Source organism: Pezoporus wallicus, unplaced genomic scaffold (genome assembly GCF_028554395.1).
Source record: "Pezoporus wallicus isolate ANWC-B61680 ecotype Strahan unplaced genomic scaffold, APGP_CSIRO_Pwel_v1 contig_4788, whole genome shotgun sequence".
Taxonomy (NCBI): domain Eukaryota; kingdom Metazoa; phylum Chordata; class Aves; order Psittaciformes; family Psittacidae; genus Pezoporus; species Pezoporus wallicus.
The window spans coordinates 1-71,065 of NW_026638769.1; the positions used below are offsets into that span (position 1 = coordinate 1).

General features: G+C 41.2%; 3 protein-coding genes across 11 annotated transcripts in view; 1 reads left to right on the plus strand and 2 right to left on the minus strand.

The window, feature by feature from the left end:
* The first annotated feature begins 1,209 nt into the window (after positions 1-1,209).
* Positions 1,210-33,180, plus strand: RARS2 (arginyl-tRNA synthetase 2, mitochondrial). Of its 6 annotated transcripts, XM_057412452.1 has the most exons (20): positions 1,210-1,292; positions 1,974-2,047; positions 2,582-2,687; positions 3,639-3,722; positions 4,654-4,751; positions 5,831-5,886; positions 7,443-7,526; positions 11,196-11,272; positions 13,839-13,994; positions 15,917-16,023; positions 16,631-16,726; positions 21,308-21,368; positions 23,802-23,878; positions 25,115-25,239; positions 27,348-27,415; positions 27,515-27,624; positions 28,647-28,742; positions 30,654-30,728; positions 31,653-31,716; positions 33,045-33,180. In XM_057412452.1, the coding sequence occupies exons 1-20, from the start codon at positions 1,254-1,256 to the stop codon at positions 33,129-33,131; spliced, it is 1,740 nt and encodes a 579-aa protein (XP_057268435.1). In that variant the 5' UTR covers positions 1,210-1,253; the 3' UTR covers positions 33,132-33,180. The 6 variants fall into 6 exon arrangements, 4 of the variants coding, with proteins under 4 accessions (XP_057268435.1, XP_057268438.1, XP_057268436.1 ...); XM_057412455.1 differs by lacking the exon at positions 28,647-28,742 and having other exon boundaries at positions 27,492-27,624; XM_057412453.1 differs by lacking the exon at positions 28,647-28,742.
* Positions 33,181-34,645: 1,465 nt separating this feature from the next.
* On the minus strand, positions 34,646-51,492 carry SLC35A1 (solute carrier family 35 member A1). The gene is made up of 8 exons (XM_057412457.1): positions 51,354-51,492; positions 47,666-47,843; positions 42,180-42,339; positions 41,655-41,807; positions 40,777-40,843; positions 37,554-37,730; positions 37,014-37,148; positions 34,646-35,182 (listed from the first exon to the last, which is right to left on the minus strand). Exons 1-8 carry the CDS (start codon positions 51,367-51,369, stop codon positions 35,052-35,054), a joined length of 1,017 nt encoding a protein of 338 aa, XP_057268440.1. The 5' UTR covers positions 51,370-51,492; the 3' UTR covers positions 34,646-35,051.
* A 3,792-nt stretch (positions 51,493-55,284) lies between these two features.
* CFAP206 (cilia and flagella associated protein 206) overlaps positions 55,285-71,065 on the minus strand; it is a 22,291-nt gene continuing 6,510 nt past the window's right edge. For 3 of the 4 annotated variants that reach the window (XM_057412451.1, XM_057412448.1, XM_057412447.1), the window contains 11 exons: positions 69,897-69,980; positions 69,500-69,590; positions 68,218-68,406; positions 67,819-67,977; positions 65,875-66,083; positions 64,465-64,584; positions 62,711-62,909; positions 61,864-62,001; positions 59,672-59,865; positions 58,494-58,637; positions 55,285-55,590 (listed from right to left, as the gene is read on the minus strand). In XM_057412451.1, coding sequence (XP_057268434.1) covers positions 55,360-55,590; positions 58,494-58,637; positions 59,672-59,865; positions 61,864-62,001; positions 62,711-62,909; positions 64,465-64,584; positions 65,875-66,083; positions 67,819-67,977; positions 68,218-68,406; positions 69,500-69,536 — 1,620 coding nt within the window. In that variant the 5' untranslated portion in view covers positions 69,537-69,590; positions 69,897-69,980 and the 3' untranslated portion in view covers positions 55,285-55,359. The remainder of the gene's footprint in view (positions 55,591-58,493; positions 58,638-59,671; positions 59,866-61,863; positions 62,002-62,710; positions 62,910-64,464; positions 64,585-65,874; positions 66,084-67,818; positions 67,978-68,217; positions 68,407-69,499; positions 69,591-69,896; positions 69,981-71,065) is intronic. The other variant, XM_057412450.1, reaches the window with a different exon arrangement.

The window sequence follows — 71,065 nt, forward strand, 5'->3', positions numbered from 1 at the left end:
TACCTAAAGGCAACAGCCATTTTTTTTTAAGGGAAATCCACCTGTTTTGAACTTTCACTTTGGAAGTACTTCCCTTTACTCCTGAAAGTAATAACTAGCAACTTCCATACCAAAGGATAGAGCTGCACACCGCGATTCAGTGCAAAGCAATAAGGGACAGGAGTATTCCAATTATAAAATGCATCCTTCTGCTGCAAGCCACTGCTATTGCTCATTATAGCATCAAGTGAGACAGAACATAAATTAAACACTCCAATACAACATTTTCAGTCTCACTACATATTTACACCCTGATGAATGCCCTGTGTCTACTACCAACCCAACTACAGGCCAGATAAAAGCCTTCAGCTCATAAATATCATGGCAACAATAGATATTTAACATTACTTGTGAGTAACAGCATTTCTGCTTTTATTTCTCCATAGTACTGAGGAGAGATGCGTGTTTCAAAGTGGCAGCAAGCAATGCCAACAGACTCGAGCCAGAAGTGACAATACCTACAGCCACAGCACTGCTGTGAGGTTTACTTCGAGTACGAGCGTTTTTAGTGTGCTAACAGGACAGACGAGCAGGGCAGGACGGTTGACTGCCTGCTGTGAGGAGAAAAAAAGGTAAAACGGGACCGAGCGGGCACCAGGGCACGGATGAAGAGCCGCCAAGACCTGACACAGCCGGGAATGGGGCAGACGAGAGCCTGGGCACAGGGAATGAAAGCAGTGGATGAGGACAGAAGAGAGAACAACCGCAGATCGCGACAAAGGGACAGGGTAGCTCCCTCAGTACCCGCACAGCCGCGCTCTTCCTCACGGTGCTCGGCCCGGCGCGGCCCGGTGCAGTGCCAGGGCAGGAGCGAACCCGGAGACCGCCCCGCGCACCCGGAGCCACGACAGTGGGTGCCCCATGCTTCCCTTTTCCCCTTTCCTTTCCGCCTTCCCCTCACCTTGGAGACGGAACACGTGCTCATGTCGCTCCTCTCGCGCCACAAACACCCACGGTACCGGACGCACTGCTCCGCCGCCCACGGTACAGGCCGCGCACGCGCACCACGGGAACGCCCCCCTGCTTCCCAGTGGAACACTCCCCCGGCACAGTGAAGCAACCCCCCCTGCCTCCGCGCTCCTCCTCCGAGAGAAAGGGGACCAATGCACTCTCCCACCCCTGTCCTGAGAATGGTACGACCCAGCCCGCCCCTAGGGGCGGGCTGAAACAGGCGGGGAAGGGGTAGTTGTGACCTTCCGCCTGGAGGTACAGCTATGGCGGCGTGTACCTTTCGGAGGAGCATCGCTTCCCAGGTACGCGGCTCCCTCCCTCCCTCCCTCGGCTTGCGTGGAGGCAGGGGTGCGCCGTAACCGAGACGTCCCCTTCACGCCCTTAACCAGACCCCACACACATACTTCCTCCAGGGTCCGGCCCGCTGCCACAGGGGCTCGGTGTGGGCTTCCTATCGCTGCTGCGCTCCGCCCCTGGGCGGCCGCTGTCTCCTGGCGGCCTTACACTCCACCAGGCCCGCACCGGGCTGCAGGTTCCACTGCCCATAGGGTTTAAACCCGTGAGTTCCGGGGACTCGTTCCCTTGGCAAGAAACCAGCCTTTAGTAGCTTAATTAGTGAGGCCCTCGCATGGTCTGGGCCTTCTTGTCCCCCGTTTACTGGGCGCCGGATAAGCCAAGGAGTAGAGACGAGATAAGTTAGTAAAGGCAAGCGGGGGTTTGCTGGGATCCTTGATGGGGGAAAGTAAGCAAACAAGCAAAAAGCCATATGTGGTGTTTTGTTTTACTTCTCTAAGGTTCTTTTAACTTTTATTTGGTCTGTATTGCATATTGTTTATAATAGCTAATAAGTGTTTGCCTTTTTATTGGGGTTGAAACTTGCTTTCAAACATAAAGGATGCATCCCCCATGAGCATTTAAACAGGGAGCAGTGTTCTTGGATCTTGTTTTTGCTTAAGCCACTTTGTTCTTTCTTTCAAATTTAGCTTTCAAAGGTTTTGGATCTGCCACCAGAAAATTTAATAAAGTCCATATCTGCAGTTCCTGTATCCAAAAAACGGTAGCGTTTACATTTTATCTTACAACGTCATATTTTATTGTTGTGTTTGTTATCGCAAGAGCTTAACAAGACATAGGGGAAAGAAATTCAGGAAAAACCCAAACCTAATCTAATATGCCAATCCAAATAGAAGATAAATGAAATCTAATAAAATAGCTGTATTTTTTCAAGCAAGCAAGATTGAAATTAATACAATTGCTGAAATACAGTCAGTGCTTGAATGGCAAATGTTTCAGCATTAACGATCTGAATGTGAAATTGCTTAGAACCAATGTAAAGTTATAAGACTTTTTTTTCAGTGTCCTGCTTGAGGGTTTTAATGATGTTCGGAAATAAACTGCATTTATGAACGAGCATAACTGTTGTTTATTCTGAGATGGTGTTCTCATCATATTTACTTTCTGTTTGTATTGGAGCAGAGGTAATATTTGGCCTTCAGTCTCAGCTTTGTAAACATAGTGAACTTTCAGGTATCTCTGTCTGACAAGTAGGCTCGATTCAACAGGGATTTTGGTATGTTCCTTTGTTTTTCAGGCATGTTGCTGATTTCCAGCTTTCCGTTGCTTCTGTAGCAGAAGACAGCTCTAGTGAGAGCTTAGCACAAGACCTTCATCTTCAAGCTCAGAAGCTAGCTGAAAGGGTATGCTTGTGCATTTGAATCATATATTTATGCAATAATGAACTTACAGGTGTTAACAAGCACTATATGGTAAATAGTCTTCTTTCTCCAAAGCATCTCTGTGGGTCAGAGTAGTTGAATGATTGCATCTGTTGTAACTGTACACAGAATCTTCAGAAGGATTTTGAAAAGTGGTTTTAGTTAAACTTCTTGTGAAATTATTGTTTTCAAACAGTTTGAGAGTAAATAATACTGTTGAAGTCAGGAAGATATCTAAAGGGTATGCTGTGGTCTGTAATGTTGCCCAACACTTGAGAAAGAAATAGAATATGCAGTGGCTTAGAAAACCAAAGACTGCAAAATCCAGCACTAGAATGGCAGCAGATAAATATAGCCCCTGTTTGTGGGACAGACAGGCCAGACTTTGAAATCCCAGAGGTACAGCCAAAAGTTATAAAACAACTTAGAGATGATCTAGAGCCATAAAATAATTCAGTTTGGAAGGGACCTCAAGAAGTTATCTGTTCCCGTCTCCTCCTTAGTGCAGGTTGTTGAGTATTTTCAGATGAGGTTGCTGAGGGGCTTTTGAAATCCTATCAGGTGCTGAAAGCTTCCAAGGATTTGACATCTTCCCTAGGCAATCTGTTCCAATGACCGTTAGGATACAGTAACATTGTTTTTCCATGTGTCTAGTCTGTCACTTTAAAACTGGCTGCTGTTCCCACTGTTGAGAAAGCTGCAAGTTGTCTCTCCTTTATTGTTTGTGGCTCATTAAATAGATCTGGGACATTTAGACCTACACCTTTACGTGGAAGAACAATTGTAACAGTAAAGAAGAACATCAGCATACGCCTATTGGTTTGAACCAATCACAAATAAATAACATTTAATGTATTGATTTTTATAGTGGATTGAATTACAGTTTTCCAGTTTACCAGTTTTCATCCAATTTGTTTTGCTTTGTTCCTTTAGCTAAAATGTGATGCTGTAGTGAGTGAAATCAGTACTGGTCCAGGAACAGTGAACTTCACGATAAACAGGGAATTATTAGCACAGGTGAGTACTGTATTTCAGGTGCATTAAAGTAAAAATATATCCCTCAGTATAAAACTATAGATGTTTACTGTTGTTTTAGAAAGGTATTTTCTATATAAGACTGTCTTTTGTAAGTTCACAAGGATCCCTTAGATATCTTGTTATATAGGTCTAAACTTACAAAAGTTTATCCTTGTGACAAAACAATGTCTACCATTCACTGATAATCATTTAATGATAATCCATGTAAGTTTTTCATTAGCTATTTATAGTCAGTCTATTTTGATAAGAACATAACAGCTGCCTATTCTACTGCAAGAGTAGTTTCAGTAGTAAAATTTATTCATGGATTTTGCAAGTTGCTTTATCTTGTAGGAATTCTAGACAGTTTATTGATTCAAGCAAAACGGTGTGTTTGGCCCAGTGGAGTTTTGCTGGAAAAAGTATGGAATTAGGACACATAATTTTGCATTATCTCACTGAGGAGAGAGTAGGATATAAGACCTAGCTATAACTTTCACTGATAAGAATAGGTCCATGGGTAGATATGATGATTTATGTATATGTCTAACTTACCTTCTTTGGTACTGTAATAAGAACAGAGTTAAAGTTTTTTCTACATGTGCTGTTCCTATTCCTTTTTTTTTTCTTTAATGTTCAGTATCTGTAAGTAGAAGAATTTTAAAGCTTGGATTTTTGCCAAAAACTCTGCCTATAACTTCTCCAACTTTTTTAACTGATCAGATACAGCTTTCAAAAGATAGGGACGTTTTCATCTGCACAGGTGATGTTGCTTGCTTGGCAGATCAGCTATCTAATTGCTATTGTGAATAAAAGCTCTGGGATCAGTCTCTTGCATGTTTGGGAAACAGTTTTCCTGATAAAGCTTTCTGTTTTTGAAAAATAATTCCTAGTTTTAAATGATAATTTTTCAATCTTCCTTGTGGTTTAGACTGTGTTACAGCAGGTGTTGAAAGATGGCTCAGAGTATGGAGTAAAAAGTGAACTTTTCTCTACAGTGCCTAGACAAAAAGCAGTAATTGAGTTCAGGTAAGGACATGTGATGAGTCCTTTGAGGAAACTGCCTTGTCTGCTGATTGATATTTATTGCTGTAATGTATGATGCCTGTGAAATGAAACCGTATTTACAGTGTTATATTCACCTGTATTTGATACAAGTAGAATATAAGTTATATTTAGGAAATTGAGTTCTTTTTCCCAGAATACTTTTTTGTCTTTACCGAGTTCATGTGTAAGTGTCCTGCACTAGGAATATTCTCATTAAGTGCATAATAGCAGTCAGTTTTTCAGTAGGTTCCCTTTATTTTGTTATCAAGAAACATGACCTGAATTTTCAGCCACTAACCCATTTCTTTTTTCCCCTTAATACATTCCTCCGTGGCTGGGGAAAGCACATGGACAAATGCCTGGCTATCTTGCTAAATCTTCTCAGTTGCTAGCCCCTAAAGTGCTATCCAGTGCAGTTTTGCTTACAGTCACCTGCACATGAAACGAAAAGTGGCCGACCTCTTTATGTAAAAATATTTTTGTTCACTTATACTCCCTTTGCAGACTTTGGTAGTCACAGAAAGTGAGCACTTTGTTTCCATTTGGAGGGTGTATTTCCATAGCAGAACTTCCATTTTATTATCCAGGGCAAACAATTGTGGGTACAGTTGTGGGGTGTTTTTTCTTTGGGGTGGGGTATTGTTGGTAGAAGATCATGTGATTTTTAGTTACTGGTTCTTGTACATGATATAATACACAGTACCTGTCCTGGTGTTAGATATATCTCTAATAAAGGTGTGGGGAGAAAGACCCGTATGTCCAAAACATGTAAAAAGTGAGAAGGTAGTGCAAGTTCAAGTATAGTTGGGGTTTGGGGGTTCTTTTATTGTGGGGTTGTTTGCATTTTTTTTTCCCCTACAACACTGATTCTTAACTGATACTGGAGGAAAAGCTGGTGGGATAGGAAAATTTGCTGTGTAGAGCAGAAGTTAAATCAGAGAATTTTAAGGGAAAATTGAAAATGGTGGTTTTGTTTCAGTTCTCCTATATGCAGGAGTTGAACTTGGCTATCTGGCAGTCTTGTACATTGAACTAACATTATTTATGAAAATCTATTACAGCTCCCCTAATATTGCCAAAAAGTTTCACATAGGACATTTGCGATCCACAATAATAGGTAAGGATGCATCTAACTGCCTCCTGAAGAGGCTTCTTTGTTTTCCTGTTCCACTTGATGGGGAACACTTCTAACCTTTCACTCTTCTAGTGGAGTGGCTATGTCAGGCTCAAGTTGCTAATTAAAAACCTTTTGCTCATTATGCAGTGAATAAAAGAGCATAGTGTGGTGCTGGCAGATTTATTAAGTCACAGGTAATATAGTTTTATGACTGTGAACATTAAACAAAGTAGTTTAAAATTATTCTACAAAATTGCCTGGGGCAGTTTTCATTGAGGTGTTATGAGAGTCCTTTGAATTTTGAATTTCCAATTTGCACTGGACTACAGAGCAGTCAGATGGTTATGTCTTGGTAGGTGCCTTGCAAAAAGCTTGCTTTTATATGTTAATTACTTTATGCCAGTGTTACTAATACAGTTGCTGTAATTTGTAATGGAATAATTAATAAATTTATGGTGCGCTACTCTAATGGCATATGGAAAACATTATTTCTCCTTTCCCTCTCTCACAATAAAAACTAGTAGGTTGGGTTATTAGCAGAAGATCCTACAGCAGCTAATAATGTGTTCGGTTTTAATTATATTGAATGTATAATTAATTACATAAAGTTAATAATTCAGCCTCTTCATGGACTGATAGGTGAGTGAAATTACATATTTTGGCCTTTTTATATTCCATTCTGGACCCTTTGCTATAGAAAAAAAATGTCTGCTTTCAAAAATAGTTCTGTAGATCAATGCTATTGTTCTGTAGATCAATGCTATTGTTCAGTCCAATAGTAAGAGGGGGAATTGGCTATAGAGAATGGAATTGAAAGTAATTTCAAGCTACACTATGATGTTATAATAGCAACAGTAGCAGAGAAACCTTACTGCATTCTTTTACATCAGTATTGTAATTAAAGGTATCCTTGAAGAATAGGAAAATAGAGAAAGGGATATAGGTATTTCTTCTTTGTAGTTCTATGGTTGTAGCTAATCTTGGGAGAAAGATGAAGGTTGTTTTTTTTTGTAGTAACAGAATCAAGATTACATGCTTATGTGATATGGTAAGTTTGGAGCATACCAGACGCCCATTGTGTTAAGTGCAGAGCTCAATACTGTCCAGCAGTATTTAGAGATTCAGGACTTGATGTTCTCTACTGTCACGGTTAACAGCAGTTGTTGAATTTTGAATACTTGCTTAACTTCCTGGTATGAGGTTACCTGACTGTGATGGGAGTTATGTATACTCACCAATTATATACTTCTGAGAGTACAAGACGACTTTAAAAAGTGTGGGTTTTTTTGTATTCATATACTTTTCAGTATGTACATGCACATACATGTCTATGTTTTTATCACTGTTGCATGAGACGCTTTATGGTATCTTTCAAATGCACTGCCTTTCTTTTCCTGCTCACAATACTACTGCTTTTAGTTGCGAGTAGTTCATCCAATTGCTTTTCCTCTTGCTTTTGAATATAGATCATACAAAACCAGAAATCTGTTTTGTTGGAATGAGAGACTACCTGCAACTGAATAATAATAATACCACCAATTTTGTCTCCTTACTAGGGAATTTTATAGCAAATCTCAAAGTTGCACTGGGACATGAAGTAATCAGAATGAATTACCTTGGTGACTGGGGCATGCAATTCGGTATGTTTTAATACCTGTTTTCCTGTTCTCTTTTCTACTGTATATTAGGGTCTAGATTTCCAGCCTTGGGTTTTGCAGGTCAAATTGAATTCACTCTGGGCCTATAAAGAGTAATATTGTGTTTCCTTGCATGTACTGTAGAGTTAATCTCCTTAAAGTAGAAACGAAACAATCCAGTCTGATTCATCAGCAGTATGACCTATACTGCTGTACAAGAAATAACAGAAGGAAATTTGTCCTCTGTCCCTCAGTAGCTCCTCTCTCAGATTACATATATGTAATTTGGGGTTTATTTTTAAAGGGCAGTATAAATATTTTCTGAGCATGCTGGTTAGACATTTGGAGCTCTCACAGCTCAGCAGACTTTTGTTGCTGCCTCCAGACAAAACGTGTGCGTATTACCATAGCTGTTGCCTGTCTGCTGTGATACTGTCTTACTCAGATTTTGCATGTGGAAGAGCTGTAGAAAAGTAAGCTTGCTAACTTACTTATGCCACACCTCTACACAACAATAGAATAATTGGAACAAAATGTATGGTTTATATTAGGTTGTCTTTGTGTTTGTATGTTTTCGTTATCTGTTTTTTTTTTTTTGTTGTTCCCTCTAGAAACTACTTCATTATTCATAGAGCATAATTACCTCCCACAGCAACTGTATTTTGGCAGGTTGAGACTTGGGGAGTTTGTATCTTTAAAGATACACCAACACTTCCCCCAGGATATTCAGTTTCCTTTAAAATGTAGCAATAGAGGGGTGGGTAGGTGGAGAATATGCAAGTGAATAGGCCCTAGAAGACTACTGATCTTGCATGCATATGCATTTGCATGCACATGCATTTGCATGCACACACATACACACTCCCACCTCATCTGAAATGTCCATCAAAAAAGTGAGGACTGAAAAATCCTCTCGTGTGCAGCCTAGCATAGCTTGATATTTATTGCCTGGCCAGAGATCATTTGTGTCTGACTGCTAGATCTCTAAATACTCCTCTTATGTGACAGTTGATTAATCCCTAGAATTCACAACTTTATTGATTTCTGTTGTTAATATTGCAATTTGAACTGATCCACAATCTCTCCTTTTCCAGTTTGTCCCCAAAAGCTGTTTTTGACATATCTGCAGGCATTAAAAAAAGGCTGTTGTGCCCACTTCTTCATTTTTGAAAGCTGGGACACCTGTGAACACTATAAAACTCCTGCACATCTTTTGCAGTAGGTTCTGAAAACGGTGTCTGCATGTTTATTTTTAAATAGCAAACACAAAGTGCAGTATGTACTAAGTCGCCACTTTAGCTCATTCCAGCCCAGTTTCACTGGTACTGCTGTGCATGGGGACATTAATGAATCCATTTTATGAACAGAGCTGGGTTAAAAATTTAGCATAAATACCCCACATCTACCCTATTTGTGTATTCAGGTTCGTCAGCATAGATAACTTAACTGAAATATATTCAATTCCACCTATTCTCCTTCAAGAGTAAATTCATTGGGTTTAGACAATAGAGAATAACATTCTTATGACTGTGAGAGCAGCAACAGAGTATTTTTTCCCTTGTTAATTTATTTCCTCCACAACTCATCCTTTCCGATTCTGTTTCTGATCAAGCAGTAGTTTTTAGCAGAGCTTTGCTTCACTTAGGATTTATTTCATAGGAATTGAATGCAGAATGACTTTTTCTAAAATTCAGTAAATTTCTTCATTGAGTATTTCATTCATTTTTGCCCTTTAGACATGATTTTATGGCTATGCTGTTGTATAACGAATGTGGCAATGACAATTAAGCAGTGAAATGCAATATGGTTAAAGGGCTTTTCAGCTGACCTCATTTATTCTGTCTTTGAAAAATTATACTCCTAAAATCTGAATATCAGGAATTTCATGTGTTTTCATACAAAGTTTCCTGAAGGTATAAAGATCACAATGCCTGCTGTTTACATGTGTACCTGTTGTGCAGCACGCAACTGTTAGAATAATGCTTTTGACCTAGTAGTTCCAAGTGTTTCTTTCACAACGGGTGCTCTTTATTTGGGCTGGCTCAGCTCACATATATGACAGGTTTTATAACGAGTAATATAGCCATGCTTCACAAAATTGTAGCATAGCATTTTATTATAATGGTCCTTTCCCAGAAGCAGTGCTATAATTAATGATCTGTAAAAATTTCTGTTACAACTCCTATTGTCAAATATTTTAAAATAATAATAATTGAAAACATATTTTGCTGAAACATGGCAGAGAAGTCCTCAACCTTTAGGAAGTTTTAGGGCAGGTTTCTTAAGGTAACGAATCTTATGCAATCGTACTATCTGTCCATCTGTCTTCCCGTCACTCTCTCCTAATAAATGTTGAACCCATTGGCCAACTTCAGCCAGATCTGACAAAGAAAAATGTCTCAGAGAACAAATTTCTTCTGGTATTGTGACAGTTGGCAGCTGAGTAAGGGTAGAAATACAATGTAATGCCTTCTGGGAGAGAAAGTTAACTTCTGTGTTTAGCCTACCGGCTAATCAGTCAGCACATCTAAGTTGGAATCAGTCCCAACACATGCTGCATCTTGCTGATAATTGGAAAGTATAACGAGAGCTGGGGATAGTTTGGGGAAGACAGGAATGTGTGGAAGGATGTGTTTGGGTAGAATAAAAACTGTCAGGCTTGCTAGGTGCTGGAGTGTGAAGCCAGCACTTCAAAGTGGAATGTGTAGGTATGCTAATATCCAAGAGAGATCATTAGGAAATCAAGCTCTCATTGCTCATAGAACAAGCTGTCCTTAAAGAAACTCCATTTAGATAGGATTAGACTAATCTTATTTGCTAAATCCTAACATGTTTTTCTTACCTAAGTCTGGCACGGCTCCTATTGCACTCAGTGTTTCCAAGAGGGGAAGTTCTTGAGACAGTGCTGCTTGTTTAGTTGCAGAGTGGTTTTCAAAGCATACCTATTCTTCAGATGCTGTTTTCACATCAGTCCTGGTCCTTGTCAGCTCAAAGGAATGAGCTGCTTAAAAGCAGCCTCAGATAATCTTAGGAGGCAGCAGGGTTAATATTGCTAGATTATTGAAGGAGTTAATGAGCTCTTTTGATTTAGATTGTGGTTTGGGTTTGTTGCCCTTTCAGATAGCTTTCAAAAAGTGCTGAAACCAAATTGGATATGTGGAAAGAGCTGCATATTCTCAGCGTTCAGCAAAAAGTTCCCTTGAAAATACTGTATGTGTGGTGTGTGGAATACCATATTGTGTCCCAGTATTGTCCTTGAAATGAGAATACTATTAAGGGAGGAAGCAAAACAAGGAGTTTTGAGCATGTTCTGTTACTGGACAGTTGCCACTGTATTGCTTCTCACTTATTTAATGTGTAAAACATTGTTGTCTCTGCAAGTCCAGAAACATAAATTCCATTTATGAGGAATTGAAAAATCAACGTAGTATTTCTTACTAGTTTCTAGCTATTATAGTTTCAGGGGTTTATCGTGCAGTGGAAAAAAGGTTATGCTTTTGATTTGTTGTGGGTTTTGTTGTTGTTGGTTTTGGTTTGTTTTTTTTTTTCTAGCATACACCATTATATTGTTCAAAAAAGGCATTTGTTTTATTATGTACAGTGTTAAGACTAGACTTCAACAAAACAATACTCTGGGCTGTTGTCTAACTCTGTATTTAATTGTAATTCAAGGCTTACTGGGTGTTGGTTTCCAGTGCTTTGGCAACAAAGAAAAGCTAAAATCCAGTCCTTTGCAACATCTTTTTGAGGTAAGTTCAACTAGGCATTTCAGAGGATGGTCCGTTTAACTTGGTTGTCAGTTTTGTATAGAATGCTGTGCAGGGTCGTGATGAGACTCATGTTGGATTTAAACAACCGTATTTGAAGGAGCAGTGCTAGCCTGAGCCATGGCAGGAGAGAGTTTTCACTTGCCTATGGCAGCAGAGATAGGGTTCATTAGGCTGAAAAATACCTCCCATAAAGGAGGTAATCGTATGGGTACTTAGGTTGCATTGATTGCTGCTACTACCAGCTGGCTTGACTGCTATCAGCCATCTTAACTGGCCTAGGGGACCACTGAGTTCACTGAGGTGACTGCAGTGGAAATGGAGTCTCGCATCAGATGCTATAGTATGTGGTTACCAAAGTTGCATGTATGGTGTAAAAATCTTCTTCTTGTTAGTGTTTTTAGAATACATAATACTTAATTTCCGTTGCTCAGTACACAATTAATTGGGCAAAAGGATCTTTAAAGCATTTTGTATCTAATATGGAGACTTATTTGGAGAAGAGATTGTCATTCCGGAATAATGTGCTGGCTCTGCAGAATGCTCTTCTTTCTTCCATCAGTGTGAAAGAGCCAGAAGGATTAGGAGGTGCAGTTTCTGCTGACAGGCATTCAGGGAATGCCTTCCAGCTGTAGGGCGGACTGTTTCATTTCAGGAGGTTGCTCTTTTGGTTGCCCACCATGCCCACCAGCATATATTTCTCAAATATTCCTAATTTCTAACTGTTCAGCTGCATCCCTATTTTGTATAAAATACCAAGATGTTTCAAAGTGCTGGATTTTTTTCTGCTTTTGTGTGAAATTAATATTTCCTGTAGTTCATTTGAAAAAGAAAATTTCCACACTTTTCATATAAATGAATGTATAGGCAAATGCACCTTTTCAAACAGCTTTGCTCCTTTTATTTTGGTCGAGCCAGATGCAAACATGCCTTTTGCGTTATTTTTGCTTTATAACAGCAAAGATTTGAGGCAGGGGGGTGTTAGAATGTACAAAGCTACTGAGCAAGGGTTAAATTTCCTGTTTAAATTTCTTTCTTGTGGCAGAACTAAGCAAACGTTAATCTTTGAGGCTTGTCAGCAGAACTGCCTCTAAATCTCTAGAAGTCTTGGGGCATAAAAGGAAGGGGAAAAGTTCAAGAGTTTTGCTGTGGAAGCTTTTCCTTTTCTTTCTTTTTTTCCTTTAATAGGCAGAACCCACTTGAGCAAGGTATTGTTGGCAAACTCCCTGTCTGAACATTGCAGGAGTGAAGTTTTTAGGATTATTTAGTTTTTATCAAGATTGTAAGGATTTGGGGATCCAAACTTTTACAAAGACTTAAGAGTTAAACAGCAGTGAACTATTTGGGTCAAAATACATGGTGTAACCACTAGTTATTTAATTGCTTTTACACAGTACTTTTAAAACCACTTCCGTGGGCATTCAAGATGCTACATATGGAAAGCAAGGAATTGTTGTCTGGGTAAATATTTGGCCTTTAGATATAAAGGACTGTGTTAATGAACAGCACAGCCCAATTTGCTGTACAGAGGCAAAGTTAGCTAGTACAAGAGTTTGTAATGCTTTTAGCAAACTGACAGTGCCTACATGTGCATCTGGCCAAATGTTGACATTCATATGCTTGATTTGAGCCACTGAATGGCTGTATTTTATATCAATATACACCCTACATTCATGAGGTAATAGACAATTTTTAAAGCTGCTGGAAATAATTGTTGCTCATTGATAGAAGTGATTTTACTTTTGGCTGGTGTTGTATTTTTACCTGTTTTTAAAAAGTATTTTAATTAGTAAATAATTTTCTTGGGTTTTAAGTAGGGCTTAAAGTCTTGTCTCACATGGTATTATTGCACGTTGTTGAATTGTGTTGGTATGGAAATCATAATGTGGGCCTGCTTTGATAACATTCTTGCCTATCGAACATTAGGATGTGTACAATGCTTCACCTTGAAGGATGAAACTTGCTTACTTTCACGATGTCTAATACATTACTGTTATTATATCTGAAGTAGAGAAATTATACTAGCAGGGTATATGTTTATTTATGAGCATGTGTTAGTATGGGTATAGAGCACCATAAGTAAGTGGCTTTTGGATCAGAACTGGGTTTCTAGCTAGGACTTTGCTGCTTCAGCTGCCATGTCACTTTTAGGTAGTGCAGTTGTTACAAATATGAACTTTGTGGTCCTCTGAGGAAAAGTCTCTAATTTAAAAATCTGTGATGGTTTCCCTTTCATGCATAAATTAGTTCTTCCGTGTTCTGCTGCTGCAGTTGCTTCAAGGTTATGAAGAGGACAATAACAATAGCAATAAGGAATTTTTATGACATTATTCTTGTTTCAGGATAAGCTGCACATCTTCCTATTGGAGTTTGGACTACTCATTTGTCCTTTAAATGGGAAATGTATTGCTTTAAGATGTCTTTTAAAATTTTGAAATTACAAATGTCATCTTTAAATGAATTTGTATTGTTCTTGTAGAACTCTGAATATATTTACTGGAGGAGAGGATTATACTTCCTCAACATTTTCAGTGCCCTTATATTTTAGGTGTATGTGCAGATTAACAAAGAAGCAGATGATGAAAACGTGAAAAAGCTGGCTAAGGATTTCTTTAGAAAACTGGAAGAACATGATGAGCAGACCTTGTCACTTTGGAAACAATTTAGAGACTTCAGTATTGAGGAATACATCCGAATTTATAAGGTACAAATCATCCACCACTTTTTCTATGTTGTTGGTAAAATGGCCTTTTGTTATCTATTGTTCCATCAATCTACTTGACAGTGCACAGCACCTTTTCATCCAAGAGGCTGACAAGCAGTGAACTGACTTAGGAACAGAGGTTGCTGTAATGTTGTCAATTCATTGCTTTTCCAGTAAGCTTTACAATGTTGTGGGAAAGATGTTTCCCAGTATTCCAGGTTATGCCTCATTCTATTTGGAAAAAGCACAGTAGTTGATTTAACATCCAAACAGCCCATCACTTTAGTTGTTGACACCCTGGATACATTTTATTGAATGGAGTCTGTGTAATTGGCCCTTAGACTAATTCTCCCTTCTTAGAAGCCATGAAGCCGGGAGTATGGTGCTGAGCAACGAAGTAAATCAGTATTAGATAAATGTTGTTCAGTTTTGCCTTATCTTTGAAGTTAGCAGCAACCCACTAACCCTAACTGTTCCCATGCAATAAATTTTATTAGGAGATAACTATTTTCACATTTCTGATCTCGTGTTATAATGCAGAGCTGTGTATGTTGCGTATTAAATCAAGCGTAAGAAATTATGGCAGCAGGAGTTTACAGTAGTAATCAGTGCATAAATTACCTGCAGGTTGAGTTGAGCTAATATACAGCCATCTGTTGCATACTGTAATCTCAAGAATCAAGCCAGCGTCCACTGTTTTGTGGTAGATATTTGTGCCACTGCCCACAGAATCTTATGAGAATTTGGGAAACAGGAGTGAGAACACCTTCTGTCACTGAGTCCAGTTTCTTAGTATTAATACTCTATAGTCTGACTCAAGAACCAACTGAATCTGTCTGAAAACAAGCGCATGTTTTTCTTTCCCACATTCTTGCTATGAGATTCTGGAATGAGTGCCCAGTTTTAATGGGCTTAGACACTTTTCCTAACTTGCAGCTCCAAAGAACTTGTGACTTGTTTTATACCACTTCTTTATTTTAGTATTATTCTTTACTTAAAACTGCACTTTTCCATTTCCTTCCTCTTGATATATTTGTGGAAATTGGTCATGTCTTCTTTCATCCTTGATTGTAAAGTTAAGAGAGAAGTGGCCAGCCCCTTCCTCAGTAATCCAGATTGCTTGGCTGTGCTTTAATTTCTTCCCTGAAGCATATCACTGGGTTCGTGCCAAGTACTGTAAATTAAGATCTCCTAGGTGAGAGCTCCTCTGTAATCCTAGTGGAAATCTGACCTGACAGGTTAATGGGGTACTGGGCTGTGCATGCAGCTGCATCATGATGGTCACTCCTCATTGATCACATAATGGCTGGCACAGCTGGATCTTTCCCAGCTCTGTTCAAACTAGTAAGTATCAAGCTATTGGACTGACAGTTTTGTTGCCCTCAGTTAAGCAACTTGTCTTTTGTACTACTATATTTCAGACAGTTTTGACAGTTAAGGTCATCCTATCTCTCCTAGGTGTACCCTCAGCCTTCCTAATAATGGTGATGTCTGTATGCTCAGCAATGCTCGTGAGCAACTCCTGCTTTGTAAAATGTCTGTTAGTATCCTTTTAAAATAAGACTGGTTTCATGTCTAAGCAGCAACTCTGCAGTCCAGTGGTTTGCCTCCAGCACAGCAAGTTAGAGACCTACCTTGGAATTTTTGCACTAATTGCTGTATCCAGTTTATGCCTAATTTCTCATGAACATTATATCCCACACCGTTTATTCAACTGAGGGAGATTAATTCTAATGCAGAAATGGATGAAATCAAAACCTAAACATCCTTTCCTTTTGGCCAGTGAAGCGACATTTCCTGGAATAAAATTGATCTTTGCACTCTGTGTGACTTGTGACACAAACTACATCTGACATAATTGGAAGAAATTAGCCTCATTCTTAACAATGTCATCCTTCTTTGATATTCTTGGAACTTTGCAGCGTCTAGGAGTGCACTTCGATGAATATTCTGGAGAGTCATTTTACCAGGAGAAGTCCCAGGAAGTTCTAAAGATGTTGGAAGATAAAGGACTCCTTCAGAAAACAGTGTATGAACTCATTATTCCATTTATTGGTGTAGTTTACTTAACATCTCAGTTGCATTTCAAATGAGATTATTGACGAGTGAGGTTTGTACCTAATCTAAGGAGTAGAGTTTTCTTTAGATGGTTTTGGTAGCTGTTTTAGTGGAACACCAATAGGATTTGTGCAGTTAGTGAAAAATTAAGTTTGAATTTTCTGTGGCTAGCACAGCAGCCTGCCCATGATAAAGCAGGTACAAAGACAGTGTTCAACTCCTAATGGCCTTTTAGGCTGTTTGTCAGTTTGGTAGCTGCATGTGCCATTTAACAAGCAGAGTTAGGCAAGATTCTTGCCTCGAAGGAGCTGCCTGGCTGAACTGGGACAGAAGCTGTAGTCATGGAATGCACCAGAATGTGGGCAGGCTGCTCTCTGGCATCCACACTGGTGACAACAAACCCAGAGGAATGGTTTTCAAAAAGATTTAAAGGAGATGGTTATTCAAATAAAAGTATGAGATTGTCAGGGGCGGGGGGTGTTCCGTGGCAATAGGCTTTGTTTTTGTTGCCTTAACTGAACTTACCTGCATATTGGATCTGGCTTGCAGTTACTTCTGTGTTTTCTCTCAACTTACAGAAAAGGAACAGGAGTTGTGGATCTTTCTGAAAAGAAAGACCTCTCATTGTTTTCCACCGTCATGCGTAGTGATGGGACATCTCTTTATATCACAAGGCAAGTAAGCCCATCTGTGTTTATTGCCACTTATTTTGCCAGTAAGCTTTTGTATGTGAGTACATTTGTAGCTGATAGTACAGATTTTGAAGCTTTTTATTTCACCTTTGTTAATGAGTAATTGTAACTGGAACTAGAAATGTAACTGTGACGGGATAAAAATGGCTCAGGAAAAACAACTGCTTTTAAATATTTTTCCTCCCCTCAAGCAGTCTGTTAGTAAGTCTCCTCTTTCTCCATACTTTCTCCAGCTACTGACATTGAAAACAAAGCTGGGATCTCTTCATCTAATAAATACTTGCCAAATAATGAAGATTTTAGAAAGATCTTTGCTTGAAATGTTTATTGACAGTGTGATGCAAAAGAAAATGGCTTGTTCAGCCATGTCTTCATTGATTCAGTGGACCATCAGCAGTGTAAAATCGATTTTAGCACTGTTTTCTTGCCTTCTCATCAGTATCAAAATTCCACTTGGGTATTTTAATATGGAAGCCCTAACAGTTTCTTTGTGCCATTAATGTAAATAAATCATGTCTAGCCCTCAGGATAAAGCGTGTACAGCTTTTCAGGGCACGGGTATTACAGAGATGCTGCAGTCAATCTTGAACGTTTGGGAGCTGCTGAATCCTGTAGCTTGAAAGAGGCAAGGCTGCCACAGATCCATGCCCACAGGTTCAAACAGTAATAAGGCTGAGCACCTGTTTCCAGTAGGCACACAAGCTCAATCACATACATACACAGAGCCAGCCAAACAGGGCATCGCAGACAAAACCACTCAGCACAGTTGGCCTCTTTCTTTCCTCTCTGTCTCAGTAGGATGAAGGTCTGTTAGTGTGAAGAAATACACATGTATTTTTGTGTATGCATATATACACACACCTATGTATGTGATATAGATTATCTACATAAGTAATACACATATGTATTGTATGTACAGACTATATGCACAATGGGTATCCCTCCAGTAGCTGAGCTTCAGCACTCCAGCTGGCATCTGGATTGCCAGGTATCCTTAGTTGCTGGCACCCGGGCATGTGAGCCCCAAGGACCACATCCCCGCTCTAGCTGCTGGTATAGGCACAGTGGATCTCTCTAGTAACTGAGCTTAGACACGCAGTCCATCCAGCAGCTGGCCCTGGATCCTCACTCTCTGCTGCTGCCTCCTACATATAGACACATGTGAACAGGCAGGTCTCAGTCAACCCCCAGACTCCTCAATGCCAGTAGTTAGACGCCTGCTCATCTTTGAAAGCACACACTTAACCTGGCTGCCAGGCGTAGCAGGCTATTTCAGCTTGATATTTATAAGAGCACATAGGGACAGGACAAGGGGAAATGGCTTCAAACTGAAAGAGGGTAGATTTAGATCAGATGAAAGGAAATTCCTTACTGTGAGGGTTGTGAGGCACTGGCACAGGTTGCCCAGAGAAGCTATGGCTGCCCCACCTGTGGCAGTGTTCAAGGCCAGGTTGGATGGGGCTTTATGCAACTTGGTCTAGTGGGAGGTGTCCCTGCCCATGGCAGGGGGGTTGGAACTAGATGAGCTTTGAAGTCCCTTCCATCACAAACGGTTCTATGATTCTATGATATCTGCTGTCCATCACATGTGTGTATGTGTTTTCCCTCACTCCAGTTGTTGGTAGCAGAGACACTTTGGTTCCTGTAACTGACCTGCACTCGGATTTCAGTTGCTATCACCTAATTTCACTTAGCTCCAGTCGTTTCAGTTGCTGGCACTACAGATGCATGGCCTATATCCCAACCAGAAGGAAGTGCATCAGGAGGGCCAGGAGACCTCCTTGAATGGATAAGGAGATCCTGAGGAAAACTCAAATGAAAAAAAGAGGATTATAATAAGTGGGAGCAAGGACAGGTGGCATGGGAAGAGTACAGGGATGTTGTCAGAGAAGCTAGGGACCAGGTTAGGAAAGCTAAGGCCCAGTTAGAATTAAACTTAGCTAGAGGTATTAAAGATAACAGGAAGGGATTCTACAAGTACATAGCAAATAAAAAACAGACTAGGGAGAACGTAGGCCTCCTCAGGAAGCTCTCGGGAGAACTGGCTACACAGGATTTGGAGAAGGCTGAGGTTCTGAATGACTTCTTTGCCTCAGTCTTCACTGGCAAAGGCTCTGACCAAACCACCCAAGTCTTGGAAGGCAGATGCAGGGACTGTGAGAATGAAGACCTTGCACCCACTGTAGGAGAGGATCTGGTTCGAGACCATCTTAAAAACCTGAACATGCACAAGTCCATGGGACCTGATGAAATCCATCCGCAGGTCCTGAAGGAGCTGGTGAATGAAGTTGCGAAGCCGCTGGCCATCATATTTGAGAAATCATGGCAGTTCAGGTGAAGTTCCTGATGACTGGAAAAAGGGAAATATAATCCCCATTTTCAAGAAGGGGAAAATGGATGACCTGGGGAATTAACAGACCAGTCGGTCTCACCTCTGCGCCTGGCAAAATCTTGGAGCAGATTCTCCTGGAAGGCATGCTAAGGCACATGAAAATCAACAAGGTGCTTGGTGACAGCCAGCATGGCTTCACTAAGGGGAAATCCTGCATGACCAATTTGGTGGCCTTCTATGATGGGGCTACAGAACTGATGGACAGGGGTAGAGCAGTTGATGTCATCTACCTGGACTTGTGTAAAGCGTTTGACACTGTCCCACACAACATCCTTGTCTCTAAATTGGAGCAACATCAATTTGATGGATGGACCACTGGGTGGATAAAGAACTGGCTGAATGGCCGCACACAAAGAGTTGTGGTCAATGGCTCGATGTCCGGCTGGAGACCAGTAACGAGTGGTGTCCCTCAGGGATCGGTGTTGGGACCGGTCTTGTTTAACATCTTTGTCGCTGACATGGACAGTGGGATTGAGTGCGCCCTCAGCCAGTTTGCTGATGACACCAAGCTGTGTGGTTTGGTTGATACGCTGGAGGGAAGGAATGCCATCCAGAGGGACCATAACATGCTTGTGAGGTGGGCTGATGCCAACCTCATGAGGTTTAACCATGCCAAGTGCAAGGTCCTACACCTGGGTCGGAGTAATCCCAGGCACAGCTACAGGTTGGGCAGAGAAGAGATTCAGAGCAGCCCTGCGGAGAAGGACTTGGGGGTGTTGGTTGATGAAAAAATGAACATGGGCAGGCAGTGTGCACTTGCAGCCCAGAAAGCCAACCGTATCCTGGGCTGCATCAAAAGGAGTGTGACCAGCAGGTCGAAGGAGGTGATCCTGCCCCTCTACTCTGCTCTTGTGAGACCTCACGTGGAGTATTGTGTGCAGTTATGGTGTCCTCAACATAAAAAGGACATGGAACTGTTGGAACAAGTCCCAAGAAGGGCCACGAGGATGATCAGGGGACTGGAGCACCTCCCGTATGAAGACAGGAAGTTCGGGCTGTTCAGCCTGGAGAAGAGAAGGCTGCATGGAGACCTCCTAGCAGCCTTCCAGTATCTGAAGGGGGCCTATAGGGATGCTGGGGAGGGACTCTTCATTAGGGACTGCAGTGACAGGACAAGGGGTAACTGGTTAAAACTTAAACAGGGGAAGTTTAGATTGGACATATGGAGGAAATTCTTTCCTGTTAGGGTGGTGAGGCACTGGAATAGGTTGCCCAGGGAGGTTGTGAATGCTCCATGCCTGGCAGTGTTCAAGGCCAGGTTGGATGAGGCCATGGGTGGTATGATTTAGTGTAAGGTGTCCCTGCCCACGGCAGGGGGGTTGGAACTAGATGATCTTAAGGTTCTTTCCAACCCTAACGATTCTATGATTCTATATGAGCTGTAGTTTGCAACTCCAGTTACTGATACTCGGATCTCCAAACACGCATGAACACAGAAGAGAGACCCCTCGCCCAGGAAAAGTTTGAAATGGAGTTTAATGCAAAGACAGGACAGATTGTGCTGATGCAGTGTAGGGCACAACCAGACAAGCATACTGATGAGCAGTTGGTTTACAAACCACTTGCCCTTTTGATATCTTCTTCCTATCTTTTCCTATCTTTGGTTACTCCCCTAAGCATCCTATAATAAGTCTTGCGTAAGTGCAGAATGCTTTTCCCTTGCATCCCATGTGTCCCATGTCCCTTAAGCAGTAACGTCTCCCAGTCAGAAGGAGGTCTGGAGAGCTGTTCCTGGTGACCTCTGGGGCTGGTTTCAGGCTGGTACATGGGCCTAATGGCTCTCCTGTGACAGTCCTGGGAGGGGCTAGAGCAAGGTGTTTTTTCTCTCTACTACTTTGTGTGTGTGAAGATTAGCCAGAGAGTTTTCCAAGAGAAGGTTATTTCTCCCAAGCCCAAGTGGATTGATAGTGTCGGTAGACAGAGACCAGGCTTAGCTCTGCACATAAATACTTTCTTCAGTAATTTTCATAGCTAGTGGTTTACAAAAACCTCCACCATTTCAAACACATCATTAAGAGAGTATACATGTCCTCTTTTTTGTGTAATCCATACAGGGATACCTTTAATCAGGCAGTCCTCTCCCCAGCATAAAAGTAGATTCTTTTCCCAAGAGGCAACTAATGAAGTATGTTTGGGTGACAGTCCAAATAGTTTCTTGTTACCTCTTTCAGAGATCTGGCTGCTGCTATAGACCGAATGAATAAGCATAGCTGTGATACCATGATTTATGTGGTAAGTAATTATAGACTGACAGAACGCTTTCGAGCAGCTTGACTCTCCAATAATCCAGAGGGGCTCTTGCTTGCAGTGTGACTTCAGCACATGGTATTTTTGGCAGGGAAATAGATGCCCTCACTAGCCAGCATCTGTGCCTCACTGTGGCAGTGTTTCTTGGTTCTGTTTCAGTTCACAATGGATGCACAAAATGGTTGAAAAATCAGCTCTGGAGTTACTCTCTGTTATAAAAATTCATTGCAATTGCTGTTAAAGAAACTTTCACTCAATTGACACTCTATATAAAATGTTGTAATTAATATTTAACAAGTGAGGAAAAGCTGTTAGTGTTACAAAGGGTTGTAAAACATTAATTTAGAAAGTAATGATATAAAATGAATCTAAACCTAAAGTCCTAGTATCTTATCTGAAATGTAAATTTTTATGGCTTTGAACAGTGCCTTGATTTCATTATGTAGAAATTGCACATAAAGTGCAGCTTAATCAGTCTGGACAGAGAAGCAGTTGTAGATAGAGAATCTGGTTATATTTCTCTGTTTGATTTTATTTGCTTTTTAATAATTCCAACAGTTATCAGTAATCATAGAATCATAGAATAGTTACTGTTGGAAAGAATCTTAAGATCATCTATTTCCAAACCCCCTGCCATGGGCAGGGACACCTCACCCTGTGAATTCACACACAATGTGAATGAATAGGAGGTTTATCTCCTCATTTGTGTGGAACTCTTTTTTGCTCTAGTGTTACCAAGAATGTATCACACAATGCTTTTACATCTTCTTTATCCCAGATTTAGAAAAAAATCGTATTTTGAAAACCATGTTCTTTTAGGTGAAGTCAGTTACTAATGTGTTAAAAAATGCATGTTATTTGTGGTGTGTTCGGTAATGCCCATGTATCTTCTGTGGTACAGCTTTTTCAAAGGCAATATAATGTGGCAAGTACCATGATTCAAGGGAGGAGGAGAGATCAGTAACCATAAAATTACGTACACGAATAGTTTAACATGCAACTTTAAGTTACATTCTTCCTTTTATTTTCAGTCTTCAGGAAGTTTCCAGTAGCTTACCATTCCCACATGTGGTCATAGAACAGGGATATTTTGGGGGGGAGAGTTGCTTGGGTTTGGTGGGAAGTTTGTTGCCTCTCCTGACTAAAATGTTCACTGGCATCAGAGAGCAGTATGGCTGTTTAAGTGCAATGCATTAGGAGTTAAGGAGACCGTTTCCTGTGTAGTTCACATGGGTAGGTAATTATTTATATTGGTTATACCATGAGGTAGTAGGGACAAAGGTAGAAGGAACAGTTAAAATGAAAGAAAATAGTTGGGTAGGTGTACTGCACAGATGAGGGTGTGGGCTGAATGGAGTGAGCCAGTGTGGAAGCAATAGTCTTGAGTTGGCTGGTTGCTTATAGTTGAATGCCAGTAACTGTTTACTTCCTTGCCTGGGCCTCTTTGATCTGCTCCCAGTCCAACCAGATATGCAGCAAAATGGGACTGTGATTCAACCAGTGTGTCTGTTACTATCAACGTCTCATTCCAGTTGGGAATGATAGATTAGCCTGTCTAGTCCTGTTTCTCTTAACCTTGCACAGGTTGCAGAGGTGTTTTTATGACACCGTTAGTACTTTTATGACTTCTGGCTTTCTGAGGGCTGAGAATGTGGGTCATAAAATGAGAGGGCAATAACATAAACTGTCAGGAGAGTCTGTGGGACAGAACTGTGGAACTGCCACCTGGCTGAGCTTTGCTGCTGTTCTGTGGCACTACTTTGTCCTGGGTTAGGACTTCATGGGTGTAAGTGAGAACACCAATGATTTCAGTCTTTAATTATTAAATACAAATACATTTCAGAATCCTGGTCTTGTTACGAGGAAATTAGATAGAGGCTCTTGAGTCTTACTTCATAAGATCATCTTATTTTCATCAGATCCACTTGTTTAAAAGAACATCAAACTGGTTTCTTAGTTGTAATGCTGTAAATCAGTGCATTCAGTAATTTATATTAAAAAAACCTGACTTGTTTCATAAAAATGCAGTGATAAAATCCTAAAAACATTTTAAAATGGGTGACATGTATTATTAAAGAGATTCCACTGCACTAAGATTCCATTGAATATTGCACTCCAAGCAGATGAAAACACTTACATATATGCAGAATTAAATATAATCCACGCTGTCAGACTGCAAACTGCTCCCCTCAATAATAGTTTTTGAAAAAGTAAATTACTTTTCTAACCAGATGCAAAATCCTGTTGCCATAGATTCCAGCTGTTGCACTTTCCAAGTCTATCCTGTCTTCATAAGTCTTAATTCTGCTTGCAGTGACTTACTAGGACAGTTTCTGTGGTGTTATGTGTTTGTATGTTGAAGGCTAATCCTTATCAAATTTGAAGTGTTTTCTGATATGCACCTATTCCATTCCTTAGACAGATAAAAGTCAAAGCAGTCACTTTCAACACTTGTTCCAAATACTGAAGCTTATGGGTTATGACTGGGCAGAAAGGTATGTACTTATGAATCTTACTGGTATACCTTTTTTTTCTGTTTAAGAATGGGTAGTACGTACATTGGAATTTCAGAGTGCTCTTTTGTCCACCTAACACTGTGCTGTAACACACATCATGTAGGCAATTTGAGTGAAACTAAGCTCCAAGGTGTGCTGCTGTTGTGCAAATTGTGAACCCTAGAGTGCAAGCAGAAGTTTGGCCTGTAGGACCCAACTAAAGCAATATTGACGGAAAAAAGCCATCAGAAAACAAACCCTCAGAATTGTGTGCAATGTGACACCAGCCTTCTCATTCCATACCTCTGGTCTGCTTTAACTGTGAAGCTCTGGCTGCGAAAACCAGCCCTGTCTCGCATTTCACAGGTCTTTCTTAACTGCTTGATGTGAAAAAAGAGAACCTTTCAGAGGTGTTACAGCATAGCTTCTGAGGTATTGTGTGATCATATATTAAAGTATTACTTCTTAAAGTATAGTATTTTAGCAGCAATTTGAATCTGAGTTTGAGTCAAGCTTCAGGCTTGAAATATTTATTGCAGGGAAATGTATCCCTGCTGTTACTCACTGTATTTACTGGCCTTGTTAGCAATCTGAGCAAAGGTCATTCATGGATCTGCAGACTAAATCATATTCCTCTCTGACAGACTGCATGTTTTTGTGGTTAAATATAGGATTTTAGCTTTCAGGAATACTAGTCTGCCTCCTTTCTCAGTGCTTAAAGTTGCACTAAAATTACCCTGGGTTATGGATGCAGAGTAATGCTTGGGGTTACTGTGAGCAGGAGCAATGGAAGTTTTATTATTAGCAATGATTAATTACACTTTTAGTTTATTGTGCCCACAGTAGAATTATTATGACTCCCTTTCTAATCTTACTATCAGATCTGTGTTGCCACAGTAATTTGATCTGTCTGCATCCTGCCTCTCCTCAAGTTTGTTGCAGTTTATTGCATGGAGTCCTCTGTACTAAAGCTAGTAGCAAAAGAGGTTCTCGAGAGCACACAAATGACCAGGTTATCATAATTCTGATCATAATTTTCCCCTTATATAATAAGTATGGAGCTTTGGTCACTGAAATGCGAGTTCCTGATTCTATCACCAAGCTTCCCACGTCACAGCACTATTTATTCAGCTGTTATTGCAATTTCCTGGTAGAGAATTCAGCTCCGAACAAACACACTGCAAACATTTCTCTTGATTAAAATGTAATTTTAGGTCCTGCTGCTTTTCACCACAGGTGCCAGCATGTGTCTTTTGGTCTAGTGCAAGGGATGAAGACTCGGAGAGGAGAAGTACTTTTCCTCGAAGATGTTTTAAATGAAGTTCGCTCAAGGATGTTACACAACATGGCTTCTGCAAAAAGTTAGCTACTTCAGGTCTTATTAACTTCTTTTCTGTGTTGATCAAAACTGTGTCTTCTTTTCTACCCTTCACTTTTTCCTGTCTCAGACTAATGGCAGTGATATGCTCTGTGCACTTTCTGTATCTCCCACAATATAAGCAGTGTTAAAATAATCCTTTGTTACTCTGTGAACTTCTCTGAATTATAGATTTACAAATTTTAATATCCAGTGGCATTATTCCATCACACTTTTGCACAGTGAAGGAAGTACCTGCCTTTGGGGGACAACAGTTGCTTTTTTTCTGGAGGGACAAACTAGTCAATAGTGTGGTTGGGGCTGGAGTTCAGGGAGCAGTCAGATTTCATCCAAAGGATTTGTGGCTCTGACAGTTTTCTCTGGCAAGACAGACTGTAGCTTGTCTGCAGCTACTGCCTTGTCATTTTCCCAGCCTCAGGACTATTTCTGGAGTCTCCAGGAGGTCACTGCTCTGCAGTCCAACCTGCTGAAGGGGATGTTTGCCTGCACCTGGGGCTGTGGCTCTAGAGCCCCTTCCTCCTGACACAGTAAAGATTCAAGCAGTTCCCAGTGAAATGCTGCCCCCTCTTGAGCTTTCTGGAGTTACTGAATGTGCTGAATGAACTGAATAGGTTAAGTAGTGTGCATCTTCGTTGTTCTGCCTCCTCTGCTTTTTTAATCCAGATAATTTTGCTTGTAGAGTGGACAAGGGGAAGGCAGGCAGGCAGAATGATACAAAGATGACCACCCCATATTCAACCCAGTTTTACTGTAGAGAGAAATGGAGCCTAGAACTTCAATTTAAAGGTCAGTAGCATAGCTGAGTACAAAGCAAACTTTACTGATATAGCATAGGTGCAGAGCCATTGCACAACTAGTAGGCAGAAGAACAGCTAAAAGAAGTGATGTGTTCAGGTGGCACTGTAGCATTAACCAGAGCTTATCCATTACCTCCTAAATTCTACCTGTGCTTGTAGAAATTTTCCCCTTACATTTTAATTCCTGCCTTACTTCCCATTTCCTAAATTAGAAATGGTAAATCCTGAGGAAGGGCTGAGAGAATAGCCAGTCTGAGACTTCTCAGGGCTATGAACTGTCCCCACATATTTTTTCCCTCTACTCCTCTCTCATGAGACCATGCCTGAAGTCCTGTGTCCAGCTCTGGGGCTGATAATTCAAGAGGGACATGCTGAAGTAGGTCCAGAGGAGGCCACAAAGGCAATCAGAGGGCTGGAGCACCTCTCCTATGAAGACAGGCTGAGAGTTGAGCTTGTTCAGCCTGGAGAAGAGGAGGCTCTGAGGAGCCTTTCATTATATGAAGGGAGCTTATGAGAAAAATGGAGAAAGACTTTATTACCAGGGCCCATAGTGATAGGACAATGGACAATAGTTTCAAACTGAGATTTAGATTGGAAGGAAGAAGTTCTGCCCTGTGAGGGTGTTGAGGCCCTGGAGCAGGTTGTCCAGAGAAGCTGTGGCTGCCCCATTCCTGGCAGTGTTCAAGGCCAGGTTGGACGGGACTTTGAGCAGCCTGGTCTGGTGGGCGGTGTCCCTGCCCATGGCAGGAGGTTGGAACTAGATGATCTTTAAGGTCTCTTCCAACATAAGCCATTCTATGATTCAGTTCAGATTCTCTGAGTATAAGCAGTTTAAATATGTATGGTGGATAGTGTGAATACTCCCTAAATGACATCCAAATGTTCCATTAGCCGTTTCTTTGACTGTTTATGCCTCCACATCAATTGGAGATGTTTTCTGTCAATTTTTAAACAAAATCTGAATTGCCCTGTCATTCTTTTCCTGATGTTAGAGATTGTCTGTCTCAATTGTGGAGAGGAATTGTGTGGTCTATCCTGTTGTAATGAATCCTTCCAACATTAAAACATGCATTACACATACTAGGAGAAGTGGAAAAAAGCCTATCTGAAACAGCTGTATCCCAACTTTTAAGAAGGATTTATATCCTGGACTATTTGCTGTATGCGTCCTGACAATTTCTCGATTGCTAGTTCACAGTTATGGAAGATCTGCTGTTTTATTGGCATCTCCAGTCTGAGCAAGGGAGCCATTATGCTGCTACAGACTTATTCCTTTTTCTCTGCTTCTCTTCAGCAACCAAAGAGATAGAAGACCCTATAGAGACAGCAGAGAAAGTTGGCCTTGCAGCACTAATAATTCAAGTGAGTCTGAGTTGCCTCCCGAGGTGTTTGCATCTTCTGTGAAAAGTTCAAAATGGAGATGGAGAGCCATATCCAGGTGATGTTAATTTATTTTCCCAGGACTTCCGGGGACTTCTGTCATCTGATTATCAGTTTAGCTGGGACCGAGCTCTTCAAAGTCGTGGAGATACAGGCGTGTTCCTGCAGTACACCCATGCCAGACTCCATAGGTAAGAGGACCATTTGTGTGCAGAAGTGCAGTTTGACATACATTTTAACCTTATTAACTTCTTTGTCAGTTGATAGTGTTAACTCCTTCCCTAAATATGATACATACTTACCCTGCAGTAGAGGTGTGAGGTTACGATAGGAATCACTGAGGCTTTCCAGAAGAGCAAACCAACTAAAATGAAATTCCTGCCTCATTTCCACAGGGTTGAGATAATTGTCCATGTACTCCTTCAGTTCTAGGAACAGCCTCTCTGTGTGCTTGGTGTCAGTGATGAAGAATGGTGGCCCTAGGATTAAGGAAACTGATTTAAAAAACAAAATGCCATACTTGTAAGATATACCATATCACAGAACTTAGATGTTTTAGGCTGCCACTGTAGGTAGTGTTTTTGGTTTTTTTTTTTATCACTGTTATTTCTCACTGTTGTAACCAAGTTGTTTTGACTCAGGTCAAACACCTGACATATTTCATTATTTCTGAAAAGAATTTCAGAAGAATCCAGTCTGAACAGCTGTATCGATTACAGTGATCTGTCAGAGCATTTCTAATGCAGACATTGATATGGGTTTTCATAAAAGCATGTATGGTACCTTACTGTATTGGGCCAAAGGCCTGTACCAGCCTGGTATTCTATCTGAGGCAGTGGTAACAGAAGACAGTATTCAGGGAGAACATGCAAGCCTGATTGCTCTCTATAGTCCATTCCTCTTCTACTCCCTTATCGCCTAGGTATTGATGGTGCTGAGGTATCCTTACTGGGGTATTGGTGGCCTCCCTAGTCTTTTCAGCATAAGCTTCTGAACCATGCAGATCTCTAATCCTGTTGATCCTGAATGGCTAGCACAATTTTTTTTTATCTTGGGTTGAAGTCAGCCGGTCTGTCTGAGTGTTCTCTTCAGCTTGAGCAGAAGATGCCTACCCTTTTTCCTTTAAAAATAAAAATTACTGTTTTTCTTGTCCAGCTTTGCTAACAAGAGCTTTTCATCTGATATTTGTTTCTTTTTTGTTCTTACATTTTAGTTTAGAACAGATGCATGGGAATAAGCAGCTAACTGATGTTAATGTGGCGTGCTTGCAAGAGCCAGATGCCATCTCTGTTCTTCAGCATCTTCTCAGGTTTGTTTAGTTTTCTTTCCAAATACCAGGGACAAAATACCATTGCCCCTGAGACAGTGCAGAGGTTCCCCTGATTTTTGTCTCTCACATCTGTAGCACAATGCTGTGAAGGCAGGGATCTTCCCTGTTTGAACAATGCCCACCTGAGACGTGCTGACAAAGATGAGCTGCTGAACAGGCAAGAGATGTTGTAGCTTACTAACCAAGGAAATGACGAGTGCTCGCTCCCTCCTGCCATAGCTCTTGTATGACCACTGAGCCCTCACTGTCAGAGCTCACTCCCAGTTTTCCTGCAGCTTGCCTTTAAAGAAGGAAGAGGCTGGGGAAGGGAAATTCAGCTGGGGTGTGCTGACAGGAATAGAATCATAGAATGGTTAGGCTTGGAAAGGACCTTGGTATCATCTAGTTCCAACCTCACTGCCATGGGCAGGGACACCTCACACTAAACCATGTCGCCCAAGGCTCTGTCCAACCTGGCCTTGAACTCCAGTGATGGAGCATTTACCACTTCTTTGGGCAACCTGTTCCACAGCCTCACCACTCTCACAGTAAAGAACTTCTTCCTTATGACTTGTTATGAGTCTCCAGCTGGACATTGAGCCATTGACCACAACTCTTTGTGTGCAGCCATCCAGCCAATTCTTTATCCACCGAGTGGTCCACCTATCGAATTGATGTCTCTCCAATTTAGAGACAAGGATGTCCTGTGGGACAGTGTCAAATGCTTTACACAAGTCCAGGTAGATGACATCAACTGCTTTGCCTCTGTCCATCAGTTCTGTAGCCCCATCAGAGAAGGCCACCAAATTGGTCATGCAGGATTTCCCCTTAGTGAAGCCGTGCTGGCTGTCACCAAGCACCTTGTTGATTTTCATGTGCCTTAGCATGCCTTCCAGGAGAATCTGCTCCAAGATTTTGCCAGGTGCAGGGGTGAGACTGACTGGTCTGTAATTCCCCAGGTCATCCATTTTCCTCTTCTTGAAAACGGGGGTTATATTTCCTTTTTTCCAGTCATCAGGAACTTCACCTGACTGCCACGATTTCTCAAATATGATGGCCAGCGGCTTCGCAACTTCATTCACCAGCTCCTTCAGGACCTGCGGATGGATTTCATCAGGTCCCGTGGACTTGTACATGTTCAGGATCTTAAGATGGTCTCAAACCAGATCCTCCCCTACAGTGGGCATAAAGTCTTCACTCTCACAGGATGGGCCTGAAAGCTGAGCAAAGAAGTCCACTGCTGACTTTTAAATTGGAAATGTATTCAGCCCCAGAAGTGTTGGTAGCTTTTTGCAGGCTGGGAAAAAGAGGATATGTACAAGTGGACAGCAGAACACATGAAGAAAAAAAAAATGGATCTCCATGACTCTGCCTGTATAATCCAGTTTAATATCATCTTGCAAAAGTTGATTTTATTCCAGGACTATGTAAACCCACTTTGGTTTTGTATTTTCTAATGCTGCAAGCTAAAGGGAGTCCTTTAGCTATTTAAAATTCTAATCTGCATTTAGTAAAAGCAACATCCTCTAAGGGATGATTTTGACTGCCTTGTTTATTTAATAGGTATTTTTTTGCTCCTAGGAACTTACAGTTAGTGTTGAAATGTAAAACCAGACACAGTGTTCCAGCAGCAAATACAATTCTTGTGTTCTATTTTCTCTAGCCTGCCTTCTTGAGCTCTGCCATCTACAGTGCTTGCATGATGAGAAGCAGAAATGATCTCCTTCAATAAGTGAATGAGGAAGAAATAATCAATTCTGGACTAATTACATGGCTTAGGTCTGGTTGGGAAGATTGTTCTTGTCAACCCTGCAGTTGTATTCGTTCTTACTTAAGCTGTCTGATGAGCCTTTTATCCGAGTACACCTTCCAATCCCTTTAACACCAGACAACCCTCTTCTTTCTTCACAGGTATGATGAGGTTCTGTATCAGTCTTCTCAGGATCTGCAACCCAAGCACATCGTCAGCTACCTCCTCACACTTAGGTAAGGTGATTGCTGATACTGGCCATCTATCTCTGGTAAGGACAGGTGTTCCTGAGCTGGCTCTGCAACCCTCACATCTGCAGTGCTTTGAAGAGCAAAAGCAGCGGGAAGATGTAAATCTGTAGGACAGCTTCTCTGGAGCAGGTAAGGTATGAAGTAGGATAGCAAATAATGTAACAGAGATTGAGGCTGGAAGCAGGAACAAAGGAGGCAGAAACTAAATGCTTTCAACAAAAAAGGATCGCATTGCTGTAACTCACTGTCTGAACCCAGAATCACAATGGACTAATCCTGTCTTAAAGAGCAGATTTGAGTGATAATAATGCTCTCAAAGCTCAAAATTTCAGCTAGGAAATTCTGTCCAAACCCCTTTAACCACTGATCTCAGCCTATGTGTTGAGATGGACAAAGCATACTACTGTAAGTTATACAGCATATAACTTACCTCCATAGGGACCTGTCTCTTTTAACAGCATTACGAAACACTGGAGAAGACCTGGAACAAGTGGTAGGCATGTGTATGGGGAAAGGCTTAATGAATTAAGGAAAATTGCATAAGGAATCTCACACCTTGGGAATGACAGGGCATGCTTTTGAATATCTTTCCAGACCAGTTTGGGTTTTTGTGTGGGTGTGGTTGGTTGGTTTGTTTTTGTTTTGGTTTGGGGTTTGTTTTTTTTGGGGGGTGAAGGTGTCAGGGGTAGATCGTTTTGGGGTTCTTTTACAAGCGTGAAGGTGTTGATGGCATGCCCTGATAATATGCAGACTACAGAAAACCGTGCCCTCCTTCAGCCAGGTGGAGATAAGTCTCTGGCCTGCTGCAGTTGTGGCTCTTCCAGTTCTGCAGCTTTTTGTAGCCCATAGCACTCCTCTTGTCAAGAGACTTGCTTGTTCTCAGCATTCTCCTTGTGTTTTCTATTTCAGCCATCTTGCAGCTGTGGCACATAAAACCCTTCCTGTGAAAGGCAGCGCCCCTAAAGTAGCACAGGTATGGCACAGCACGGGGCTGTTATGTGGCTGGGGTCTGAGTAGGGTGTCCCTACCAAGATGAATGCTCCCTTGGGCATTGCCAGCCTAGCTGTGTAACCAGTGGGGTGAATGCACACCTGCAGGCTAATCATCCAGCAGGCAGGCTCTCCTTTGGGAAGGCAGGGACTGCTGTCACTGCGGGGTCTGTTCTGCCTGATCTTCCCAAAACACAAATCTCCATAAGGACAACTGCTCAAAACCCAGTCAGAAGTAAACATGTGAGCAAGTTAACTCACTGGTGAATTTCTGATGGTTTCCTTTAGTGGTTGTGTGGGAAGACAAGAGAATGAGGAGAAAACTGACTCAGTCTCCTCCCTCTTGCCACCTACATATCCCAAGTATTGGAGTTCCAGGTAAAGCAGAGCCTGACAGCTGTTACTCTGCAGTTCCAAGTATATAAAAATCATTTTCTACTCATCTCCCAGGCAATGTTTGACCCCCTAACAGCTCAGTAAATGATATACTAATTACACTGCCTCTTTAATCTATTTCAAAAGCAAGTATGTTTCTGATTTTGGTAGAAAATCACATTTAAGTGTTGAGCTGTGTGGTGGGGGGAAAAACTTCAGTTTTTCAGTTCAGTGGAATTGATGGAGCTGTGCTCTGTATTTGCGCTTAGATGCTGTAGGTATTCCTGCCTTTGAAGACAGACTAAGCCAGTCCAAGCTACAAGGAAAATTTCAGTGCCTTATCCTGTAAAAAAATTGTAAACATCTTACAGTGTGACAGCTTTCAAGAACTGTTTTTCTGAAGCAGGGTTGATGGAGCCTTTCCCAAACAGCCAGCTGTGTAACAGCTAAGGCAGACATTGATAAGGAAGAGTGAAATTTTCAAAGCAGCTCACAGTTGCTTGACAGCCTCTAACCCAAGCACAGTGAGCAGAGGTTTTCCAGCAGTATTTGCAGGCTGTAACAGCTACTGGGGCAAGAAAGGTTTTCCCTCTCTAGTCATTGCTAGCTCTTCTGCAGGCAGGTCCTCTGGTTACCTTGCCCTGAGGGTACAGGGCTGGGCAGAATGCTGCTTTTCAGCTTCCTTTCAAAAGCAGCCCCTGACAAAAGTGTCCCTTTGTTGACCCTGCAATGGGCTATCAACAGCACGTATGAATTCTGCCAGTATTGGTGTGTTACTAGATCATGTGTAGGTCCAACTCCCAGTGCTCTGCATGGGTACAGAAGGATGCAAACAAACGATGTTCTCACCTCTGACAGGCTGCTCCTAACTACTGTCCTGAGAAGCACATTCTGTTCTGCGCAATACTGTAAGCTGATGGCTCTTCTTGTTTTCCAGGCAAGGTGCTGTCTCTTTCAAGCTGCTCGCTCAGTTCTAGCCAATGGGATGAAACTTCTTGGCATCACACCTGTAACTCAAATGTAATGAGGCTGTATGCGATGTAAAGTCACATCTCTCAGTAAAAGGTTTTTTTTAAGATAGTATAAATACTCTCCTGTGTGTCCCTGCTAATGCAGTCTGGAACCTCTGTCCCTGTTCTTGAAGGTTTATATGCTCCATCACACTGACTGCCATGTAGGGGAGCACAGTCACCTTCTCCCAGGCACTTGGTAGATGTAGTGTACTTAAGACATTCGTCTATGTGGTCTTTCCCATAAAAGAGAACTGCTCTCTATTTGCCATGCAAATATAACAGCCTTTTGGTGGAGGAAGTGGTGTTAAGTGTGCTGCCCTGAGTGATCAAAGTTCTCCCCTTTTGCAGTTGCCATTGTGTACTTAGGCCTAGTAGTACATCAGCTGCAGGTGCTCTGTATATTGGAACAAACTGAGTCAGATCAGGCCAGAGACTTATTCCGTGCGTGTTGTACTGCACTCTCCATTCTGTAACTTTAGCCAAGCCCAACTGCCAGCTGTCACCTCCTGTTCCTCACCTCTCCCTGTGTCACTGACCTGACAACAGGGAAGAAGAGGATTTGCTGCCCAACTGGTGGAACAGGACCTGCCATGTTCCCTCAGCTCTGTACAAGCAGTCAGACGTGGCACACAGAGCCATCACATCACTGAACACAGGTGGGAAATTACATGTGAGGTAGTGCAAGTGAGTGACAATATCTCCACCACCACAGCCTTCACTCATCAGAGCAGCATGAGGGTGGCACACTGTTCTAGCTGCACAGTTGGCAAAAGGCAGAGAGGAGTGTCCTCTCCCACTGCAACAGCATTTGGTTTTGCTGTGCTTAACGTACCCTACTTTCAAGTAAAATCCAGATGGTTAATACATGTCTGAAAGAATCTAACCAGGATATGAACTAGGTCATGTTTCTGATTCCACTTTGAAGGGGGATAAGTTGCCTAAATTACACCAGTTAATTTTTCCCTCAGTGCAGAGTTGCAGTTTCTGTAAGGGCTGAACTAAATGAGGCCTCAGAAAATGAGGGAGGAGGTTGAAATTACACAGTTGGCACTCCTACATTAAATCAAAGCCTAACATTCATTACAGGAAGTCCTTTCAAGCATCACTTGCTATGCACAAAGAGGTTTAGAGAGAAAGTGTATAGATAAAAATCTCATCTGACAATGAGTAGACTCATTTGTACTTAAGCCAGAGATACAAGAACACACATGAACCTTCCCCTGTACAACTGGGGCCTGACAAAACGCACAGAAGAGAAAATGCCTCTGCCAGCTACAGCAGGTATAAAAAACATTTGAAAAGTCTAAGAAAATCTAGAACTTAAGAAAAGCACCAGTCTTTCATTCTGGCTTTTTAAACCAAACAGCAAGCGCTGCTTCTAATCACTTCAAGATAAGTAAGTGATGCCTGAAGGAAGCATGGTTATTCCTGGTGTAGTTGGGTCATCTTGTATGTATCACCCAGAAGAGACACTTCTCCTGTTGTTAATCAAACTGCAACTGCCAACTAGTTTAAGAGAAAATGCTGGCAGTGATTGCTCTTTTTAATAGATTTTTATGAAGCTTTTGGGCATTTCTGCCCTCAAAGGGCAAGGAAGTTTATCAAATACACAAAGAACCAATTTCCTTCTATTATATACATTATATACAATTGCGTATTCAGTTCCTTCATTCTACTTTCCTTGTAAACGGGCTTTCCAGTTCGCTGTGAGTGAAGAATGTCTTCAGTAAAACACCCATCCAGCTCCTCGGCTGTGATGTAGCCTTAGTGTCAGCCACTGGAAATTCCCCATGTAAAACAGAATTAACTTCTGCTTTCAGTCTATCCCACTTCAACCATTCCATGACTAGCTTAAGGCTAATTTAAAAAAAATGCAGGTTTTTAAGTCCAATTTTTCCCTCATGCCTGCATGTCCATTTCTATGGACAACGTCACACAGTAGCAAGCCTCTCTTTTGAATTCTTTGTCTCTGATGGCTGGATTTTTGTGGTGTCTTGTCGAGGTAATCCATAGAGGTAAATAGAAACACACACCAGGAGAGCACCCAGGAAGAAGGTAACAGCTGGAAGGAGACAAAACAGTTTAAATAAACACTTCTGTATAAGAAGAAACCTTCAGAAGATTAAGCTATATAAACAGGACAATGAGTTGTTAATAATTCACAGAACCTAGATCATCCTCTGTCACTGAGGACTCTAGCATTTGCTCAGTCCCCACACTTTCAGTTAGTCTTGTATCAGCAAGAACATGGTGGTCGTCAAAAAAGCAAGTGTGAAACATTTCCTGCACTTCCAGATGCCATCCAGAAGGCTTACATTTCAATAAACTTAATCATAGAGAGACAGTGGGTGTGATAAAGCGTGCGATAACACACCGTTTGTCTTTCCACATCTAGACAGGATTAAGAAACACTATTAATGACACTTTCTTAGAAAGATCACCAGTCCCATCTTTGGATTATCGCAGGAAAGCGGAACACACCCAAACCTAAAGAGCAAAGGCCTGAGCAGGAGCTACTAGGTATAGTATCAGACGCAGATTTGATCAGAGAGAAAATTATTTGTGGTTGCAGAGCAGCCGAGAGCAATTTGCTCTTTACTCTCAGAAATATTCACCACATATCAGTCACGCCCCCAGCTCCTCTTTGACTTGCTCTCATGTGGTGGTGTCCACAGCAAATGGGGAAGGCAGAAGTTAATGCAGTAGCAGGTATAACTTAACAGTGATGTGTAAAGCCCTTGCAAGCCAAGGAACTAAACTGGCACTGGCTGTACTAAAACCAACAAGAAATGATACCTTATCAACAGCAGTCTTGGATAAGCAGCTGTATCACACACTAAACTGCATCAGAAAGTGATTCATGAGTAAAGCCAACATGGCTTTGCTAAGGGCAAATCCTGCCTGACAAATCTGGTGGCCTTCTGCAGTGGGGCTAGGCATTGGTGGATAAGGGAAAAGCAGCTGACATCATCTACCTGGATTTGGGAAAAGCATTTGACACTGTCGTGCATGACACCCTTGTCTCTAGCATAGATTTGATGGGTGGACCACTCCGTGGGTAAGGAATTGGCTGGATGGTCACACTCAAAATGCTGTGGTCAGTGGCTCAATGTACATCATAAGAAGGATGTGGACCTGTTGGTGTGAATGCAGAGAAGGACCACGAAGATGATCAGAGGGCTGAAGCACCTCTCCTATAGAGACAGGCTGAGAGATTTGGGCTTGTTCAGCCTGGAGAAGGTAACGCTCCAGGGAGAACTTATAGCAGCTTCCAGTGCTTAAAGGGGCCTACAAGAAAGCTGGAGAGGGCCTTTTTACAGGGACATGTAGTGACAGGACAAAGGGTAATGGCTTTAAACTGAAAAAGGGTAGATACAGATTAGATACAAGGAATAAAGTCTTCACTATGAGGGTGGTGAGGTACAGGCACAGGTTGCCCAGCGAAGCTGTGGCTGCCCCATCCCTGGAAGTGTTCAAGGCCAAGTTAGATGGGGCTTTGGGCAACCTGGTCTAGTGGAAGGTGTCCCTGCCCATGGCAGGGAGGTTGGAACTGGACGATCTTTAAGGTCCATTCCATTCCAACCCAAACCATTCTATGATAAAGCTGTATGAACTCATAAGCTGTTTAAAACACAAAGAACCTTTCCTTTTGAGGTTGTAGGATGCCTCTAAAAGAGCAAACCATAAATGCCTCTGAAAGCACAGTATCATCAGGCACCTTATGCAATACACTAGTGCACAGAAGTCCTGGAGAAGACAAAGTTAAAACCAGAAAAATACAAAGGAGATGCAAAAGACTGCTTTGGTATGAATGGCATACAGCCCGCTACCAAGCAGCCTGCTGGTCAGGAAGGAAACACACCTAGTTACATCAAAGGCAAAAAGGCACTTACTTATCTGGAGGCCAAAGAGAGCGACTGATGCCACAGTTGAAAGAACAATGGCTGCTGCAGCAGAAAAGCCTTTCATAATGTTATCTGTGTACTTAACAACCACCGAGGTGTAGAGGCCACCTACACTGGCAAGAACTGGAAAGCAGATAAACAGTTTTCTGTTAGTAAAGGTGCAATAGGTTACTCTCCAAATGATGCATTTTACTCCAGTGGTGTACTCCTTGTTTAGGCTATGTCGACCTAATTGATGATTTAATGCAACATTCAGCAAAATGGGATGTCTGCATGGCATCTAGTAGCTCAGATACAACTAATTTAAAGATGATCAACCCACTACTGTTACTTAGACTGCTGCTTCAGCACAATTTTAAATTGGACAAGTGAATAATTTCCAAGAAAATGATACTTTTAAATAAAATCCTTCAAAGCACATTACAAAAAAGTGCATCAGATTGGATTTGTAGCTTTGTGCAATCAGTTATATCATAGTTAAAAAAAGCAAAACAATGTAACAAGATCCTAAAACCACAAGATACTTACAGATGACAAACCAGACGTAGCATGTATAGCCATAGAAGAACCCTTTCTCAAGGACTTGGGCTCCGTCTGACATGTACACACCAAATAAAGTCACCACAATCCCGGATAAGTACATCTGAATATTCCTCACCCACAAGGAAGTATCTGAACTCTTCAAGACCTTCTCAAAATAGACTCCTAAAAAGAAAAGAAAAAAAAAAGGGTTTCAGTGAGATGAAGTGTCGTTCTTCGAACACTGTGAACCATGAACCATTGGTTCCACTGCAATCATCTTGTCCTACACACTGTTCAAAATGCCAAGGACTCAACACCACATCCTGCCAACGTATGTCTTCCACAACAGGATTTTAATGGGTATGGAATGTCAAAAATAGATTCTATTTCTCTTTACAGTTGTTGTAACAAATCATTGACAATTGAAACTACTCATTTCTGTTTGATTTGCCAGGTTTCTGTCCAGCAGTTTCTTCTGTACAGTTCTACACCAAGAAAAAAAACCAAACCTTTCACCCTGGCACCTGGTATTTTATTGCCCGGGCAGTATTTACGTATTTCAGTATGATGGAGAACAACTTTTTTCCCCTCCATTGGGATTCTTAGCAGTAAAAAACTGAAAACAGGGGTGGGACTGTATTAGCTCAGTACTGAGACTGAGAATTCCTCAGAAGCCTTGTGCTTGCAAAGTGCTTGGCAGAGCAGCCACATTCTGAAACCACAGCTTCAGGGGATTACAAGAGCAAATCAAAACTGACGCTTCCTGATAACTGAAACTACAGATTGGTTTTGAGGAAATGGAATTCATTTTAATCTAAAGCCCTTGTTCACAATGCCACACTGCTCAGCATTACTTTTATGCTCTGCCTCAATGAAATTCCCCAAATACCTTTTCATGACTCTACTTGGGAGGTGTACGTCAGGCTAAAAGGCTGACATTTGACAAGGCCATCACTACCTGCCTTTTTAACCACTGCTCCCACACCAGGATTCTGCTTATCTGTGGAATTTCCTCAGGATTTCAAAACACAGACAGCAGTTTGCTGGACTTAGACCGTCTCAGCCACTTCCACAACTTTCTGGTGTGAGCCCTCCTGAGTAATTATTGCTGATTAATGTCACCCAAGAGCCTTCATAATCATATCAGAACAGTATATAGAACTGACAAAGATGGCAGAAAGAAAAGATCTGTGAGTCAGAAGCCCTAAGCACACATCCCAAAATCCCCGAGGTAGCTTCAAGGAAGGTCTTGCTATATTTTTATTCATGAAAAATGCAATTTATAATTTAATACAGTATGGGGAATAAATCAGAGAACAGATTTATATTTCAGGGGTACAAATAATAAAAAAAAACCACCAAGGAAACATGATATTATTCTCATATGAATACAGATTTCTGGAGGCCTTGGGTGATATGATTTAGCGTTAGGTGTCCCTGCCCACAGCAGGGGGGTTGGAACTAGATGATCTTAAGGTCCTTTCCAACCCTAACGATTCTATGATTCTAAGTCTAACATCAACAAAACCCCAGCATCCTTATCAACTGCAGTGCTTAAAAGAACCCAGAAGAATCTACCTTGAGATTTCTGCCAGCTGAGAAGGCCCACAAAGCACACACAGACATAATCAGGTACCAGAGATTTGGCTTGAGTATCAACCATACTTGTAAATTTTATAAACTAAGGCAAGGGTAAGCAAAGCAATGGAACTATGCTTTCAGATGTCTGAAAATGCATGAAAATCACCACTAGGCAAGATGAAGGAAGGAATGGGTGCTGTTTAGGAGAAATTACTCTTCAGTACTGTTTCAAGTTACAAGGGATCTGCATTATATATTTGTCGAATGCTTTTATAAGCATTGCTGGTCTGCCGGATGCTTGGAAATTATCACAGGATAGGTGGTTTGAAGAAAAAACTTATTTTCTGTCTCTGAGGGACAAAAACCACATAACTTTGTTGACTTTGCTGGAATAATATAAACCACTTAGCATGGTCAGTCCAGAAACTGAAGGTTCAGTGCCAAAATGGCTTCTTCATGTCTGTGTGGGAAGGAAGTAGAGGAAAGGAGTTTGAACAGTATTTATGTTTTCAACATGTAAAGCCCCAAGGGCACGAGGAGCTCCATAGAAGAAATGCTCTGTCCTCCCAGCTGCCTCAAAGCTACAGCTGTTGGTGAGGAAACACCCAAGCTGCAATCCTGTGGGAGAAGAATGCTGTATGTGTCTAAATCCTCTAAAGCTGCCTGCATCAGCTCTTTTGATGGTCTGAATTTGCAGACCTTTAGAAGAAAAGCTGTCTGCCATTTCACTGGGAAGACGCCGAAGAAAAGCGACACACTCCTCCTTTCCTCCCCTGTCAACCAGAATGTTTTCCACAAGTAATGACCGTGTATGCACAGCACAAGATTGGTTTTGCATGATTGTACAGTACTAGAGGTGAGTGACAGTACCTTGTTTTCTTACAGAAGGAGGGGAAAGAATCCAGTTCACAGACAGATAAATATGCCCCTGTGAGCCAGTTTTCAAATAAGAAGTAATTTGCATTTCCTTGTTTCTCAGCACCAGCTCACTTGTCCTGAAGTTCTCGTCTCCTTCTGCAGAAGCCAGAGAACTACCCTGAGGGGAAATGCTGGCTGTAGAACAAAACCAAACCAGACCTCCTTCATGTGGTCTATCTAGGCTTCTTGCTACTCATCTTCCTCTCTGCCCTTCTCATGCTGCCTCTGCATCTCAGTTAGATATACTACCTATAGGACCATGGCAAAATGTATTCCGGGGCTGAGCTAAGTGCAAGAACAGAGCAAGAAGCCCCACTATTCCCTGTATAAAAGAATGCAGCTATTTTGTGTGATCCCCATAAGGCAGCTATTCACTGTAAAGCCCAATCTATAAAACTGATGTACATTAATTAATTGTACCAAGTCATTACAGATGTTCCCTACAGTATTATTCTAACCATTTGAAAGATGCTTCCACATGCAAACCAGCCTTCTAAGCTGCATCACATAAAACCAATAGTACATGCTCCTAGTCATTTGCTTGACATGAGTGATCATGTCATGAATCTGCCGTAATTACTGCAAGTAGAAGGTAGTTATGAGTAGATGGTGTAAAGTAATTTTTTATCTTTTAATCAACAAAGGCAGCTAACTAATGTAGAAAGTTCTGGTTTAAACATCATGAGTGCAGTCCTTTGAATGTGCCCTGCATACAGAAATAATACTATACCTGCAAATCCTGAACACAATACAGCAACAGCAATGGCTCCAAACCCTAGCCATGGATTCTGCTCCACCTGCATGCAACATCAACCGTTATTTTAAAAAGGACACAACATTTCAGTAATTTACAGTAATTAATTCCAGAGCTCCTTTGTTCAGTACAGCAAAATGATTAGCATTTCATTACAATGTAAAATGTACTTGCTTAGCTAGAGCTGTCCTTTGGATTAGCCTGGGATAGCTGTGTGAGGTTTCATTGCCCATGTGTACCCTTACCAACCCCTGCCATGCACAGAGCACTGTCTCCTTGGAGGTGGGTGTTCCTCCCAGCTGCTGGACCTGCCCTTCCCACTAATGCCACTGACCTGTTGCTTACGTCTCAGCTGCTGAAGACACTTGTTTCTTCCTCGAACAGGATTAGGTCAGTGCCTCTGAAGGGTGTGTTTAAATGACATACCCACACCCACCAGGCACTGGAGTTTCCCTCCTGATTTTGCCAAGTGCTTTGATTCAAGTTCTCTGCTCCAACAGCTGCAATTGATACCAGGGCCAACTGCTGGAAACACTACTCAGATACCCCTATGATGGTGCATTAGGCTGCTTATGATGACTGTAGTAATTTATACTAATTGTAGCAATCAGTTGCCTTTCCAACCAGCAAGACTGGAGCAATACCACAAGCCTGCCTCAACTGGTATGCAATAAATGTGAAAAAGAATGAGCAGACTGGTGGTTATGTTGTAGATGAAGTGGCTGGAAATAAGAAACAGACACTGCTCTGTGGGATATAATAAACTTCACTGTAATCCCAGCTGCTGTGAAGTGAAATACAAAGTATAATGCAGTATATTCTTCATTGTGAAGTGGCAAAATATAAACTCTTACCTGTACTTTCGTAGCCTGAGCAGGCTTCCACTGAACAAGGGTAACACCACCGCACAGCATGAAGACAGAGAACCACTGCAGCTTACTAAGGGTACGGTTTAGCATTAGGACTGTACATAAAGCTGTACAAGGGATCTTCAACTGGTATGTCACCTAAGGTGGGAATATAGTTTAGAGGATGTGGTTTTATAAACTCCTCCAAACCAAGAAAACAAAATAGAGAATTCAACTACAGAATGACAAATACAATTTCATACTGACTTCCTACTGATCCCTTGGGTTTGGTATCATTGCCAATTACAATAAAGTGAATTTGAAGCGACTCCAGCAGTGAGTGGGTTAGCTGAGCAGAGCTCTAAAACAGACAGCTCTAAAACAGAGTGTATGCTCCGAATATAACAAAGCATCATCTGGCTTTTAACACTGAGGTTAAAGAGAGTACCACATGGTAGGCAGACAAATACCTAGCACACATGCCTCAGGAAACATATTTACAGACCAGTTACTGACAAAAACATGTATTACCTGGTAGACTGCTGCATCCAAGTTGCTAAGAGCCACAAACGCCATATTGTTTTGGAGACCATATACCAAAGATGGAACACTTAATTTTAGCAGTTCTGTAGGACTTCCAAATACATTTTCTTTTAAAGATGTTATTAACCTTGCCAGACTTCCAGTTTCTCTGCAAAATAAAGTATAACAGAGGGTTCTCTTAAACTGATATTTGTTAACAGAAATCAAATCAATGAGTCCTATGGGAAGGCTGAAAGTTTGTTCTCAACAATCAGTTGTACCCTCTGCTTATTAAAGATATATTAAAACAGTGAGGTTATCAACAAGTAGAAACCCCTGAAGGTGAGGAAGGCATTCTGGAATGAGGAGGTTAGATGCATTAATGTGTAGTAAAGTAAACAACAACCATGAACACTGTAAACAGTGGAATAAGTCACTAAGCATACAGGCAGTGGGACAGAAGGCTGTTGTTTTCCCTCCACCCTTTTTTGTGGGGATATTAATATTTGTGTGTGATGTCAAATGCCTGTGCTTTTCCAGTTCTCCTTTAAACTGGGCTTCACAGCACAGACAAAAAAGATTGTACCCTTGCACACTACTGAGCTGGAAACACCTTTCATTCCTCAGCCAGCCCTGTTTTCCTCTTCTCTCTTGTGCTGCAGGAGATGCTGGACCAGCACCAGCCCACATCTGAAGAGGTCTGGCAGAGTGTGCGGCAGCTCCCTGTCACCTTGCACCTTCACACATCTCCCACATGCAATTACAGCATGTGAAACAGCAGGCAGTGGGGAAGAACATGCTGCTATTTGCTTCTGTCCCTTTTTGCAGCTTGCTCCTCAGCTTATTAAAGCTGACCTTTGCACTGTTCACCCTTGTCATTGGCACATCAATCTGACATTTTTGCTTACTTGTCACTGCCACTAAAGACCTCCAGTTCCCTTCCCAGCTCTCCCCAAGTTCCATGTTCCCCCTTTGCATTCCTCTCTTGCTTGGTCACTGACTAATACCAACATCCTGTCCCCTCCCACAGGCCTCTCAACGTGCAATCTGTATTGTCTTTGAATTCAACACTCCTTTTGCTTCCATTACACATGCATATGAACAAATGGCTCATCCTCTTCTGCATTCCAGAAGCCCAGTTCCCCACATTTCAACCATAACTCAGCTTCTTTCTTTTTCACAAATGTGTCATCTACCTGCCCCAAACTCTTATAAATAATTACCAAAATTAGCCATCTCTCTATGCCCCAGGCTCCTTCACTAACCACCTTGTTCCTGCATATTTTCTGTTCCTGTAACTCTGTGCTCCAGGTTCTTAAAACTTTTTCTCTACAAAGATTTAGGTACTCTACCCTCTCATGACCCTTTCACCAAGTTTCTCTCCTAGAGATGTACAAGAAAAGCAAGAGTCCCTGGTGATACCAAAGTGCAGCTGGACTGAAGTGCTTCTATCTGAAATATATAACTGCAAATAACATGTAATTATCAGAGATATAGGTCTACTCTGTGAGACTAAGAAGTTAAAAAATACCACACAGTAATGGCTTCTTCTATTTGCTGATACTAAGGGAGACTGTTAAGAAAATAATATTTAAACTATACCTGCTTCTGTTCAGACCATGCTCAGTGAATTAGCTGATTTAAAGTCAAAGTCACAGCAGAAACAGTAGTGTCTGTCTACTTTGACTTCCAGCAAGGAATTTCATCAATGAAGAATAACAGGTGTCCAGTAAGCACCATTTTCACTTAAGGTTTTGAGAGCAAGAAGATTAACTAGTTCATCTTTGCAGTGGGTGTGCTTTCTGAAGCATGCACTTATCAAGAGTCTCTTGATATAAGTATATCTTAAGTATAAAGATCATGTGGAGCCAGATATAAATCTACACAAAAAAAGAATTTAAAACAAGCCTCTGTGAACAAATGAAAATTAAAATAAGGTGTCCAAAGATTACATTGCAAAATCAAATAAGAAAATAAAAAAGCTAGCTTGAATTGAGTGTTTCTGATGGTGATCTAGATTCAACTTAAAAAACATACTCTATTTTCTTCATAGGTCTGAATGAGTGAGAGATACTAATAACAATCAGTTCTGCAACAGAAACATTCATTCATTAGAAAAGCTGAAGTTAAAACTAGAGTTTGCAAATCTCCTTTACTTTTCTTCACCCATTGCTAATTATGTACCATCTAAGAATGTCGACAATGTAATTACCAGATGGTGAATTGGACTTCAAATAAATATGAGAAGTTGAGAGTACAGTTGAGTAAACAATTAACACAGTTTAAACTATCATAAACACCTCTTTTAAAAGACAATCTTTTGGCATTCATCCATTCAATGTGCCTTCCAGGAGAAACCTTAAAAGTAAACACAGTGGAGTAAGAATGTAAGAAAACAAATTCTGCAGGCGGAACAAGATGAGAGTCATACCCCAGTATCCTGTATGTAGCATTATCAGTGCTGGCTGGTTCAAAAAGGAAAAGGTACCCACCCAAATGTATCCCTCTGTACAGAAAAAACGGATCATATATGTCATGGTTTAAACCCAGTCAGGTAACTCGTTCACTCACTCCCCCCCTTCTTTCCATCCCCCTACTCCTGGGGGGACAGAGAGGAGAATCGAAAAGAATGCAACTCCCACAGGTTGAGATAAGAACAGTTTAGTAACTAAGGTATAACACAAATCACTACTGCTACCACCAATAACAACGATAAAGGAAATAACAAGGGAAGAGAATACAACATCTCACCACCAGCCAACCGATAACTTGCCCCCCCCCCCCGGCCTGACCAAGCACCAACCCATACCTACTCCAACCCTGCAGTCCCAGCCCTTCCGGCTAACTCTCAGTTACATCCTGGGCATGACGTGCTGTGGTATGGAATACCTCTTTGGCTAGCTTGGGTCAGGTGTCCTGTCTCTGCTTCGTCCTGGCTTCCCCTCCTCCCTGGCAGAGCATGAGGCTCACAAAGTCCTTGGCCAAACCAAAACATCCTTGTTATGAGCTCTGTTCCCAAGCCGAAAGTCAAAACACTGCACTGCACCAGCTACCAAGAAGGAGAAACATGACTGCTACTGCTGAACCCAGGACAATATGCTATCTCCTAACTGGTTATTAAACTACAAAGGCACCTTGTTTGGAGTGAGAAAAATCGGTTAGGACTTTGAAACTGGAGGAAGCTGTAAAGAAGTCACTGAAAGAAACTATGCTGGAATTTATGCTGTTGAGCATATTTGTAAGTGAGCTAAAATGGGAGATTACTAGGAAATTGGCAAATTTTACTGATTATACTCAATTATACATGATACGCAAAAAGAAACTTTCAATAGTTCTTTCACTACACTGAGCAGAATTCACTAGATCTTTGGCCATCTGAGAAACAGCTCAGTTACCTGGGCGGCAAAGGAAGGCACCCAGACCCACCAGCAACCGAGACATCCTGCCATTAAGAGATGAACATGGCCTGACGAATAGTGTCTTCTGGTGCCCACCTCTCTCCCCAGTATGAAGAAAAACACACCACTGGCTGACTAAATCAGAATAGATATTATAACCTTTATTACAACCTTCAAACAACTCAGTGACTCAGACCCACCCCATTTTAATTGGCAAATAAAGCTCAGTTGTCAATAAATGAGAAAGAATCATAGGAAATAACAACTCCATACTACAGCAACCATCTCTAAACCAGTTACAGGCATTTGGAAAAAAGATGTGAGTAGCCTTACGAGAGCACCAGATCAAGGCTCAGCTGTATTCACAGAAATGAGCAGAACGTTATGAATCCTTAGGAAAGGGACTGAGACCAAGAGAGAAAGCACCTTCACCTCTCTGCCTAATGCCATGGCATGTTCACATCCTGAATGTTTCATGAAGCTCTGGATCCTGTTACGAAAAGGATGTAACAATACTGGAAATGCTGTGGAGATGGGTACTAGGATGATCAGGGAAAAGTCAGAGTAGAACTCTCAGCTTAGAAAATGAATGAGTTCTGAAAACACAATGTACCTGTAGAGATCAGAAAATAAAAATTAAAGGAGAAGAATTATTCTTGATGTCTGTCAACCCAAGAAGACAGAATCCAGTGATACTGCTAGACAAAGTGTTCATTAATAAGTACTTTTTCACATACCATGTAGTTACACTGCAGAAGTCATTTCACAGACACATTAGGGACTAACAGATCAAAAAGAAACAGGACAATCCCACAGAGGACAGGACTGTTAGGTGCTACAGCCACAGTGTGCACATAGCATCCAGGCTGGGAAATCCACAAGCTTCTGCCAACAGCTAAAGAAAGTGCTTGCCCTATTGCCTATACTTCTGTTATAAGCATCCTCTGCTGGTTACTGTCAAAGGGAGGACGATGGGCAAAATGGATCTTTGGCGGTGCAGGGCTGTTCTAAAAATGTAACAGACTTCCAAATTAAAAGTAACCACCACTATTGAGAAACGTGGGTTGCTACAATCTCCTGAAGGCGGTCTGGATCAGCATCCACGCTGGCAACAACACTCTGAGAACCACAGTGGAATCACTCATTGGCAGAGACCCTCTTACCAACATTTTGTGCTGGAAGAGGGAAAAGCCCAGGGTGCATAAAAAGGAAAACAGAAATCGGCCACCGGTCACACTTGCCTTTTCTAACACATTACATTTAATGAAAGCTTAAACAAAAGGCAGCTTGCCACAGCTGCCTTATCAAATCCAAATATTGTCTCATTTCTAAAGCAAGCTAGAATGCTGTTTTGATGTTAAGTAGACATGTTCTGATAAAAATCTGAAGTATACCATGTGACTCCATGATTCTCTAGCACAAAACAACCAGCCTTCTGATGTACCAAAAGCCACAAAGAGATAAGCAGGGGCCCTAAAAGAACAAATTCTACTACAACAGCAAGAATCGGGCTTTGGAAAAGTAGAGAATATAAAGATTCTTCCAAGAAGAACGTAGCACATGAAAGCTGAGGGCCTCCTTACTTTAGATGCTCACATGTGGACTGAAGTTCTAGTTCTTAGCAACAGTTTGGGATTACAGAAACTCTAAATATTTTCTGTCCACTGTTTTTCAGCATTGATTCCCCAGCTTAAGAGAGACAGCAAAATGCCTGTCTGCAACACTGTTTGGGAAATTTATGAGCAGGAACATTACAATTCTGTATAACTCAGCAGACAACGGCTCACAGTTCAGCTTTCACCTACACCAATGAAGACCCAAAACATCACGGATAATCCATGCTGACATTTTGAACCTATTCCAAAGCATAACAGAAAAATAGAAAATATGCAGAAAGGACACACCTGAATACTGTGCTGTTTACAAAGCAGTTTCAGTTGAGGAGAACTCACAAGCTCTAACCCACTCTAAAACGAGTCTTCCACAGCATGACTGTCCAGCCACATTCTCAAATATATTTGTACTTCAGTATCTGAGAATCTGAGGTTAGAAGCCAGGATTTGTTTTCAAAATACTGACTGGCATTCCCACACTTACTTAGCCAAGATGCCCACACTCAAGAACAACTTGATAACTTCAGTGATGCACACAGCCGTCGTTGAAAAGTACAGTTCTGTCCCCACTGTCCTTGTGTACCGCAGCGCGACTGTGTATGTTGCAGCAACCAGGGTCATCACCGTGAGGCAGTACAACTTGAACAGTAAGCTGACATTTTCTGAAAGAAAACAAAGATGACCACTCAGCATGCCCTTCATTTTAACTTAAGGACTGAAACAGGGTGTTCTCCAGCTGGAGCACTGTATGCTACTGTGGCAGCATACAATAATTAGTGTTGTGAAATGCTTCCTATAAACAGTTTAAGTCAAATTTTTAAAGTCCCTTCTCAAAGCAGCTTGTACAGGAACATCAGCTGTTTGAAAATAGGATGTCCTCTTGCCCTCATAATCGTTCTCCGTTCTAGAAAACTAATCATAGACTAATATTTATGTAATAGTAATCAAAACCCCTTCCTTTCCTTTCCTGCTCCTTAGGTGACAGTAAAAGCCTCCTCTGACCCTCTCCACGTAGCATATTGAAGTCTGACACAAAGAGCGTTGGCAGACTATTAAAAGCAAAAAGAAAAGTATCAGCAGAGAAGGGATTCAATCTAGCAAATCTTGATAAGTAAAGCAGCATTTCTTTCAGCCTTATTTTCCACCTGAGTTCACAGAAGAGAATTCTGCTCAGGACAGTGGTGGAAGTTCACACAAAAGGCTTTCCTGAAAAATTACTGACAATAGAAAACACTGAGGTTATTAGAATCATTAGAGGCTATTAGAATCATTAGAGGCTATTAAAATCACAGAATGGTTAGGGTTGGAAAGGACCTTAAGATCATCGAGTTCCAACCCTCCTGCCACGAAGGGTTATTTACTTACTGAAGTAAATTAAACCATACAATGAGTATGTATCATATGTGTTATCCCCACTATCTTCCCCACTGCTACAATGGAACAACAGTAGCAATCCTTGTAACAGTTTTGCCCCAAATCAACTGCTATCCTGCATAATCTGGGAGTCAGCCTGCCTCAAGCCAGCTGGTGAAAGGCAGTTTTCCACACAGCTGTCCTCCGTGGCTTGAGAGTTCCATTGGGTGAATGTGAACAGTTCAGAGAACAGCTCAGACTGCATCCCTACCATTAAAAGAGAACAGAGACAACTCCAAACAGGACTGCTCTGCACAAAGGCATGACTTTTGTGACATGAGACATTAGCAAATGGGTAGTGTCTACAAAACCTGGTAAATTGTTATTTATTACATACAGCATCTGATGGCTGGATGTTGGTCACTCAGCAGCATCTTCCAGGCCATTATCTGAATATTCCAAAGAAACATAATTCTAATTGGCATAAATTTATATTCCTGTGATGATTAGGGAATGAGCTAACAGTTAAGCTCCAGGCAGATCTGTAATAACTTTGTTCATTTAATATGGGAATGAATTGCTGAATTCAGTGCAACTGATGTTCAGGTTCACTTTTCTTTCCAGTCAACGATGTCTCTTATTGCATAACATTTCTGCAAGGTACAGTTAATACCTCCTGCTGCTGCCATCGTTTAAATTAGCTACTTCCTTACAGATAAAAATCTCACCCACGTCAGTAACCACTTTTAAAAGGTAGAGCCAATTAGTTTTTGGACTAACAATGCTTAGGAGAGACTTACAAGCTATAATCCTTTTTTAAATTGCATTTGGATCGTGGGGAGGGGTGGTGGGAACACAAGGCCACAAAAGCCAGGAAATAAAGTTAACCCAGCCCAACCTTACAAGAACAGATTTCCTAATGATGTTTTAGTGCTGACAGAAATTATAACAACCTGTTTTTACATGTTAAGATTTTAAGCCTATGCACTACCAAATTAAAACTAAATTTAATCCCTGCCTATGTTAACTACTCTTTGAAAATAAATAAATAAACGAATGTCCCAGTTTGGCAGCAGTTTGTAAACTAAATGCAGCAGGATACAATGAAACTATGATCATGATCACAGAATCAACTCGGTTGGAAAAGACCTGTCAGATCATCAAGTCCAACCACTACCCCAGCACTGCCATGACAAACAGTAAACCATGTCACTAAGGGCCTCATCTACATGGTTTTGAACACTGAAGAATGGTGATTCCACCACTTCCCTAGGCAGCCTGTGCCAATGCCTGACCACCCTTTCAGAGTTCTAGCATTATGTGAAAAGCTGATTGTGGTTGGTTTCTCCAGCCTGGCTCACTTGTCTGTATCAGTACCAATGCAGCGCTGGGGACTGAAGGGAAGCTTAGTTGGGGTACCCATATCTTCTTGCTGGTAAGTCTGAACTTAAACCAGCTTAGAAATTAAAACAAGCTTAAAGTTGAAAGAAGATGCTGTTTTCTTTCTCGGAGTTTCTTTCACTGGCTTCAGTAAATCCCACTCAAATGAAATGGACAGAGGAGGTGGCTGATTTCTTATCAAAGTAACAAGTGACAGAACAACAGCTAACAGCCTCAAACTGCTCCAGGGGAGGTTTAGACTGGAAAAATGCTTCACAGAGAGGGTGACCAGGCACTGGCACCGGCTGCCCAGGGAAGCAGTGGAATCACCATTCCTCAGAGCGTTCAAAACTGTGTATATGAGGCCCTTAGTGACAGGGTTTACTGGTGGTCGTGGCAGTGCTGGGGTAAAGGTTGGTCTTTTCCAACCGAGTTGATTCTGTGATTCTATGGAACGATTTCCAGCAAAACGGACCAGACAGGCCAAAAGCCTCAGGACACACATGCGGGCCTCCGACAGGGCTCACACAACCGCTATTGTAAACGGAAGCCCAAGGCACGGGGGGCACACACAGCGTGCGGCCGGCCGGGCGGTGGCATCTCACACCCGGCCCTACATACGCTGCGAACAAACCCTCCTACTCCTGGCCCCTGTCCTCCCGGGGTTCCCCTCTCCTTTGAGTCTGCTGCTGGGATCTGCGGCGCCCTGAACAAGGCCCCGCATGAGGGTGGCAAGCAGAGGCTCAGGCAACGACTTCCTTCAGCATTTAAGCCCACCCTGCCTGCCCCAGGGCTGCGGGAGAGCCGGGGTTCTGGCACTGCCGCCCACACTCCAGCGCACCCCAGGGGCCGGCGGTGGCTTCAGTGACCTGCAGGGAGGGTGCCGAGGAGCGGCGGGGTCTGTCTCCACACCACCACCAGCGCCCCGGGCTAAGCCCCGAAAGCGATGCTCTTTCACCATGTTCAAACACCCCCAGAGCAGGTACCGGCCCACAGAGGCACCGTTGCCCTTAGGGCCACCTTCAGCCGCTGCCGGCTCCGGGGCGGCGGCGCCATCGGCGGCCCAGCGAGTCCCGGCGGCCCGTTGCCCCGCCGGACGGCGGCTCACACACACCGGAGCGGGAGAGGCGGCGGCTCCGCCACGCAGCCCCGCCGGCAGCCGGCGGACAGCGAGAGGGCGGGAAGGGAGGCGTGGGGGGAGAGCGCCCCTCCCCGCCAAGGTCCCCCAGAGCCCCTCTCCCCCCCGTTCCCGCGGTGGTGGCGCCCGGCGCCGCAACCTCCGGCAGGGAGGATGGTTCCACTCGCCCTGCGCCGGGGAGAGCCGCTGGCTCGCGGGTCCCGCTTCATCTTGGGTGGGGGCGGGATTGCCCCCCCTCTATGTCCGCACCTCCCTCCGAGAGCCACGGTTCCCCCTGACTGACCAGCGCCTCCGCCCTCACCTTTCGGCGACGACATCGTGCCCGCGGAAGGCGCCAAACTGGCCGGGCCAGAGCCGTCCGCCGTGCCTCGCCGCTCCTCCCATTACACCATAGAGTGCAGCGCCGCCGCCGCCGCCTAGAGCGCCCCGCCTCCCTCCCTCTCTTCACCATCGAGTCAGCGGCCCTTCCGCGCGGATAGTCTTCCCCCCACCCCAAGCCTTGCCAGGGAGGCGGAGGGTTGTGGGTGGGGCGCCCCCTGGCGGACGGTGGGTGTCTTCCCGCCGGCCGGGAGGGTTACCCTCCGGTTTTACCGAATTTAGCCTTTCCACGTGGAACAAACCCGGGGAGCTGGTCGGAAGGTACCCCCAAGCTCATCTCGGAGCAGCGCCGCCTGCCCACGGTGGTTGCCGGGCCCCGGGAGGGGCGAAGTTGTGGGGGCATCGCCAAAGGGCGAGGTGAGGGGCGGACGGGGCAGCAGCTTTGCTGCCGCAGCACGAACCTCGATTCAGAGGGTGAGGAGACCCGAAGGGCTTGGAAACGGCGCCGCGTTCAGTGTGTGCAGCGATGCGGGCAGTCATACACCGCCGGGTGGTATTAGTGACCGTATGGGTGCGTGCGGACTGCACAGCAATGCTTAAGGAAGCCGAGGGGTACGCTGCGGTCCGTATCTCCTGCTGGCTGTGTGATGTGTCAGTCTTGTATTCCCCGAACAGCAGCACCTGAAAAGGACGAAAAACCCAAACCCAGCTGTGAAGGGTGGTAGTGCTGATGGGGAAGTAGCAGGAACTTGTGCCAGAAACAAAGGCGGAGGTGGGACTATCCCATTCAGTGCCACCTGCGTGAAGTTCAGTTCAGCCTGTTCAGGAAATAACACCTCCCCTGTTTCTTAATCACTGCGGAGCTCAAGCAGGAGCTACTTTAACGCTGTTCACCAAAACAAGCCATGCGTTGAGTTTTGGTCTTCTGTGTTTTCCATTGGCAACTGGATTTTAGATGTCTGCATTTAACTTCCACGTACAACGAGTAGTCTGTGTAGTCCTTTTGTATTCCATTTTCTGATCAGAACCTAAGTACTTAAGAGTAGGGTTAATAACATTGTACAGTAGCAAAGAGGAGTCAGGGCAGGAATGGCTTTAAATTGACAGAGGGTAGATTTAGATTAGGTATTAGGAAGAAATTCTTCCCTGTGAGGGTGCTGAGGCACTGGTACAGGTTGCCCAGAGAAGCTGTGGATGCCCCATCCCTGGCAGTGTTCAAGGCCAGGTTGGACGGAGCTTGGCTTTGGGCAACCTGGTCTAGTGGAAGGTTTCCCTGCCCAGGGCAGAAGGTTGAAACTGGATGAGCTTTAAGGTCCCTTCCAACCTAAACCATTCTGTGATTCTACAAAGAATAAAACCTGGTAAGTGCAAATGTGTCACTTTGTTTCCAAACCCCAGACCATGAGTCTGTGCACCGCATGTGTATGGTCTTGTCCTCACGAGTACACTCACCTGTGCATCAGCAGAACCAGATTAAACAAAAACCAAACCCAAGTTCCAGTGGGCATCAGCTGAACTTTGTCTCCCCTTTCACATGACTGAAGCATTTTGAAAAGTAACCTCTCCCTTTTTTCTGAACTATTGAATTGTTGTACTATTTTATTGGCAGTAAACACCCACGAGTTCACACACACATTTCTCATAGCCGGGAGTAAGTTCATAGCTAACCAACATGTTTCTGCCATGCCAAAACCAAGATGTAGATTACAATTGTATTCACCAGTATTTTAAAACATTGCAGTATCTTCTCCAGTGAAAAGAACAAGCAGAATAAAAGGTTTTCTTTACAATAAATGTATGTATGGACTCTTGAGATACCAGCTTGTTGGTTCAAAATAAGAACTTTAACATGAAAGGTTCAAAATAAATTATGATAAAAAAATACAGATGTAGCAACAAAAAGTATTTAATAAAGCAGCAATAGGGTATTTTTTTCTTGATGTAGAAGAAGCTGCAGCTGCTAATAGCATTCATATTTTTAATAATAAAACTGAAAACTGGTGCCAGTTCATAATTTAAAAACATGGAAGAGCAGCACATCTGTCTGCTAATGCTCAGTTTATTTTCACATAAGAGAAAACCACATAGTGGAAAACCATTTAGCTAAGTTCTTTCTGTGCTCCTCTCCTTGGAAACAGATAAACAAAAGGAGAATGTTGTCATGGACAATGCCACAGGAGAGTCACCCAGCAGCTTGGATCTTCAAGCTTCATTGTACAGGCTTGTGTAACAATGGAAACCACACCACACCACGCTGCACCTGACTGAAAAAGAGATTTGGAAACCTTAGCACATTGTGTGCCATCACAGATGCACACTTCGACATTTTGCAGATAACAGCTTCTGGAGCTGTTTGTTGTTGTGAAAAGCATCTCTGTTTTAAAGTATCCCCTACTTGCATTTGAGATGTTTCATCTTGAAGCTCATGATTCACAAACAGAAATACTAGCTGCAGTTGCTTTGATAAGACCTGGCATATATTTCCCTGCCACAACAAAATAAAGCTGAAAACCTTTTCCTGTTGTGCTTTAGCTTTTCAAACATAAGTGAAACAGAGCTTTTGAAAAGGTGCCCTGGAGATAAGGTCCATGGTTTCAGCGTGCTCACCAGCACGCTGTTTAGTTGATGAATACAGAAATTGCTAGAGACCTAAAAGGCTGCCAGAGCCATGGGAAGTAAATTTTCTCTTCCCTGCCTCCCTGCCTTGGCCTACACTTGTGATGCCTATTACCCTGCAGAAACACTTGGGTTAATGAATGGAGAGGCCCAAGGACTGAGAGTGATTTACTTTTGCTGGTTTTACTTTCTTGACAGTTCTGCTGTAAGGGTGGAGCTGTGACATTCAGGTGACTCTCGTCATACCAGTTTTATTTCATAGAATCACAGAATGGTTTGGGTTGGAAGGGACCTTACAGCACATATAGTTCCAAACCCCTGACATGGGCAGGGACACCTTCCATTAGACCAGGTTACTCAAAGCTCCATCCAGCCTGGCCTTGAACACTGCCAGGGATGGGGCAGCCCCAGCTTCTCTGGGCAACCTGTGCCAGTGCCTCACTGCCCTCATAGTGAAGAATTTCTTCCTAATATCTAATCTAAATCTACCCTCTTTCAGTTTAAAGCCATTCCCCCTTGTCCTGTCATTACATGTCCTTGTAAAAAGTCCCCCTCCAGCTTTCTTATAGGCCCCCTTTAAGCACGGAAGCTGCAATAAGGTCTCACTGGAGCCTTCTCTTCTCCAAGCTGAACAAGCCCAAGTCTCAGCCTGTCTCCAAAGGAGGGTTGATCCAGCCGCCTGAGCATCTTTGTGGCCTCCTCTGGACTTGCTCTAGCAGGTCCACATGCCTCCTATGTTGGGGGATCCAGAGCTGGATGCAGTACTGCAGGTGGGGTTGCACAAAAGCAGTGGGGCAGGACTACCTCCCTTGACCAGGTCATGCTCCTGTTGATGCAGCTCAGGACACAGTTGGCTTTGTGGGCTGCAAGTGCACACTGCTGGGTCACATTAAACTTTTCATGAACCAACACCCCCAAGACCTTCTCCATGATGCTGCTCTCATTTCACACCAACGGGAATTATGCCTCCACAGGAGCTGCAGCATTGCCTCTGTATCTCATAAAAGCTACTTGTCTTACATTATTCTTTCCATGTACCAAAGACGCGGCTGTCAGCGGCAATATGTCAGCAGACAATCGTTGTATTAAAACCTCAAGAAAATCTAAGAACACACACTACACATTTAAATATTAGTTTATGCTAAAATCTTTAGGAACATCTTGATTCTAAATTGCTGTTTAAAATGTGGGTGCTTCAAGCTTGTAATGTCTATCGCTTGATGCCAGTCAGCAGCCCCAGCAGATAAGATAAATGAAATAAATCAACTGCTCCTGGAATCAACAGACACAGTAAAATCTTTATCATATTTCAGATATATGCAGGGAATTTTATTTATACATTCAATATACATCTTCAGATTTCTCATTTTCACTTAGGTTTCATCTACTGCTCTTGTTAAGTTTCCTTTGACCATATGAGTAGTAGGAGACAATTGTCCTCGGAGACCTTCCAGGAAAATCTGTGGTCTGGGTACATTACTTGAGTTGTCACGCTTAGTCTGGGTGCTAACATCTTTTGGCAAGTACAGTTGGGTGCAGTTCTGTCTTCTCATATTGCTGAGATCAGTCTGCATGGCATGAGTTAATTTGCGGCGCAAATTAGCCTAAAGACACAAAAAGTAGCAGATTAAGCAAAATCTGCTTTGGCATTTTAGCACTAATATACTTTAGGTGTGTTTGTATATTTTACATCTCCAGGCTTCCCAAACCTGGAACACGGTCCACTGCCAATACACAGTTGCAACTGTGATTTGATAACTCCTGAACTAGCAGGGTGTGTGAGCAGCACACATGTATGTATGTACCCACACAATTTTAAGCCAGCCTCTTACGGCTTTCCTATTTTCCTTTAGTCATTTTGCTTCATATTTTGTTAAATGCTGAAGCCTTTGTTTCGTTACAATAAAGTACTGGTTTCATGATAAGCTCTTCAGTACTTCAAATTAAATTCAATAGGTCTGAAAGCACCCTGACCACGATGTCAGGTTTGGATAAGTCCCTCTAGGTATCTGCAATCAGGGTGCACAATATTATGGATAAGCCAGCTGTGGGATCAAGTCTTTTGGTTTCTACCAAGTGCGATGGGGTTTGGGGGTTGGTGTCACTAAGTATCAGATAAAAGGGAAAAATGCCTTCTTTCAAGATATTGCTCTTTAATCCCTTGGCAAGGGGCAAAAGTTAAGATAATTTATGATTAAAGTTCTGTTTAATCACAGAAACTGCTGTATATGCAACAACAAAAAGCACTTCTCATAATGTTAATATTACAAAGTCAACACTTGAAACAACAAAATGTTCCTTAGTCCAATGAGCCTTCTATGTCAGCAGATGTACACACTGTAAAACTTATGACATAATGTTGTAATCAAAATACAAAAATACAGTCTTGTGGCAGGATCCAGGCCCCTGCATGTGAGTGAGAAAGACCCTGGAGTCCAGTCCAGTCAGCAGAGACTGGAGTCAGTGGAAGCGGGAGAGTGATTAAGTTGGCCTAATTCAGTGTTTGTATTGGGATGAGTCAAAATGTTCTCCAGACTCCACTAACTAGGTCCCTCTCAGCTAGAACAGAAGTTAAAGCACCTGTATTTAGACACATTTCAATATACAGCTGAATCTTATGCATGGTGTCACCAAGGAAAATACAGAAAAGAACAATAAAGAACTTTCTGAAGAGATAGCGTAGAAAGACAGTATTTTAGTCCTTTTTTCCAAGGATTTTTATGAAAATTAAAAACAAAAGCAGGCATGAGATACTGTCTCTCTTTTATGCTTATCCATCTTGAAAACCAAATGCATGCTACTGCAAGGAACTGTGCTTGCACAGAGAAACAAATGTGAGCTGAAAATTTTACTTGTGACATCAAATAGGTGTTCTAATGACATATTTTAACACTTCATCACTATCACTGTGAGTTTTCTGGCTAACTATGAACAGCAGGAAGAAAACTAAGACGTAAGAGCTCATTTTCTAACAAATCCCAAAATATGTCCAATGCTCCCTTAAAGTATCAAACTCACAGACACATTGGTAAGTTTTCCTGATATTTTAGCACTTTGATTCTAAATGTTGTATCAGCTCCATATTACGCATTCAGCTTACTCACTATAGACAAAACACTTGCATACATCTGGGATTTTTTGTTTCATCTCAGCATCACTCATCTCCAGTATGGACAGTTGAGGCTAAAACACCCCTTAGTACTTTAAAGTACTTTCTCTAAATATCTCAAACTAATGAGCTACACATTTGCCTGTGAATGGTCTTCATGCTCAGCTATTGGGAAACATCCACTTTTGCTTATGCTAAAATAAGTCACTGACCACATCTTACATTTATTTATGTACTTTTGCCCATTAAAGAAGCAAAAGAGGCTTTTAGCCAGGCCCCTTGTAAACCTAATTGGCTTCTTTACATACCTCAGGAACAACTATTACTTAGAATCCTTTATAAGCCAGTTAACACTGGCAAGACTTCTCAGTACAGAATTTTGGCTTCATTTTATAATGTTGAAGATTTCATGGCAAAAAGAACAACAGAAAAGAAATAAGCAGAACAGCAGGCCATAGGCCTCTGTAGTGCATGAATTCACAGACAAAACATAGTCAACCCTGCAGTATTCTGTGTCCAGTGAATATTGGTAACTGCAATATTCCCTGTATTCACAGGTTCATTTTGATTGAATTCTGAAAACCAGGTGCTATACATGGGCCTCTGCATGTGCTGGCAAACCCTAGAAAGAAGCTTTTAAAGATATGCATATTGAAAAGCTTTCATGTATGCAGCCAACCTTCTGTTGACAGACTGTGCTTTCCAATCCATAAGCAAATCATCATGATATTATAACAAACATTTCCTCTGGCTTATATATACAACAGAAAACCTACTTGCATTTCTTACCACTCCAGTCCTATATGAAAGAGGCCTCATGCTTTGATACCCTCCCAGGATGGGTAAGTTAGCTCAAAGAAAGCCTCTGCAGGGTCAAACACATCCAAAGTTATTCCTAACCATTCTGTCTGCCAGTTACGACATTTTCCTCCTCTTCCTTGATGGTAATGAATATTAATATAAATTACTCAACGTGCAATAGAGTTTAACCTTTCTGCAACCTGTTGTTTCTCATTGATTTGTTGGCTTTTTTCTTTTACACATTAAGTATATAGTAATATCTTCAACCTGTTTATTTCAATGTAGAGAAACAACTTTAGAATTCAAGCTAATAAACACATTCTTATTCCTTAGAGGAGGCAACTGAAAAACTTGGAATGAATAGCCTTAGCAGTGGAAGCACTGGTCATAAAAACTAGGGAAGAATATGGGAGAACTGAGAGAATATGAAAGTCTAGAAATAAGGAGAGAAAATACCTGGAAAAAAATATTGCACCAGTTGTAACCAAGTGTGTTTTTGAATAAGGTTAGATTTATGTTGCAAGGAACAAAAGTTTACAGTAATTTATTCTGAACTTTGTTATCCAACAATGAAAATCTGGCAGTAACAATACAAACCAATTTGATAGCTTTTCTTCTCATTTCCCATTCATTCCACTCATAGGATGTCACAATGGTTGGAGGCAAGATATGTGTATCAGTTTGAGAACTACTGTCATGTTTTACAGTTGGTTTCATCAAACACTTGTCTGGAGTTCTGGCCTGGATGAAAACAAACAAACAAAACCAAGCAAGGCATTACCAAGAAGAACACAGACATCTCAGAAAAATAGCAAATGGATATGCTACTTTTTAAAAGCAAACAGAAACCTGCAAACCACAAGTGGATAATGACTTTTTACATTCAACAGTGTTTTTTTCTTCCTGCCCCCACCAAAAAGAAGAAACCATTAAATATTAGATGGATTTAATTTCTGTCAGAAAGCCCTTTAAGCAGAGGCCACAGCTGCAGAGTCCACATCTCGAGTGAGTGCTTCATCATTGGATTCTGGTAAGAAGGGGTCCCATCACCACTGCCACCAGTATTTTATGAAGCAGGCACCTTAGTTTGTCTTTATGAATGGACTAAAAGTGACAACATAACTGGGAGAAGTGCTTACATCTCTGCCAGAGCCAGGACATAAACTGTATCTTTCTCACCAACGGCCAGTTCAAGACTACATTCTTTCCATTGCTAGGGACCTAGAATTCACAATGGATCACAGAGAATGTCTATGAATCCAAATAAAATCTTTGGATTTCACATAGTAGCATTGTCACATTCATGATTAATGAGTCCCTTTTCATTTTGTAATATAATCCATAACTCTTGTCCCCAGATATCATTCCACCCTCATCCAGCACATACAGACGAATTGCTAAGGTAAAGCTCCAATTAATAAGGTATCTGGCTTATCTTCTATTGCACTTATTTATTGTGCCTTTAAGTTTTGCAAAAATAAGGAAAAGAAACATCAGACACAGGATCTTTCTAGGCTAAGGACAAACAGCTTTTATTGCTGTCACAATCCTTTGGCTCTATGTACTCTCCTATGAAGAGATAAGGTAAGAACAACATAAAGAGAAAATGTTTCTCATCAACACTCTGAAGACCTGGAAAAGATGGACCTTCAGACTTTCTGTATGACAGGCAAATGACTATACTTCTAAAGATTGTTATCATCTGTTCTCTTTATGTTCTAGAAAGAACAGACCAATCAGTGAGCTGTTCAGCAAGAGACATGAGCAACGTATACCTGTGCATATGGAACAAGGTATTCAAACTGATGATGAAGCTCAAGCAGGTGAATTAGCTCTGCATATTCTTTTGCTTTTTCTACATTCAACTGAATGAACTTATCTGGATCTTGAGCAAAGATGTACGCAGCTTCTTTGGAAGTAAAAACGTAACATTTCTCCTTGTGCTTCAAAATTCCAACAGCAGGATTTCCTAAAAAAAAAACAAATTCAAAACAAAACAAAAGCAAACCAAAAAAGCCAAAAAACCTAAACAAACCAAGCTCCACAAAATAAAATGGTTAACAGTATGTTATCCAATACAAAATACATTCATAATCAAGATTCTGTGTTTTCCTCAAGTCGGTTTCACTTCCTTTTTTCTGAAATCAGAATAACCCCCTGAAAGTAAGCTTTTTAGAGACAGACGAGTCTATTTTGTTAGGTCAGTACACCTGCTTTTGCCCAGTTCACTTCCAGCTCACCTTACTGCATATCTGTCGAAAAAAACAACAGATAAAACACCTACAGCAAAGGTGTAAGAAAACAGCCCATACCCACAAACATTTCCCCTATAATCCCCAGAAATATTTGCTTGCAGATCAGCAGTCCATTTATACCAAAGGGCATAACACTGAAATTAACTGAAGAAGCAGATGAAGCATCTGAAAAGCTGGACAATAACAGAGAAAATGGAATGCCAATAAAGGCTGAATAACTTACATAGAAAAACACAAATTGAGCTCAATGACAGTGGCAGCTCTGCTTCAGCTGTCATTGCCCAGGAAAGATCCAGAATCATCATAGACAGTGCCCTGAAATACTAAATGGCACTACTCAGTGGCAATCATACAAGCAAATAGAATGCCACATTTGTAATACTACATTTTGTTCCAACATGACAGAATATGAAGAAGTAAAATGGAGTTGGGAATAATCAGAGGCTTGGGATAATTTTCACAGAAGAAGAGATTAAAGAAGGAGGCCTCTTCAGCATTAAAAAGAAGCAAGCAAAAATAAATAATATGATAGGAGGTTATAAAACCATGAATTGTAATATAAAATTACAATTTGCTAATTTTCCTAATAGAAAGTCTATCAGGTCTTTCATTAAATTACTAAGCCAGAGCTTAAAACCATCTTAAAAAGAGGTACCTTTTCATAGTATATATAATTATAATTGCAGGACTCTTGACAGTATTAATATTCCATGGCAAACTCTAAATGCATTCAAAAAGCAATTAGATAAATGAAAAATGTCTCTCAAGGATTATTCAACAGAAAGTTACAGTCTCAGCATTTATCTGAGGAAATCCCATAACCACTAACTGCTAGAACAGGGAACGATATAATTAAGGAAGGATCATTCCTACTTGATTCATAATCTTCAAGTGTTCATGATTTTCTATGTGCAGAAATTAGATACAGGGCTAGAGAAACCTTTGGTCCAGCCCAGGGCAGTTTTTCTCATATGTAATACTAAATAAGCAATTTACACTGCTGATAAAATATGTATTTTTTTTTAATACTGCCAATTAATGGCAATATTTTCCTCCCAAATTCCTTAGATTAAAAAATAATAATCCTATATAGATAGGTTCTATAAAGGATAGGAAGATAGAAAACATGAATTGATGGGGTAGCTGAAATCAGGCTTGCTCTCAAGACAAATGACCCTAGAACAGACCAAAAAAATCCCTATGATTCCTTGACTTTATCAAGTGCACTTCTGCATTCTTTTCAGAGAAGATTCTTGGTACATTATAACAGCTATTTAAAAATACATATGATGTAGGCATGAACGGGTGTGTTTGCAACACACAGATACGCAAAATAGAAGGAATGACCATTTTCCTATGCCTGTATTAAAACACATTAACAGCAGTAAACAAGCCTGAACTGAGCTGCAGCATAGGTTATACAGACGCAGATACAGCAGTTGGAAAACATTTATCCATTCCATCTTGTTTCTGCCTCTGCTTGCTTGTGCCTGCTTCCTCTTGAAAGCCTCTTAACTTCTATTTAGGGCAGTTTATTTGTGTATTTTTAAAAGAAAAATACTTTAACAGGTGAAATAAGTTATTTGGGGTGAAAATTACAAACATGATAATACAGTACTCTAGCTAGAGGATGCATTCAGAACATGTCTTTATATCTTCCCTATTACTTGTGTACATATAAAGTATGGAAAAGACTTAACTACAAAGAATACCTGGGAGGGTGAGGCCTTTTACACCAATCGCATGTGCACAGAAACCATGGTATTGGATTAGCAACTGATCAAAATGATCAATAGTCTCTGGAAAAAGCCATTCCTGGTTCTTGAAATCAGAAACATTCACTCTGGTTCCTAAGAAAAAGATGGATGAAGGAAGGACTTCAGTGAGAAAACATCAGATGCTGAAAATACAATACTGTTATGGGATGACCAAGATCCCAAAAGCCAAACTTTAGCCCTGCTTTAAGAGAGATCCTGCTGAAAAATCAGTTCTGCAGGAGGCTTCTTTAGCAGTATTAGTTTTTTTTGGAAGCAGAGGACAACAACAGGAAGGTAATATCTTATTCTTCTGTTTTGTTTTCACCCACTCAGGCATTACAAATCCCCTTAAGTATAGCTTGGTTGCTAGGGATACCATCTTACAAACAAATACGTCTGGTAACCAAAGTCCTGTTAGATTAGTTTTATTCCCCCTCCATTTCAGAAGTTCTGAAAGGTATAAAAAGACATAAACAAACATAAGAAATTAAAAAAAAAGTATTCTTCCCTGATCATTCTGCCATTTTTATAAGGCATGTTTGTATCCAGTAGATATATTTTATAGATTTTACTATTTATAATTATTTATAATTTCATCTATATTTATATTTTTATATACAAAAGTAAAAGCCCAGACTACGCTACCTGAAAACTAAATCCACACACTACAAGCTGTATTTTAATTTACTGTGCAAATTCTGATTATTAAAAAATACATATGGAACACCTTCTGTAAAAAAAATTCAAACCACCAAATCTTGGGAAATCAAAGAAAACCAAAACCTGCAATAACTTTCAGTACCCATGGTTTCTCTTAACCTTTCCTCATCACTTTTCACAGTCAGTCCTTCCAGAAGAGATGTTAGCAGTTCCTCAGGAAAAAGCTGTGACTGGATTTCCAAGAACTGTTGTAGATTGTTAGTCATACTTGTGAGGAACTTTATCAGTAGCATCTCATCCTGAAAGCCGGTCCAGAGGTTAGAAAGTGCAATAAAGAGAGGCTAGAAAATAAAGAAAATGAGCTGAAATCCAGATTTGTTTTATTTCTGCAGTGTAACCCAAGTGCTGTGCAGAGTTTCTGCTATGAACAAAGTGGGGCTGACCTCTAAGGCCTTCAGCACTGAGAAATTCCAGGGAAGCTCCTGGCATAGTAAGAGGAGTTCCCTTCACATACACCCAAAGAATGTACAGCCAGCACATAGGCCTATAGGCCTGAATGGTACCTTTCTACATTTTACATCACAGCCTTTCTGAAATGCATTACTCTGAGTACATGCTTGGAATTTAGTGTTTCACTGAAATACAGTTTTACAACTGAAAATAAGGTGTTCAGGAATAATTGTTCAGAAGAAATGCACCTGGTTAACTACCAACTGAAGTAAACCCATACCTTATATGTGCAAAAAATCAGGTTTTGTTATTTTGCCTGCCCTGCTTCTAGAGTGACTTGGTACCACAGCCCCCAGGCCATCAGGTGTGACAGATTAATGGGGTACAAGCCCTTACTTGCAAGTACTCTGCTGTACCACCAGAGTGGTACAGCATTCCCAACAGAACTGGAATCTGCCATTCTCAGCAGCAACGCTGACATACAGCTGTACACATGTACAGCAGAAACCTACAAACTCTGACTATAAATGACAATTTCAGTGTCAGTGACATAAAATGTGCCCTTTTACATCTAAACACACAGAGGAGATTGAACAAATCTGAAATGCACACAAACAACATTGTATTTTATGCATGCTAACAGTATAATTATAAGAACAGCCAACAAAGTCAGCTCTGGAATCCATCAGCATCTCTAATATGCTGTGGAAATTTTATGGTTACAAAAATGGAAGAAACTAAAGTAAGGGCAGCAAGATCCCAATCATTCCTTCTAGAATTAACAAAGAATATTAATGAAATCTACTATGTTTCCTAAAATAAATATAAGCCTTATCTTACAGATAAGTCCTTCAGACTTGATCCTAGGAGGGCTCTAATTTTGTCTCTTGGTTGTGTTCCACAAAACTTGCAGAAAATCATATAATTTGAGATTGCCAGGCTCTGACAAATTCAACTGAAATTGGCCAAGAGTTTCAGAAGCTACTGGGAGGGGCAAAGAGGCTGAAACCCCCGTCACATAAACCTGATTTCTTTAGAAAAATGATTATCAAAGACTAATACTGTAATAATAATACTTCAAAAGAATCACACTGATGTGCTGTTATCTGTCATCTTTACAGTTTCTGCAAGGAACAGGAAAGAATATTTACAAAAACAGGAAAATACCACTGTAAATCTACAAATACTGACAAATTACTCAAGGCACAGTAAAATCCACTTAATTCCTTCTCTCCTTTTTCGTATCTTGCTTTTCTTTCACCTTGAGATCAAGCCTTTCTGTTTAGTTGGCCCCTTCAAAAATCACAGATTCTGTTATAATAGAGACAAAAATATAGCCTTTTTCTTAATACAAACTGTACAAAAATACACCAGCAAAGTATTTCATAATACTTATGTATTTTTTTATAATTAAGAAGAAATAGGGTTTCCATTCAAAATACTCACAAAAACTTCGTTGGCATCGACAGAAACCTTATTCTCTACTGTGTTTTTCAACTGCTCCATTGTTGTTGCGAACTGCACTTGCATCTTTTCAACTTCTTGAGCACTTGTAATTGCATCAGACTGGAAACAGAACTTACTTCAGGTAAAAAGTATGACAGTCAAAAAATCAAGTATTTAGTAATAAGTATTTACTTGGATCTCTTAATTCAACTGATTTCAGACAACTGTTTTAAGGAATGAAATGTATCCTAACTATCCACAAAATACATTTTTCTGTAAGTGTAAAACCAGGCACTTCTCTCAACATACACCAGTAATTTTTTACAAAAAAACCTCAACATTTTTACACTAAGGAGAATTGGAAAGAAAAAATAGAAAGGAAATATCTTTCTAACCCTTATGCTATACAGGAAAGACTGCAGTTTCTCAAAAGACAAATGTAAAGGTCTTTAAAAAAAGCAAAACCAAAATCCAACCAAACAAAACCCCATCAGATTTCAAGAACTTAAATTGTATTCTTCAAAGATTTCTGATGACTCCATATATGTTGGGGATGTCTTCAGACTAAAATCGAGATGATTTATGGATTGAACACAGAGATTTTTTCTCTTATGCCTTTTGGGATAGAGTGTGTATCACTAGGAAAACAAGAAAAAAGTCCTGCTTTTAAAGTTCTTTGTTAATGAAATTAAATCAGAAGAGGAAAATTTCTGAAATTAAATGGAAGCACAGATACACTGAAACAAACAATCCATTTTGTCTTTTAGCTAAGAGTAGCCAAACCCAGTAAGTTAGGTACAAAGTTCAGTATGACAGATGATGTAGGTTCTCATATAGCAGATAGCATGGTGGGGATCTGTTATAAACCACCCTATCAGGATGAATAGGCAGATAAATGAGGGAACTGGGGTTGCTTACTCTGGAGAAAAGGAGGATGAGGGGAGACCTTATAACTCTCTACAACTACCTGAGAGGAGGTTGTAGCGAGGGGAGTGTCAGACTCTTCTCCCAGGTAACAAGTGATAGGACAAGAAGAAATGGCCTCAAGTTGCACATGGGAGGGTTTAGATTGGATATTAAGAAAAATGTCTTCACCAAAAGGGTTGTCAAGCACTGGCACAGGCTGCTCAGGGGAGTGGTGGAGTCACCACCCCTGGAGGTATTTAAAAGACATATAGATGTGGTACTTATAGACATGGTTTAGTGGTGGATGTGGCAGTGCTACATTAATGGTTGGATCCAATGATCTTCAACGTTCTTTCTAACCTAAATGATTCTATGATTCTATACTTATTTTTTTCATTTATTTCTGAATAATTTTTCTTGCATTTCTGTCCTGTACAAGTAGGTAATTTGAATACATTGCATCTGCAATAAAAACCCACAGGATATAACATGATGGTATCTCACCAGAAGGATGCAAAGGAACGCCTCATATTGTCTCACATTGAACAGGGCTTCTTTTAATTTAAAAGAACTTAGCTGTGTATGCCTGTGTTGGTCTTCCTGCATGGATTCCAACAGAGTTGTGTACTGGTGGGCCCGTAGGTGGCAATTATTAAGACCTTCATCGATAGTCCGTGTAGCTGATGGAATGGCTTCATTCAGAATGGCTGGCACTATTTGTGCAGAATAAATACGAGATATGTATAAAAATAATTATTTAAATCATTAGCAAATGGCTGAAATGCAGTATTTGAGCAAAGCAGTCTTCCATTTTGATCATTTTTGATCTCTAAATTTTTTCCTTATATTTGTGAATTCCTTTTTAGCACAATTTTTCGATTCTTGGTTTCCTCATTTGCAAAATACTTGTCATGCTAGCAACATCAGCAAGCAGCAGTGCAAGGAATTGTGCTTGAGGTATGTTTACCCAAACCCTTGTGAGCACAGAGAGGTTAGATTCAACAAAGCTAGAATGGGAACTAAATTTGTACAGGTACTATGAGTGGTCTAACCACAGATGGAAAAAGCTGAGCACTTGGCTGATTTACTTTTTGGAAGCAGGGTAGAAAACCAAGCCCAGGTGAGACTGCTGCTAACACTTACATTAAGGCTTTAGCGATCTAAATACTACCCCTAAGCATAAAGACATCCATTTTATCTCCTCAGCTAAGAGCATTCATGCTGTGTTTTTTCCATTAAATCGTATGTAAACAGCTTAGTGCAAAAAAGCCCATATTATAGTAAGCCAACAAAGATAACAGGATTAACAATCATACTATCTATTCTAAATCCCACAGATATTATAGTGACAAAGACCACAACATGTTGTAAATTGTGCCTTTCGTAGAACCACAATAGTTGAATGCTCTCTCACGCTGTAACTCGGGCCCAGCGAACCTAGAGTAGACTCAGCCACAACACAGAAAGCTGACATTTGTGGGTAAGTATATGTTTTAAAAATAGAAAACCAACAATGCCTTGCTTAGCATATGAGAAAAAAAAAAAGAATTATCACCAAATCTAGAAAGTTGCTTACTTCTTTTTCTGTGCTTTACTTAAAATCCCGTCTAGCTAAGCCAGTGCTTTGCTTTCCAATAAAGCACAGTTTTCTTATCAGGAAAAGTATGTGTTGTAATCTTTACTCCAGAAACTCCAGCCTTTTAAAATAAAAGGTTTTAACCTAAAATTGGGCTGCAGACCCTTCATACAAATAAGTCTCCACAATGAGCTACAACACTGCACACATATTAACAAAAACATTTCCACTGACCAGTCATTTATTTGGTTATTAATTGTAAATTTACCAGAAATAATGGGGCTTTGGGGGAAAAGAAAAAGTAAGAGGAATAGAAAGTATTGCCCTACACTGAATACAGCTCTTGAAAAATTTCAGGGTGGCCACTGACAGCTTTTTTTTTTGCTTATTGAAGAAGCAGAAATATTCAAAATGCAAGATTTTTGAGAATACATTAAGAACCTCATACTCTAAATTACCAGAATACAGCTCAGCAACTTTTATCACTTCTCATCACACATACTTAACAGAAAATTGTAACTGGATTGACAGTGTCCTTTTAAGATTTTAACTACTTTTAAAGGCAAACATTACATATTTAATTAACTTAATGGCAAGGGATCATGGAACAAGTTATCATGAACTGAATTAGTGCATGAAGTTAACACAGATAATACTTCCACAACAACCACACAGGGCTTTCTCTTAGCTAAAAAGTAGTAGCCTATGTGGAATCCTATAATCGATACCAAATATTTACTTTTCCTTCAGATTTACAGGCTCTGAGTCAAAGCTGTTTACCTAGAGATGGGATATTATTGGAGCTGCTCCAGTGAAGAAGGCCAGGGAGAATTATTTGGGAATACACAGCCCAAATGCAGTTATCTACTTACAGTCATCAATGCTGTTTCCTCCTTTCCCACATGCCTTGTTGTACAACCGAATTCCTGTGACTAGCATGGCAAAAGTTTTCAGCTGTTGCCCTTTGCTCTTCTTACCAAGTGAGGTGAAAGTCATTATCTCTCTCTGGGGGAATACACTCTGCAGGGCAGCTACAAGCATTAAGTATGAGGGAACAGAAAAACCATTAAACAAGCAAAAATACCCTCTCCTGAACAACTGCAAAAAGTAGGAAATCTACGGCAAATTTAGATTTCAAGGCTGAGCAGTGACACTAGGTAGTAAGCATTCACTCTAGTTTACAACAGCTGTATGTAAAAGCCATCAAAGATAAGACGAAATTTCATTTTTCAGTAAGAAAAACCCAATTTCACACCTGGGAGCTTACTGACCTGTTACCTCCCTGACAACCCCAATATCTGTTGGGGATCCTAGGCCAGAGGCCAGCAGCACATAGCTAACGATCTTTCGATGCACATTTTCCATTTCTTCTTGCAGATGAGGACAACTGTCTGTGATATCTCTGACCACAGGAGCCAGCCTTGCCTCCAGAACACGGTGCTGCTCACTGAGGAATTCAGCTAGGAAAAAAGAACAGTTAGAAAGTGCCATTTAAATTCTTTGGAATTTGGCTTATACAGAGGGTCCGGTTCATTTCCACCAAGTCAGAACACTAAAGGTTTTGGAAGCAGAAATGTGTAAGAGATATTTAAGGTACCATACCATTATAATTAACAACAGTGGAGTTAAACATTAATGTAATTATCATGATTAACATCAGTCAGTAGAGTCCAGAGAACTATTCAGACCAAATTAATCAGCAAGTCTCTGGCTCTCTGAACTCCTCTGACTGCAATAGGACCTAGCACACACACATGATACATGCCTAAAGTTACATGCTCAAAACTGAAGACTACTCAGGATCCCAGAATCTTCCTAGACTTACTGAGCTTACTGAGCTCTTTATATTCAAAGGACTATGGAGCAGCTTCGTAGTGTTGCTAGTTTTTGGGTTTAATCCATGCTAACAAGAAAACATTTTCATTACCTCCCCACACAGAAATGTTTATTTTTTGTCTACTTTTGTTCTGCCCTCTGTTTCCCAGCCAGCCCTCAGTGTCCCATTTGGATCTGAAGTTACAGTTACAGGAGAGACATTTTCTCCAGGTAATTTTTCTTCCACATTCCCATTCTCAGACCATATGAAGTTACCACTGATAAGACAAAAATATACTCAGTTAAAACTGTAACTGATTGTTCAAGATTGCTCATATCTCTCTGTTAGGGCTATTGATAAAACATCAAGTTCTCTTTCAGACACAGTGCAGTTCCGGGTACTAGTTCTCTTTCAAATACACAGGTGCATAAGTTTTTCTTGCTGAAGGCAGCTAACTAGTGCACCTGAAAGCATAATTGTTCTCAAGCGATCTAACACATTACGTTTAGCAAACCTCTCAGACAGGATGAGTGTACTTTCAAATCTAATGTACTTTTTTTCCTCTACTATATCCATACTGGAACACCATACTTCTAAGCAGCACAGTTCTCCAGGGATTTTTATTTTGCTTTACTACCAATAGTCATCTGAGAGGTATCATTGTTAGCCCTACAGAGAGAGATATTGAATCCTTAACTCAGTATCAACTTCTTCTATGGAAACATATTTGAAATTACCTCGGTTTGCATAGTTCATATCAAAGTAAACTTGCATCTTAATTGTGCTCAGGGATGGGTTTGTTGTGTCAAGCAGTCTGGTAACACAGAGCTAAGAAGAGAGGCAGAGAAGTGAGTTCTTTCTCTGGGGAAAAGTCTGAACTGACAGCGATTATGCTGCAGCTTTCACAATTGCAGTAGACCCCCCCTTGTTGCCATTCTCTCTGTATAAGGCATTTATTTACATGAAGAAACACACAGTCTAGTCTTTAGCTACAGAACCACGAGAGAAAAAGTAGCATTAAAATTTTGAAAGTGTTCACACCAGAATAAAACGGCATTTTAGCTACAGGAACTGGTAGCAAATAACGCTACAGTCTTAACTAAGTGCTGACTTTCAACATGATGTCAGAATTACCTGGATAATATTTTGCACATCTTCTTTTGTAAGGATTTGATCCACTTTAAAGTCATTTCTTGGATCTAAAGCAACAGCTTTCACCTAGAGGTTGCCAAAAGAAAGCTATTATTTTACATCTCAACATACACTCTGCAACTAACCTTTTGTTTCCTGAAAAAGTCTAATGCAGTCAGTATTTCTTTACTATTTCAATCTTTTATAATGAAACAAAGTTACATCATTTCACATGCTGCCAGTTTCAATCTTAGTTCTCAGATATAAGGGGGGAAAAATCTATTTGTGATGCAACTTTGCAGAGAAATATTTCAATGCATCTCCTTTCTTGAAAATATTTTTTTGTAAGTAAAATCTTATAAAAATCCATTGTGGTTGTTATATGCATTAGTATAAATGTTTACCATTTGGATAAAAAAATCCATTCCGTTCTGCATACAGGGAACTATCTGCGTGTTTGCAGCTGGTATGCATGCTGCATATCTTGCCCAGTATAGGATCTTCTCTCACTATAATTCACGTAAGTTTTACTGATCATGTTCAATTGATCAACACTGCTTCTGAACCCAATGTATTTTTTTAATACCATGATGTCACATTTAGAGAAAGGCAGACTAACAGTACTGCTGTGCACCATTTACATTCATTTACAAGTTTATTGAGAGCTGATTCTGTTCTTATACCATACATAAAAAAAGAACCTAGCTCCATCTTTCTTCAGACTGAGCTTTGCCGATGCATTCGGACTATATTCTGCAGCACTGCTGTGTGTCCTAAGAGGAGATGCCACAGTGTGTAATATTTTTTAGGATAACTAAGTTGTCTACCAAGGACAGCACTGAGATTGATTCCATTGCATTTTTAGTTTAAGTGGGATCCAAGCCCACTCCTTCAAAGATTCAGCAGCCCATTTATACTACGTGGCCCTGGCAAAACAGAGAAACAAACAAAAGAATCCATCACAGTAGAGGGAAGAGGTAAAAGTCAAAGAATAAATACAGCTGCTGAAATAAACATTTGCTTATGAGTCATGCCTTTTTGTTCATTTATGAGAGTGGGAAGAAATGTTATTTAAACTTGGGAACACTTCTCTTTTTCACTTTAGAAACAAAATCAAATGGTTTCTCTCCCTGCAGAAGAAAACTTGGGAGTTCAAAGAGTTCTCAGGACTC

Excerpts from the sequence above, each read along its gene's own strand:
- RARS2 (XM_057412452.1), top strand. The coding sequence starts at position 1,254 with ATGGCGGCGTGTACCTTTCGGAGGAGCATCGCTTCCCAG. Across the intron at positions 3,723-4,653 it reads ACAGGGAATTATTAGCACAG|ACTGTGTTACAGCAGGTGTT; the intron begins GTGAGTACTGTA and ends CTTGTGGTTTAG. Across the intron at positions 28,743-30,653 it reads GTTCTTCAGCATCTTCTCAG|GTATGATGAGGTTCTGTATC; the intron begins GTTTGTTTAGTT and ends CTTTCTTCACAG.
- SLC35A1 (XM_057412457.1), bottom strand. Across the intron at positions 41,808-42,179 it reads TGGATGCAGCAGTCTACCAG|GTGACATACCAGTTGAAGAT; the intron begins GTAATACATGTT and ends TTCCCACCTTAG. Across the intron at positions 40,844-41,654 it reads CTCAGGCTACGAAAGTACAG|GTGGAGCAGAATCCATGGCT; the intron begins GTAAGAGTTTAT and ends TGTTGCATGCAG.